We start from the raw sequence: 72,089 nt of genomic DNA on the forward strand, positions 1-72,089 counted from the left end.
CGCCCAACCACTATTCCCCCTCCCATCTCCACTGTTATCCATCTCCATCTCTCCATCTCCACCTACAACCAACGAGGGACCCACAGCCACCAGGCCTCCTCTTTGAACCACCGTTCAGCCTTTCACCTCCATCTTCCTTGACCCAAACCAAAATCAACCCAATCTTCTCCTAGCCAACAGCCTTCCATACACCACCGTGTTTTATTGCAGTTACAACCTTGGGGAGCAATTTGGGTATATATATTTTTTCTCTCAGAGCTAGGGTATTTCAAGTTCCAATTTTTTTCAAATGGCAGGAGACAAGGTACATTAATACATCTCCAATTTTACTTGCTTAGTCTTAGTTGATTTATTGATTGAGTTATTGCATGCTTTGATGATTGATGGTAAAATCTGAGAATTTGCAATCCTTAATAACATGATCATGCTTGTTACCTGTTCGATTATTGGTTTGTGTGAGAAAAATTACATTTTTTTACATGGTTTGGTTCCATGATTTCCTTCATCCTTGAGTTACTGATTTTGGTTGCAACCTGCACAATGTTCATTTTGATTCAATTTCATAGATGATTGGAAACATGCTTGTAATGGTACACAAGTCAGGTGATGATGTGGTTGGGTACATCGAATGCTATACTATTATGGAATTCTGGCAGCTTCTTGCACATGCATATTACAAATGGTTTGAATGATCCATGTGATTATAATTCTGATTTCACATGTGAATGGGTGAATATGTTCCTAGGATAGTTGCACACTGGTGTGGTTCTGATTGCATTTAATGAATTCACTCGTATAATATCCATGCTTATAGTCTTCTGAATAAGCATATGTGATCAATCTTTTGTGTTATCACTTAATGTAAAAATTGGTGCATTAAATTTCATCATGGTTCTCTAGATATATTTTGACTCATGCAAATGGAGAATGACATTCACTGAGTGATTACAATAGGATTGATTTTGTTTGCATTCACTGAATAACACTAAATCTGGAAATTGGAAATTGTTGACATGAAAGTACATATCATGCCCTGTTGAATTTGTTATGAGATTATGCTCTGGTACTTTTCTGGTTTTCAGGGAAAAACAAAGACAGGCACAAAGGCTGGAACCAAGGGAACTGCTACATCTGGTAGTAAGAGGTCACGAGCATCAGCCAGTTATGATGCACACAGATTCCTTTCTGCTGAGCACCAACAAAGGTATGAACAATGGTTCATGCCTAAGAAAGTTATACCTGAGAGGTCAATTGCTTTGGAAACTTTTCAGGAAAGTAATCCCATACTGGTTATGACTCGAAGGAAGAAATGGGAAACATTGGTTACATTTTCCACGGCAAGTTCTAGCTCTATTCTGAAAGAATTCTGTGCCAATGTGGATATGGAGAAAATTGAAACCATCTGAGTCAGTTGGGTGAGAGGGAAAAAAGTCCCATTTACAGCCAAGGACATAGAAGCTTTCTTAAAGACCTCTTATGACCGTTTAAAAGGGTGCATGTTTCAGTCCACATACTGTCGACTCCAACCCACTACCACAAGAAGCTAGTACAGGGAAGAAATGCCAGAGGTGGCTGACAGGGTGCGAAGAGGTATTACTGGATTGTACACTGAATGGGACACAAAAACAGGATTAGATCATGTGCCCGAAAAATTGGAAAAGCATGATTTGTCTGGTGAAGCTATGTTTTGGCATCAGTTCTTTAACTCCACAGTAATAGCCTCTACTAATTTCTCCGATGTGAATGTGGAGAGAGCCACACTCCTGTATGTTCTGATTGTTAGTATATGGATGTCTTAGAGACAATCTTTTAATTAGATTAGGACATATGTGGACCTTTGTATTGCCGCAAATAAATAAAAGCACTATTTATCCTGTTTCATATTTTGTCTCAATATTACTGTTAATATTTTATATGAGTAACTGGATTAACCCCTTGGAATAAAATAGGTATCTCTTGAGTATCTGTGATGAGATCACGATCATGAGGATTCAAGGATACTGGATATTTATTCCTAATTTTACGTTCCTAGTCTAGAGACACTAAGAATGGGGATCAGTGATCTCGGGTAAGACTAGCACGACTTATCTACTTGTATTCGGATGCAAGGTAAAGACCTCATGAGCTACAGATATGGAGATGTCTTAGCTAAAGTCGTGGGTGGATCTATAAGGGTATAGCTCGCACCGAACAGACCCACAAAAGAGACTCTATGAGGAAATCTTACAGAGAGTATCATTAGAGTAGTCTCTTTATATTTGGGTATGTCTTTCCTTAGACCAGAAGTTATTACCTAGACTGTGTTCTAGAAGGCATGTTTTGACTGTATACCTCGTCTGCCTGAAACATGGAGACTCATAGGTATACTGTTGGGCTTGTCCTGAAAGAGCACAGGGCTAGGGTGATAAGCTGAAGGAATTCGTCAAATCTCTATGAGAGATTAGGTTATTTGTAAACCAGAGAAATCAGGATGACATTTACAAGGACTCGGGAATCTATGCATAGTAAAAGAGATCTTGAGATGATCTGCCTTTAGAGTTAGTAAATTGAAGATTCCTTATTTCGAATAAAGCTTACCCTAAACCGCAAGGGTTGATACGCTTCCTTACCCTAGGTTTTATGGGAAGGTAACCGAGACGAAAAGAAATACATACGGCAACCAAATATGTGTAATAGGATGATCAAGTCATTAATCTAACTAGCTCTGGGGCAACAAAGCATTGCTAGTGCTCTGTGTTGTCATTAAATGGGTTGTGGGCTTGTTGGGCCTGAGCCCATTTATGTTAGTGGCTATGTTGGACCTAATGGGTCACACACTAACACCTTAATATCATGATGATATAGCATTAAAGGTATTGGGCCTAATAATGGTTGTTAGCCCAAGATGAAGTTTGGAAGCCCACCTAAGAGGGAGAGGGCGCATGGTATTGTTAATGGGCTTGGATAGTCCAAGACATTACTAATTAATTTAATTAGTTAAATTAATTATCAAATATTTAAATTTTGAAATTTGAATTTGAAATTTGAATTTTGAAATTCGAATTTTGAATTGGAATTTTGAAATTCGAATTTTGAATTCGAATTTTGAAATTCGAATTTTGAATTCGAATTTTGAAATTCGAATTTTGAATTTGAAATTTGAAATTTGAATTTTGAAATTTGAAATTTGAATTTGAATTTTGAAATTTGAATTTTGAAATTGAAATTGAAATTTGAATTTGAATTTAGAATTTAAATGTTTGAACGTTTGAATTTAAATGTTTGAATTCGAATTTGAATTGGCTATGAAAAGTTGTTTCATAACAAAAGGATAAGATGAGATCTTGTTAGAACAAATCCCTTGTATCAAGAGAAGATCTATGGAGATCTCCAAGGGCTGATTTGGGGCGCCATTTTGGTGGGAGATGATTGTCATCTTGTCAAACCAACAAGCTCCAATCAGATTTGGTTGTTGAGAGAATCAGTGAGCTAGTTGGTTCAAACTTGAATGCAACAACTCAAATGTATCTGGACCCTTTTTGGGCTGAATAGGGGCGCATGAATTGGTGGTCATATGATGACCATTGGTTCAGAATTTTGACTAGATAAAGACCTAGTCTTATGAGAATTCAAAGGGGAGGTTGTTGGGAATTTTGAATTGCAACAACTCCACATTTGTCTCACTCACTTGTGCACCACTTTCATTATAAGTAAAGTAAAAATTCTGATTTGATTCACTAATTCTCTCCCTCTCTTGTGCGCCTAGTTGGTGTGTTCCTCCTTAAGGTTTTTCAAAAGAACCTAGCCAATTCTTCTATATACCATTCCCACTCTTGTGAAGTTTTCATGCTGGAGACTTTACTCCTCTAAACACATATACCTACCCCCCTTCTTCACCTATTGAGCGCATAGCAAGCCTCTCTGTGGTGGTCAATTGGTGGCTTTCAAGAAAGCGTTCTTGCATTTTGACGTGGGTGGTGTGGATCAACGTTAGAGGGTTTGAACCCTTCAAACCTAACACTGATCGTCTTGGAGTTTGGAACTCACAAACAAAGGTAACATCACATGCCATAAAGCATGATTCTTGATTGCATGTGTAATTCTGCATATGAAAATTTTTGTTTTTCCCTCTCACATGCTACGACCTTCAAGGCCATTTTACTTTCACTGATGAGTGATAAGAACCTAGATATATCTCGGATCCTGTCTGATAGGATCCTACATGTCATAACAGATGGTAAAGGTAGTCACCGACTAGCTCACTCATCTCTAATAATGCACTTGTGTATTCAAGCGGGAGTTGAGATACAACCCGAAGAAACTCTAGATGTACCGGTGGCTACTCGCATGACAGAGGACACATACACAACTATGTTTGAAGAAGCACTCAAACAAGAAATGCATCGAGTTGCCAAGTTGTCACCTTCCTCCATTTTGAGTAAGAGCCCGCGTATGTGGCCTCGTTCACCCTACGGTCCTCATCATGCACATATCCTTCCTTTCGCTCTATCTTGTGTCGGACATCTGATTCCACCGTCAGTAGCACATCAAGCCACCACATCCACAGCACCTCAGCAACCAGCACCACCACAACATCTCTATGCCGATTCCCCTGTTATCCTCACCATGCAAGACAACATTCAGACCATGCAAGGACAGCTTGATCGTATGAGCATCCAGGGTGATTACTGGACACGTATGTTAGAGGACCTCTGTCGAGCCTCTGAGGTAGATACATCTGCATATCGACCACATTTTCCACCACCAGCAGCACCTGAGGAGCCCTTTGAGATCACAGTCCCCACTGAGCCCGCAACTGACCCTACTGAGACATCACAGGCTGCAGGAGGAGATGACATGGATGAGTCGTGGCTGGATGATTGATCACCATTCTCACCATTTATCTTTAGTTCTTTGTCATTTTGGTTATGTTTAACATTTTTGTTTTGTGTTAAGACAATTGAGATGTTATGATATTTAGATATCTCTTGAGATATGTTGACTTGATGCCTTAACCAATGTGAGTGTGTTAACTGCGCATAATTTCTTATTCTTTGCCTTGTTTAGTTTTTATTGCTGGGGACAGCAATGTTCTAAATCTGGGAATTGAGCGCACCACATGCGGTACAACGGAGACAGAATGACTTCCAACAGAAAAAAAATTTACGAATCAGGGGAGATGTCTGAAACTTTTGTCTCATTTTCTATTGGTATTTTTGTTTTGATAATTGGTTTTTGATAGAAGAAATTTTCTGAGCAACATACCTGGAATTGTGTTAGCTACTCATGCAATAAAATGATTAAATCTTAGAGAGCATATAAGATACGTGTGAGAAGTCATAATGGATAAATGTTTTGAGTAATGAATTGAAGTATAAGAGTTGTTATTGCTCGTTTGATTGAATTCTTTGTTAAGAGTTACAGTTGATATATGATGATAATGGAATTTAGATTCTAGTTTGATTGCACAGCTGTGAGGTTTGAGCCTATACAGTAATTTTTTTTTTTAGAGAGGCCTCACTGTGATAATACTCTAGAACTTGATCTGTTTCTCTGTAATACATGCATGAGCTGAAATGATAAAGACAATTCTTTCTTGATAACTCATTGGCCAAATAGATGAACCGAAAATTATTATTCCATTGCTAGCCCCTTTGAGCTTTAATCTGTTGTTTCTTGTTGAATTTAACCTTGAGAATCGTAGCTTATTTTCCTATCCACACACCCGTGATGACATTGAAGCACTGATTATAGATATTCAAGGAACAATTTCACCGAAATAAAGTGATAGTGAAAGCAAAAGCTGAAACCAAAGAGAAAAGAAACAAAATGAAAAGTTGCAAAGCAACAGCAAAACATGAAAAGGTTAAGAAGAAAGAGGAAAAGTATGAATAGAAAGGAAAAGACTAAGTAAAATTGTGTCTGAGTATGAACAATTGAAAATAAATAGTTGTGTTTCAATCTCATATACAGTAAAAAGTAGCCATTTTCCCAAATATTCCTACCTTAGCCTAAGCCAAGTTATAACCCTGCAAAGACCTTTGGATCTAATTGTGCATGTTTTACATGTTCCTTATCTTTAGGAACTTGAGAATAGGATCAAGCTTATGGTAGTCTTATTGCACTGATGGATTGAGAGTTAAATCCAATACACAAGAGTGACAAGTGCAGTGATTATCCTGGTAAGAAGTGATCAAAATAGATTCTAATTCCTTATACCATAAGTGATTCCTGAAATTCTCAACCTGGAATTCATTCATGCATAGCATTATAACTCTGAATCTCTTCAATGTAGAAAACTGCATTAGTGACATAAATTCTTCTCACAGAGCTTATCATTGCTTCCTAATGTTTGATCTTATTTATTGCTGGGGACAACAATATCCAAATCTGGGAATTGTTTGATGTGCCTTTGGTATATAGATAATTCAGAGTAAAAAGAATAACGATTTGATAGTAATTTAGTGATAAAAGGCATGATTTTAGTAAATTATTGATAATCTATCTTCAGGCACACTTTCACTCTGGTTTTAATGTTTTTACAGGAGAAAAGCGCGAAGACTATGCAAATATGATTCATCCATGGCATTCTCACGCTAATAGCGTGAATTTCACGCTATTAGCGTGAAAACCTATTGTTTCTCCAAGCCAATAGCGTGGATTCTAATACCTGAGGGAAAATTTTCTTCAACTTCATGCCAAGTCGCGCCACCAAGTGAAGAAGCCACTGCCATTTCACGCTAAAAGCGTGGTGTCCACGCGGTTCGCGCCAAGAATACCTCTCCACTTATCGCCTGCGCTGATCGCGCGGATTTGGCGCTGATCGCGCGGGACATCGTGATTCGAATCCTGATTTCAAATTTGGATAAAAACGGAAAGAAAAATTAAATCTCCGATATGATTCTGACCTGATTGGATTACTGCTTATAAAAAGAAGTCAGAAACCAAAAAGAAGACACTTTTTTGGCAGGAGAGAAACTACGAGCAACAGGAATCGGAGCGAGCTTTCGGTGCCTGAAGAATCAAGATTTATTTTTCCATTCTTTCCGGTTATTTTTAGTTTTATGAATTCTTTTGAATATTTGTTAATGTCAGACATGAATATGTCTGGCTAAGTTTTTATTATTATGGTAAGAGTCACAACCCTTGATGTGAACCCCTTTTATTTTGGTTAAGTTTATGGTTAATTATTTCAATTGAATTTATTTTACTCTGTTCTTCATCCCATAATTCTTTTAGAATTCGCGACTCTATTAGGATTGCGAGGGTTAGGGTTTACAATAGGAATATTGGGATTCTAATTCCTGACAAAGGGTAAGATAACTGTTCATGTATGCACTAGGGATAGGCTATATGAACTGCAAACGTGGAAAATTCACTGGGCTAAAAGATTAACTTGAAAGGGAATTTCTAAGGGATTAGGATTCTAATAGGGTTAATAAGGTTATGATCACTAAGGGATTATGGCTTAACTTGTAACAACTCGTTACGTACCGGTAATGTTATCATTGCATATGGTATTAAGCGCAGTTACAATCACAGTAATTGAGTTAATTAAATTACGGGTAAACTTTTTCTTTTATTACATTCCTTTCTTTAAACATTAACCATTTTCGTAATCAATTAAAACAATGCCATAATTGTAAATGCAAAACTCGCAGAAGCATAAAACATACCAAATATAATCTCTCTAAGCAATATCATTTATTTTAGATTTTAGAAAATACATTTTCAAAATTTAACACAGTGGTAATCGATTACCACCTTGAGGTAATCGATTACAAAAGGTTACTGTAGAAGTCAGAATCTCAATTTGGGCTCCCCTGTTTTCAGGTAATCGATTACCAGAGATTGGTAATCGATTACTGAACTAGGTAATCGATTACCAATCTCTGGTAATCGATTACTTTGATCACAGAAGCTCAAATTTTCGTCCTCTGTTTCAGGTAATCGATTACCAATGAAAGGTAATCGATTACTCTGCAGTAAAAATGACAAAAGACAGTTTTAAAGACACAAAATAAGTGATGTAACATACTCCTAACACCTTGATACTTAATATACACCTTACACAGATACTAATGTAGGCTCTAGGCCCTTCCATCATGCATATTCATTAATCAATGCATCATTACAACCATTTGCAATATCAGAGCCATTTTACACAACCAATGGTCTATTTACAACTCAAGTCTTCCAATGCCTCAAAATACAATTATGTGGCCATGGACAAGTCTCATGCTCACTCAAAATACAAAAATAACAAGAGGCATAACTATACATCAATTTTAAAGGACTTAACGTATAGTCATAAATATACAAGAGCATGGCAATATCCACATGCAACAAGTTCATAACCTAAGTCCAAAATATTAAATACTATGCTATGCACATCAAATGGAATCTTTCAATATGTCATGCTCTCCAAATGCACCTCACGCTCTACTCCTCCACTAAGCGGGCCTCTTGTCCGAAGATCCACCATGCTCAATATGACCTGAAATGATGTCCCCAAACGCGGGGTGAGATATACAAATATATCTCAGTAAACCAAGGTACTAGAGGATCACTCAACCCCATGGCTCACTCAATGTGCATACAATGATCATAATATAAAATGCATAACATACAAATATCACACAACAACTGGGCACAAATCCAAGGACATCCACATCAGGATTCCCTTAAAGGACCCCATCATATAACTCCCGGAATCTTCCTGGTCCCTCTCCCATAGATGAGACGACCCGATGGCAAAACCCAACTGGAACTCCTCATGAGCCCTATCCAGCGGAAGTCCCACATTTGGATCATCCTGGTACCGCTCCCAGAGTCGGCCCCACGACAACAACCCGACCGGAATCCCCAAAGGATATCTCCAGCGGAAGTCCAAACCAACACACGTCTACTGGCCAGATATCACAATTATATCTCACAACATGCTCCAAGCATGTCACACAATCATGTCAATAATGCATGAACATACATTTATACATAATCAAAGGCATCAAATCCAACCACAACCTTCCACTAGGTGTGGTGGAACACACGAGGAAATAAAACCCAAGTTCCAAAGGTTTACCTCATTCCAAAGTCAATGCTCCTCAACGTAAGCTCCAAGCTTAATTCCTCCTCTAACGAATCCGTGAGAGGGAACCTATAATGATCAATCAACATGATCATCAATACAATTTCAAGACAACCAATTCACTTTCAAAATACAATAATTCTCAACAAAACAACTTAGGCCTAATGGCCAACTACATTTACTCCAATTTCATCAACCATTTTAGTCATTAAACTAAATCACCATTTATGCACTAAGGCATCACTCATTGGTTATACCACATTTTCACATCATTTTCCTTATTTCCTTCAATATGGTTGAAATCTCACACACACAACACATCCAACATTCCTTCTTTCAATTTCACTACATCAAACCAACCTATACCATTCATTTAAACATCAATCACGATCATATAAGATCAACTATATCATTTTTACATCATCAACCATCCATGACCTCAATAGGTCGAATTCTTCATGCTAGGTCCCAAAGGATTCTCCATCCATTCCAACACTTCTACACATCATACCATTTATTTATACCAACCAACAATCCACAATTTTCAACCCATACATTCATGGTCACAACCCACCATTTCATCAATTTCCACCAAATTTCACTAAGTTATAAAATTATATATCACCATAAATTTTATTGGTTCAATCATCATTATTCATCATTACAAACAACAATTTGCAAATGAGTAACATCATTAAAGGTTCCTAAACATCACATTCATCAATACCTCATCTAAATTTCAAATTCAACAATCATTCACCTCAAACAATCATATTATCACATTCTACAACAACTAACCATTCTATTTTCACACAACTCATTTTCCACTTTCATGACACTCAATTTTTCTAAGTTAAACTTCAACATTTTCAACTAGAATTTTCATAGCATTCCTAGCTCAAACAAGTCATTCTAAGACATTATCACTAATGCAATTTTTCCATTTGAGCTTCCTATCATCACAAATCCATAAATACAAGAATAGGGTTCATATATTTTGATCAATGAATTCAACCGTAAAAACTATATAAATATGCTCACAATCAACGCTAGACTCTCCTCCAAGGATTTTCCAAGCAACAAGAGGTCCATTGCCTCTATGAACACCATCTTTCCCCAATTTTTCAAAACTGACCTAGGCTAAATACTCCTCCAAATAGCGATTTCAAGGCTTGGGAGTATCACCAATGGATTTAGAATGTGTTTTCCAATAAATTTCAACACAAACTTCAAAGGATTTGGTCAAGAAAGTGATGATTTATGGATTTGAAAAAAGCTTGAAGGTTCTTCCATGGTGAAGAGCTTCTCACGCAGGGAAGAAAAGGAAAAGGAGAGAGAGAGAGATCGTGAGATTGAGGGAATTTAGAGGAACTTAAGTGGTTTTGGGTTGAGTGGGTCCCTCACGCGATTTAACTTTGATCAATCACCTAATTCCGATCACAAATTCATAATCTACATATTTTTCTGGTTCATGACATAATTTTGTTTCCTAGAAATACTGATAAAATTTCACGCTTATCGGTACAATTATACTGCAGTACTTTTACACCGGTAAAATCACTATTCATCAAAATTTTAAAAACTTGCCTTCCCACTCGATTTTTCGTTCTGAATCCAATTTCGGCATTATTTTTACCATTTGAGGTCTTCTACACAATTTTTTATGCCTCGGGCTACGTGTTTGGTAAATTACCATTTTGCCCCTTTCACACAGTTTGGCCTTAATTTCTGGATTTTCTCTAATCCTACCCCTTTTAATTCACATTATAACATCTAAATTCATATTTAGAATTACGAGGTGTTATATAACTCATTAATTATAGATGGTGAATTGTTTGATCAATTGGATAATTAAATATAAATATTAATCAATATTACAAGGTGGGGATCGGAAAAGTGTTGGAGTCCTTTACTGTAATAGTTTTCTTTACAATCTTTTCTCAACTCTCAACCTTTTACTTTAAGTTTTCAATCTTCTCTTTGAATTGTTCACGAAATATTGAATAGTTCACAATTGTCACAACACAATTACTTCACAAACCTCTTTTTGTTCATCCAATAAGAAAAGAAAAGTTAAATTTAACTTGGTGCCTCAATCCTCGTGGGACGATATTCTTACTCACTTTTTATTACTTGGTACGATTGGTGCACTTGCCAATTATACGCAACACTTTCCTTAGACCATAAGTTGTCACCTAGACTGTGTTCTAGAAGGCATATTTTGATTGTATACCTCGTCTGCCTGAAACATAGAGACTCATAGGTATACTTTTGGACATGTCCTGAAAGAGCACAGGCCTAGGGTGATAAGCTGAAGAAATTCGTCAAATCTCTGTAAGGGATTAAGTTATCTGTAAATCGGAGAAATCGGGATGACATTTACAAGACTAGGGAATCTATGCATAGTAAAAGAGATCATGAGATGATCTGCCTTTAGAGTCAGTAAATTGAAGATTCCCTATTTCGAATAAAGCTTACCCTAAACACGCAAGGGTTGATACGTTTCCTTGCCCTAGGTTTAATGGGAAGGTAACCGAGACGAAAGGAAATACATACGGTAACCAAATATGTATAATAGGATGATTATGTCATTAACCTAACTGGCTCTGAGGCAACAAAGCATTGCTAGTGCTCTGTGTTGTCATTAGATGGGTTGTGGGCTTGTTGGGCCCAAGCCCATTTATGTCAATGGCTATGTTGGGCCTAATGGGTCACACACTAACACCTTATTGTCATGATGATATAGCATTAAAGGTATTGGGCCTAATAATGGTTGTTAGCCCAAAAAGAAGTTTGGAAGCCCACCTAAAAGGGAAAAGGGCGCATGGATCATGTAATGGGCTTGGATGGTCCAAGACATTACTAATTAATTTAATTAGTTAAATTAATTATCAAATATTTAAATTTTATTTTGAATTTGAAATTTGAATTTTGAATTTTGAATTTTGAAATTTGAATTTTGAATTTGAATTTTGAAATTCGAATTTTGAATTTGAAATTTGAAATTTGAATTTAGAATTTGAATTTTGAAATTTGAATTTAGAATTTAGAATTTAAATTTAGAATTTTAATTTTTAATTTAAATGTTTGAACGTTTGAATTTAAATGTTTGATTTCGAATTTGAATTGGCTATGAAAAGTTGTTTCATAACAAAAGGATAAGATAAGATCTTGTTGCAACAAATCCCTAGTATCAAGAGGAGATCTTTGATCACATCCAAGGCTGAATTTGGGGCGCCGCTTTGGTTGTTGTGAGTGTCATCTTGTTAACCAAATAAGCTCCAAATCAGATTTGGTTTGTTGAGAGAATCAGTGAGCTAGTTGGTCCAAATTTGAATGCAACTACACAACGTATCTGGACTATTTTTGGGGCTGAATTGGGCGCACCATATGGCTTGCCATATGATATTTGTTAAGTCAGATTTTTGTTAAGATATTGACTTGATATCATGAGGATATGATAGGAGGTTGTTGGCAAGATTTGATTTTGCAACAACTCCATTTTTCCTCTCTATTGTGCGCTACTTATGGTCAGATTTTTAGAGAAAAATCTGATCCAACTTTGATAGTTCTCTCATCTCCTTTGGTCATCCTTTTGTTAGGTTTTTCTTAAGAGGTTTTGAAAAATAACCTAGCCATATATCATCAAATCCATGTGCCACTTTTGTGGAGCTTTAAGCTGAAAATTTCACTCTTCTAAACACCTTAACCTAGCCTCCTCCTTCACACATTGGACGCCTAGCAAGCTTTTGTGGTGATCAATTGGTAGCTTTTCAAGAAGAGTTCTCGCATCTTGACGTGGGTGGTGTGGATCAACGTTAGAGGGTTTGAACCCTTCAAACCTTACACTGATCTCCTTGGTGTTTAAATCACAAACTAAGGTAACATCATGCTGTCTTAAAGCATGAGTCTTGATTGCATGTGTGATTTCGCATGAAAATTTTTGTTTTTCCCTCTCACATGCTTCGTCCTTCAAGGTCAATTTAACTTTCAATAAGTTGGGCCCAATTTTAATAGCCCACATCTATAATCTTCTAGATGGCACCCTATGATAAGCCATAGATCTTCATCACAAGGGATTTCCATTATTCCTGCACTATTGCCCACTGTACATTGATAGTCGACATAGCATGCCTTGCAGCAGAGGCAAGGCTTGGCACAGGTGGTACAATTTTGTCCTCTATAACACCCAGTCTATAGCCGGTGTATTATCATCACATATGGTATTAAGCACAACATAATCAATTAATAAAGTGGAAGACTAAAGTTATAGTATCACAATTACACTTATGTAAATATGTGAATAAACATTTTCCTTTCTTATTTATTGCAATGTACTCATTTCATCTTACTCATATTCGAAGTAATCTCCATTCTCTTTTGAACATCTCACATTATCAAACTTTTAACTTTCTCATTTACCCACATCCATAAGACTTTGGGCTTTACAACATAAGTAATGGTAATTAACTAGACAAGCATGGTAATCACCTACCATCTAGGTTAGAAACAAAATGGACAACACCTAGTTGCATTATGAGGAATTGGGATCATTCCCAATTACAATTAGTACCTAAATCCATATACATCATCTAAGTTATCCACTATCCTTGGATTTTACATATTAGGCTCCATGCGAAAAATCTACATCCAATGCATATTCATTCTTTAACTTTCATGTAAATATCATAGGTTGTAAATCCAACACTTGAAAAATAAATTACATCAATAAGTATTCAAATAAATAAAGGCAACAAGCCTTAATCAATATAAATACAAATATCTCTCAAAATGTATAACTTTATACAAAATATCGCTTGTCATTAAACTTATACAAAAGTATGACCATGCAACATTCTATCAAAATCATCTACATAAGATCATCATAGTCCATCCTCCAATACATCTGAGCTCTCTAGCCCTGAACGAGCTTCTTGCCCTGTGAGGTCCCACCTCCTACTGTGGGAGCACCTGAAATATGGTCCCCAAAAGGGTGAGATTCACATCTCAATAAACTCAGGGTTTAGGAGAAATTCTCCACCCATGACTTTACTTTCGCATGAAAGGTTAGTATACACGTGGCATGAAATACATCATATATGTAGAGGTAAATATAACAATAATTTAAACCATTCACCCAGTGCACTCGAGTACCCATTACTAGGGTGTAAATGGGCTAGGGCAGCCTATAGAGGCCTACGACCTAGCCTATATTAGGCCAGACTTAGCCTGCTGCAAATAGAAAAATAAAACAGGCCTGACTTTTAAAAAAACATATTTAGAAAATAGGCCATAGGCTTTTTTGTACATATCGGGCCTATAAGCCTACAAGCCGGCCTATATCATATTATTTATTTTAAATAAAATTATTATTTTAATAAATTTGAATAATAAAGTAATATTATTTTAGTTATTCTTTTAATTGTTTAATGTTTAATAGGCTTAAACAGGATAACATGCCTAGGTCAAGGCTTTTATTTTTAAATATAGGTCAAGCCAGACTTGTAATTTGAGGTCTACACAGGCTAACAGGCCAGGACAGACCCAATGTTTTTTTATACAGGCTCGGCCTATTTAAGTCAAAACCTAGCCTATTTACACCCCTACCCATTACACTCGGATCACTCTAATGAACCGTACTCAAAGTTAGTGCCCGTATGGCTTCCAAGAGATATAATGTGCACTAAGTACACTCAAATCATAGGTGCACCAAGTACACTCAGTGTCCATCTCTATTGTGCACCCGGTACACTTAGGAAGTCCATATATATAGTTTAAATGGCCAAAGAACATGCAATCAAATTATTACATAAGTTTCGATTGCATATCAGTTTTTTCACTGATTCTACAATCTAGCCCCTAGTGCTTATCCACTGGCCCTTTCACCAATGATACAACAGTTCCATATAAATACAGTTATACCTTATTACTAACACATCAACAATCATCCAATATATATAACCATAACTCCCATAGGAGCATGGTGGAACAACAAAAGGAAATAAAACTCCAAAACCAAGAGTTTACCTCTTGATGAATTCCTTTCCAATCTTGCCTATAGCTCAAGGAACTCCACACTACTTTCCTTATGTACAATAATTAGTGCTTTCACAACTATCCACAATACAAACTATTCAAAGTATAAATTCAATCAATTGGATGCACATATATATCACAATATATTCAACATGCCAAAGCTTTCAATTTCCATCAAAGTCTTAGGTTTAGTGACTTACCCAATTCTTGATAATTCAAGAATCGAAGTCTTGGTCACTTGATTGCTCCAGTGGGTGCTCTTCCTTCTCAACATCATTTGGTTCACCATAATATCAACAAATAGACAACAATCACCACCAAAGTTCACTCTCAAGATTCAAACCACAAAGAACCCTTACTTTGTTCTTGAGCCAAATTTCAAAAATGGTTTAAATGCTAGTTTCATTACTTTTTCCTCATTAAATACCATTCCTTATCATTTCTTCCAAAGGGACTCATGTCCATTTCAAGTCATAAAATGTAATATCCTTATCCGTCTAATTTCATTGAAGCATAGAACAAAAAAATTTCAATAGCCATCAACATTGCCCAAAATCCAAAAGTTGGTGAGTTGAGTTCAAGAAAACCTATATGTACTCCAAAAATCATATAAAATTGAAATTTTCTTCAAAAGACCTGAACTTTTAATGGTTGAAATTAGACATATTAGGCTTCAAATTAATATAAAGTTTGCCCCATTTGGAGGTCTGTAGCCTTCGAAACAGAATTTATAAAGTAGCGGGCATAGATGAAGTTAAAACAAAGTTTTTGTTATGTAGAGTACAATTAGCTTCAAAACTTGATTATTTTCTACAACATTACATGTTATACAACATTCATTCTTCTAAAGTCCATTACAAGTCACCAACCACAACATTCAACATTACTCAAGAAAATCCTAAGCTATTTGAACCAACTCAAAAACTCAAGAAAGGTTAGGCTTCTTACCATAAAATATTTTAGAAGAATAGAATGAAGGCTTTCCAAGCTAAGATGAACCAAAATCCTCTTTCTTCATGAAACTCTCAAAATGGCGCCACTTTAGAGAGGGTTTTTCTCTCCACTCAAGGCTCCTCCAAGGAAATAGAGAGGTGGATTTTGCTAGTTAAAGGAAACTAAACTTTTGTTTCACAAGATAAGTGTCTTGAAGTCTAAATCAAGAAGTTGCATTTTGGAGCTTTCCTCCAATGGGTGCCTCGGCCATGCCCCTCAAGTCAACGAAGAAGATGAAAGAAAAATGAGGGAAAAAAATGTCTTAGCTTAGTCACCTAGGTTTGACCTTGGTCAACTCTTTTAATGGGTAAATGATTAAGTTACCGCTGCTTTCATGTTTCTTTTTAACCAAAACCTAAATATTTCCAACTTAAGTTTTTAACTCGTAGTCATCTTAAAAATAGTTTTTCCATACAATATTCTTAAGTTTCTGATAACTTTGCTTAATTGCTTTTTTACTCCAAAACTTTTAATATTTTTCCTTTTGTCCTGAAAAGTGACTTTATTCACATAATTAGATTTTTCATCTAATTAGTCTCTTTTACTTTGATTCCTTAATTTCATGGGCTAATGGGCTTATGTGGAGTGTATCACACATAATTAATCCTAAGTTTGGGCGGTTCTTAATAAATTACCATTTTGCCCACATGAAGACTTAACTTTATAATCAGTATTTTTACTTAATTAACCTTTTAATTATGTATTAATCTCCAATTAATGTAATTTAATTATGTGGGTTATTATATCCCCCTCCTCATTCTCTCTTCCACACTTGGGGATAGGGGTGTCAATATAGGTTTTGACACGCGGGTCGACCCGAGACACGACACGAAAATTCGCGTTCGGGTTGACCTGCAAAAAAATCCATGTCGTATTCGTGTTGGAAAAAATGACACGTAAAAAATTCGTGTCGTGTTCGTGTTGATGTATCCGTGTTCGTGTCGACCCGTATTTTTTTAAAATTATTTTTTTATTTTTTTATTTTTTAATTTTTTTGTCAATTACCGTTTTGACCCTTATTTTGCGTGTTATTCGTGTTGTATCAACCCGCAAAAAATTCGTGTCGTGTCAGTTTTGAAGATTTTGACACGAATAAAAATTTGTGTCGTGTTAGTGTTGATGTATTCGTGTCGTGTCGAATTCGTGTCGTGTCAACCCGTTTTGACACCCCTACCTGGGGAGCCTTGTAACACCCCGTATATATATCCGGTAATGTTATCATGTTATTGTATTAAGCTGCGCTTAATTAAAATTGTGGAATATCTTTTTCTTTTCAATTATGATGTCATTAGCCATTACCAACTTGATTACTTAACCATTTTCAAAACATCTCCTGTATGTACATTGCAATAAACAGCTAACTGGAATACCTCATCAATTAAATAACATAAGTATGCCTCTAGTCACGGAACTACCACACGTAGACCGGACCAACTAGCAGTTTATACAACTCAACTCAAAAGTACTAACAACCTAATGGCATGGACAAATCTAATGCTCACCCAATGAAGGCAACAAAGCTCGATATAAGTCTCAACAACAACATAATCATAAATAGCATAAAACATAAAACACATCCAATCCAGTCATGCCAGCATAATAAACAACAATAAACATCAACTAAGCTCTGGCCTCCTGCCGCCAGAGACATCAGCCCCCAAATTACCTGAACCTGAAATAAGCGCCCCAAACGTGGGGTGAGATCTCTAAACAAGAAATCTCAATAAGACAAGGGGTCCTCAAGGATCTTCCACCCCCAAGCTCACTTACATGTGCAATATAAGTTCAAAAGCAATTCATCAATATCATTTCTAAAACAATGCAATGCAGCAGATAATCATGTCATGTGTGTCAATACTATTCTACTGGCCAGAGAAATGCAGGATTTATATACGTCTAATACCCACAAATAGTGCAAGACGCTACTTGCATCCACCCCGGATCACCGTCTTGTATGACGCCACATACTCAGGCTTACCATCAAGATGGAACAACACATGCATATTAAAAGCCATTACACATAACGCTCAATAGCATTTCAAATATCCAAAGCATGTAACACAGCATGCATATAACATACCCCCATAGGACATGGTGGAACCACAACATGGCTAAACCGAGGACACGAAAGCTTACCTCTTAACCAATCAATCCAAGTCGAGTCCACACAAGCTCAATGTCCAAACACAACAGATCACAATCTGATTTATGACCAGCAAGCATATCAACATTCATAGCTCTATAGCATAAACATAAAGACTACGTTTTCCTTTTACATTTTACATCTTAAGGCTTCCCACAAAGTCATAAGCCCTTAATCTCTTGATTCTGACTTAGTTAAGTATTTACAGAAGTTCAACTCCATCAAAATAGGGTCCACAAACCCATAGCTCAGTTCTGTATGAACAGTACCTTACTGTTCCTCGAAATCCCAGAATATCCGGATATATGTCGGGGGCATATCCGGATATTAATATCCGGATATCAATATCCAGATATCCAGATCCCCATATCCAGATATCAATATCCAGATATTTATCGACCAAATATCCGGATATTTCGCGACAGAATGCAGTTTCTGCATTTCGCGAAGATATCCACCAAAGTCCAACTTTTACCAAATAAATTCGTTCAAGACTCCATTTTTAGGTCTATACAGGTTCATACACATGTTAGTTACTTTCTTAACCCATTTACATGCAAAGACACTACCTTTAAATCATTTAAACTCATGATCAAGGTTAGGCAACTCACCAATGCTTCAAACTCAGAAATGGAAGGCTCTTGGAGCTCACAACCAACTCCAAAGGTTCTGACTTGGTCCCAAAACGAAAATGCTAACACAAGCTTGGACCTTTCTACACAAAGGAAGCTTCTTGAAGCTTCACAAGCCAAGAACAAGAGCTCTCACCAAAGGGACACCAACTCATCCCCTCAACACCTCACCAACAATATCTACAACTCAGAATGAAGCACTCACCTCCTTCACAAAGCTCACACACACTCAACCAAGACACCCACTCAAGTTTTTGATGAAGAAACCAAGAAGAAAGGAAGCTCATTGGCTCACAAAAGTGGAGATGAAGGTGGCAAAGGGTGGCTGACTTCAAGACTCAGCAAAACTCACATAGGAGACACAACAAGGCCTAGGGTTTAGTGCCCACAAGGGTTATATAGGCGGTTAAGTCACTAACACCCAGTATTAACTTTAAATGTTACGCTTAGTGTTTTAATCCCAAACTCAGGATTCTTAACCTACTCAATTCATTCCCAGATTTAAACGTTGCTGTCCCCAGCAATGTACAAGACTCAATCCAGGAAACAATCAAATATTCCAACACAATATCACACAGACAATCAAGAGATCACTATGCTAAGCATGACTGAATCAATGCAAAGAACTCCTAACAATGCCTTCTATTCTCATGAAAATGTCAGAGTCTAACTTGAACACCCCTCACCAAGATAATCATATAATGCTCAGCACTCAAGTGTTTAAGGGAGTAACAATCACTCAATCCATCTCAGCAATAACATTACCATAAGCTTGATCATATTCTCAAGTTCCTAAAGATGAGGAACATTAACACATGCATCAATTGATCAAAATAACTTCTCAGATTGTAACTTGGCCGGGTTTAAGGGTAGGAATTTATGGACAATAGCTCAAACAACAATGAGATTGAAAAACTGATATTATTTCATTTTTAACACATTCACTCAATGATTTTGCTCCACTAACATTCCCACAGAATTTCGGGAATTAATTCCTTTCAGCCACCTTTTCTTTACATTCACCATTTTTCTTTTTCTCTTTTTTTTTTTCTTTTTCAAAACTTTTTGTTTTAAGGGCACAGATGAAATTTGTCCTCCCCTAATTATTTGACCTCTGTGGAGCTTACCTCAATTTATTTGTTTTCTTTTCAACATTTCAGTAATTCAATCTCAATCAAGGTAAGTCATATGGATATAGGCTAAGCCATCAATCAGGCCATAGGTCATTTAACAACAAATAAGTTCAGGCTCAAGGGGGCTAACAATGGAAAATTCATACAGGTGGGTTATTTTTGGCCAATAGCTAACAAGAACAAAATGCCTTTATCATATCAATCAATACATGCATAATAGAGAAACAGAGCAAGTTCTAGAATGCTATCACAGTGAGGTCTCTCAGAATAAAATAAGTGTTTAAGCACAAAACCTCACCAGCTATGATGTCAAGCTAGACTTCCAAAAGAAACATCAGGCATCATTAATCATTCAAGCACAAAATTCAGACAAATGAGCAATCATGACTACTCATGCGTATACAATATCATGCCAGAAGTTCATACAAAACATGTTTTCTATGATGAATCAGTCAAGTTAACTAGGGGAAGCATATCTAAACCTGGGACTTGCTCAGAAAACATTTTCCAATTTTTTTCATTTTTTATTTTAAATAAAGAGCACACAAAATACTAACTAAAATAAAAACAACAAAAGAGTTTAGGATATCTCCCCTGATAAGAAGAATTGCAGCAGTTCTCAGGTGCAAGCCTACCATTCCCAGATTTAGAGAATTGTTGTCCTCAGCAATAATTAAACCACGAGAAAGAAGAAAAACCTGCACTATAGAACAAATAGTGGCATATAGAAGAAACTATAATGCACACATTAAAACATCAGAGAAAGATATACTAACACAAAGTAACTAAAAAGAAAATACGAAACAGAAAAATAAACTAATATACAAGATCTCCATTAGCAAGGAGATAAACTCAACCCTCCATGTCATCCCCCTCAGCAGCGTGGGATGACCCAGCAAATGGAGGATCCGGTGGTACTGGATGCTTTGGTGTATGAGACCACCATTCCCAGATTTGTTCCAAACCATGAAGTCATGTTAAGAACTCTTTGAAGCTTTGATTTTTCCGAGAGATAGAGTCTCGGTGTCTCTTGTCAAACTTCAGCTCCCGGTGTCTCTTCCAACTCGTATCAAAGAGTTTCACCACTTCCTTTCTTAGTACCTTCTTCAGTATCGGATTACGCCTCCTTTGAGACGTCTTCACCTTTTTGACATCATCTTTTAGAGTTTGAGGAAGATCCTTCAATTCCACTTTTGAGGTTCCATCTTCCTTGTAATCATCTGCTTTTTCAGGAACCGCTACATCTTTTTCTTTCTTTACGACTTCAAAACTAAAACAATCGTCTTTGTGAGAAGACTGTTTTAGAGAATCGAAGACGTGAATAGTAACGGTTTCATCATTCATTCTTAGCTCGAGCTTCCCGCTTTCAACATCAATCAGTGCACGAGATGTAGCTAAGAAAGGTCTACCCAGTAAAAGAGGCATTTCAGCTCCCCCTTCCATGTCCAACACCACAAAATCAGCAGGGAAGATGAACTTGTCCACCTTTACAAGAACATCTTCAATAATACCACTAGGCTTCCTCAAAGACTTATCAGCAAGTTGAAGAGATGCTAAAGTAGGCTTCAACTCGGTGATCCCCAAGGAATTACAAATAGAAAGGGGCATCAAATTAATCTAGCCCCTAGATCACATAATGCTCTGCCAATTTTTTTGTTACCAATTTCAACAGAAATATTGAAGCTCCCTGGATCATGACGCTTAGGCGGGAACTTCTTTGTAATAATAGCACTACACTCCTCAGTGAGTGTCACCGTTTGGCATTCTTGCAACTTGTGCTTTCTTGACAACAAATCCTTCATGAACTTGGCATAATTTGGCATGCTAGCCAAGGCTTCGGCAAAAGGGATATTGATATGCAATTTCTTGAATATATCAAGAAACCTTCCATATTGTTGCTTCCGATCCTCCTTCTTGAATCTGTCAGGATAAGGTGCCATGGCTCTCACATATTCAGGACTCAACTCAAACTTCTTCTTTTCAACTGGCTTCTCCACTTCAGCAGGTTTTTTAATTTCTTTTTCTGGCTCCTTAACCTCCTTTAGCTTCTTTTCAGCTTCCATATTTATTCTCGGCTTTTCTGGAGCTGCTACCATTTTTCCACTTCTAGTCGTGACAAACATACAATCCTCCTTGGGATTTGTAACTGTGTTACTAGGAAAAGTACCTGGAATTCTTTCTGAAACTTGCTTTGCCAATTGGCCTATCTGGTTCTCCAGGTTCTTTATGGAAGCATTTGTATTTTTGTAGTTGGCTCTAGTCTCCTCCATAAAGGTATTAGTGGTCTGAGCCATCTCATTAGAAGTCTTGGCCATTTGTGCAAAGGCTCTTTCCCGCTCAGCAGGCTCTCGTTGTTGATTCTGTGAAGGTTGAGTATAATTATTAGAATTGAAATCCATGCCAACTCCCTGAGCTCTCCGCTGAAAATTGTTACCACCACCAGAAAAATTCTGATTTCTCTGAAGATTTGGCTGCTGAGGGCGCTAGTCATACCATATACCATTCACCTGCATTTGTTGAGGTGAATCAGAAGAAACAAGAGATGGACATTCATTAGGAGCATGACTGTCCGTACAGTAATCACAGACAAAAGCAACAGAATGAGCTTGAACTCCCGCGATCTGCATCTTGTCAAGCCTGGAAGTCAAACTAGCCATTTGTTGAGCTAGCAATTTATTTTCAGCCAGAACTGACTCATTACCTTCTAGATGAAGGCTACCTTTCTTAGACTTTGAAGATACCCCTTGATTTTCATTCCTGGCCATCCTCTCTATCAGCTCCAGAGTTTCGTTCGCCCTCATGGTTTTAATAGTACCACCAGCTGCACCATTCAAAACCATTCTATCTTCAGGTGTGATGCCATTGAAAAATATTCTGACTTGATTACCAGCAGTCAAATTATAATGAGGGCACCTCCTCATCAAGTTCTTGAACCTGTTCCAGGCTGCACACAATGTTTCACCCTCAGTTTGAGTGAAGTTGGTGATATCATTCACCGTTTGATTGTATCTCTCCAAGGAAAAGAACTCTGCAAAGAACTTTGTAGACAAATCCTCCCATGTAGCGATGCTCCGTGCAGGCTGCCTCTCCAGCCAGCTAAGTGCTTCTCCCTTTACAGCAAAAGGGAATAATCTCAACCGGATAGCATCATCAGACACCCGAGGGTGCTTGGTTGAGTCACATATCATTAAGAACCGGTCTATGAACCTGTGAGGATCCTCATGCTCATCTCCTCCAAATTGAACTCTCTCCACCAACTGAATTATGGAAGACTTCAACTCCCAATTATTGTCAGCAATATTCGGTTGGACAATACTTGAATTAGGCCTGTTGAAGGCTGGAGTGAGGATGGTATCCATAAGTGGATTTTTAGCTTCATTATTCGCTGCCATGGTTGAGATTTCAGGTGCTTCTTCAGATTGAGCACTTGGCACTTTTGATTTCTTCTGAGCAAGTCTCCTGTTTCGCCTTTCAAACCTTGTAATTTCAGGATCAAATAACAATTCTGTAGGATCAACCTTGCCTCGCATAAAACTTCAAGAGAAGATTAGTAGCAATGTTCAAAACAATTTAAAACAAGAACAGAAGAAAATAAAATAAAATAATCACAAAAAGAAAGAAAAATCTTGAAGTTCAAGATTATAAGATATAAGAAATCACAATCCCCGGCAACGGCACCAAAAACTTGATACAATCCGGCAAGTGTACCGATCGTTCAAGTAATAAAGTGATAAGTAAGTTATCGTCTCCACAGGGATTGTGAGCGAATATCTTATAAACGTCCTTTCAAGATATAAAACCCAAGTGATTTGAAGAACAATAGAAATTAAAGACAAAGACGTATTTTTGTATTTTAAAAATAAGAGAATGATGCAAAATGATTTGAATAAAACTATGAGAATTATTGTAGCTAGAACGCACTCACCTTATGATCCCCACTTCTTACTTTGGATTGATTCACAATATTTATTCATATAATTACTCGGATAAATTATTATCTAAAAATATTTATTAGTTAACCCTCAATTCCTTGCAAGGTTAACCCTTTAATCCCTAATTGGAACCCCAATTCCTTGCAATGTTCCTCATGGTATTAAGCAATGAACGCAATAATTTAAGCATCCGCAATTAAATACACATCTATTCCTAGCATGCATACCAATTGTTGTCCTACCCCCTTTCAAGATGAAAACCCCAATATTCCTATCTAGGGTTCTAACCCTCAAACTATTCCCAACTATCAGATTGATCAGTTCTAATAAAGAGAATAGGAAATACGCACAAGGTAGAGACAAAGATAATTATACAAATGAATAAAACTAAATCAATCCATCGTAACAAGGGTTCACATAGGGCTCGTGACCCTAACTACAATAAAAGAAAACTAGCCAAGCAAACTCATGGCTAAAAATAATTCAATAATCAAAAGCATGAAATTAAGAAGAAAAGAGAAAAAGAAGAACTGTAGAAGAATCCTCCTGAGCTCTGCCGTCGGTTTCCTTCTGAAGAAATAGGTCCGGATCCCATATTCTGTCAAAAGGATCCTATTTATAGGACTATTTTCCTTCTTCCAAAAATACCCTCATAGCATCACGGTACAATTTCCCGCAACCCGGCGCCAGTTGGCGCCATTTACTTGTCTTTGGGCGCCACTTGGCGCCATTTACTTACTTTTGGGCGCCTAGTGGCGCCATAATGTAGGTGCTTAATATGTGTGGCGCTAGTTTGCGCCAATCTGGCGCCAACTAGCGCCAATTCTCTGGTATTTGGCCTGCGCAGCACCCGGTGAAATTTCCTATGTGTGGAGTCGCGTCAACAGGCTTTCTGTAATTTGTAATTTTCACTCCTCTTTTTCCTGTAAAAACACAACCAAAAGGTAAATATTATTTATATAGAAAGAATCAATATAAATAGCAAATATGCATTTAAATTGCTCTCTTATGACCCAATTCTTATCAATTTTAACATGGAAAAACCACACTTGCCAGAGGCACATCATCAATTTTACAAGATTTAACATATTTTTCTTATATTTTTCGGAGCACCTTCCCGGTACGCGCTTTTCATAGCCAATATCAGTTTCTGCCACCAGTTCTCATTATTTTAACTTGAAACTCGTTTTACAAGTCCTATATATTATTCTAGGAATTATTATGTACTTATTATAATTTTTCGGGATACTTTTTCGGTACGCATTTATACTGACTAGCAGAATCGGTATCTGCACTTTTCGTCCGAAAAACAACTTTCAACATTATTACTCACTTACTATAATTATTAGAGCCTCATAATAATTATTAGAGTTAATTATGGAATTATCTCATTAAACTTATAATTAACTGATTAATTTCCTTAATTAACGGTGCGGGTTCTTACAAGCCTCCTCTTCCTTATAAATATCCCCTTTTTCTATGGAAGGGACACATTTATTCTATTCTATTCATATTCATAAGCAGTTACTCTGCTATAATGTAGAGCCACCATATCCAAACACACTCCCTCGTTATAGTACATTTGCCTAACATTTAGAAAACTCTAACATAGCCTTGACCTATATCATTGCTACTAAAGTAACTTTTTTTTTTTTTTTTTGAATACTGCTACTAAAGTAACTCTAGATCAACATACTATACCACTTGAGGGATATCTTCAGCTCTACAAACACAAACAATTCAGAGTGGTTTCTTATTCCTTCATCCAACGTCAAAATGGCAAGCTATTTTGTCAACATTTAGATAAATATCGTTAAATATTGATAATTGGATGTATTAATTTAAATCCGCATTTATGTAAATTTATTTTATTTTATTATGCCATTGTATGATCATGCATAACCACATCAATTTCCAAGACACTCGTGAACTTTGGCAGCTTGATGATCGGCAATTTTTGAATTTTTTTTGCACTAACTTAAATCAAGAAAAGAAAAGAAAAGAGAAGAAAACAGTTTTTCTTTTATTGATCCTGCACTAATAAAAATTGTTAAAAATTAACTTCCTTTAATAAAAAAAAAAAAGTGTTGGCTGAATAACTTCCTAATCCTTTGATGATCATTCAGAGTCATTTGTGAGAGTTTGGCGATATTATGAAGATTTTGAAGTTATTCAAATGTTTTAATAAATTAAAATTATTTGAATCATGTTATCAAAAAAAAAAAAAAAAATTATTTGAATCAAGATATATGTCTTAAATTTATTCAATTTACTACTTTGTTTTGTGAATAATTGTATTTGTTTTAAATCATTTTATTGTTTACTGCTAAAATAATAATTTTCTTAATTTATCCAATTGATTTTAATGTATTAACACATTCTCAGCCTGTAATTAATTCTCGGATCCAACTCAATTTTAAAATGTCAATTCTTTTTTCAATAAATTTTTTTGCAATATTTATCTAATTAAATAAATTTTGGTGACAACTCCTAAGAACTTACTAGAGTGTTAAATCAAAATTAAAATTTGTGCCAAAAAAAAAAAAACAGCACTACATTTATATGAAGTCAATCATCAATGAACCGAATAGTTTAGTTGCATTAATTATACCATAGAGTTTACGTGCATACAATTTTAAGAGTAAAACTTTTTTTATATTTCTAACAAAAAATATGGTCTTCACTTTAGTCGTTTATAAAAAAAATTAGTCTCCTGGTCCTAAGAAATTCAAACTAAATCTATTTTAGTCCTTTTGAAGGATTAATGTGGGTCTTTTTTGAATTTGTGATGAATTATAATTTCAACTAAATAGGTCTACTTTGAATTTTTTGAAGACTTCGGGACTAATGTTTTTTGTAAGAGACTAAGATGAATATCGTATTTTTTGTTAGGAACTCAAAAGAGACTTTACTCTAATTTTAAAACGAATGTTTTTAATTAAACAAAAAGTGATATTCTTTTACTCGTTCTTCATGTTAGATACGTGCACTAGCTACCTTATTTAGTTGCTATTTCTGTAGCTTGATTGGACTAAAATCTTATCCAAGGATAATATAGTTTAACCTATCTAAAATCGAAAAAATTATATTTACAACATATTCTCTAAGAGTCTCTTATAATCATTTTTATAATTATTCGATCAAAATCAAAATAATAATTATGAAATGACATATTTTAGAGAAACATTAAAACTGTTAAGGTAATCTTGATCACCCAAAACTTTAAGTTGTTGGGTGAAGTTACCTTAACGGTTTTAATATTTCTCTAACAATATTATGTGTGAGTTATTTATTTGATTTTGATTCAATAATCATAAAAGTGATTGTAAGAAATTGTAATAAAAAATAAGTTATAAATATAACCTTTGCCATTCAAATTTACTTAAATGTAGTCTGAAGATCACCTACTTTACTTGTAACCCACTGATATGCGCAGCGTAAAATAGCTTCATCCAATCTACTAAAAATATAAAAATAAAAACAAAAACAAAAAATAAAACAGGTTCATGCAAAAGCAGCAGATGCAGGGGCTGGAGGGTCAACAAGAAATATATCTAGAAGTTGATCAACGGATTTGTAGTTATAATCAGGATATAGCTGCGAAGCTTCAAGGTCATATTCCCCTAGCTCAAAGTTCATGAGGTCCCCTTTAACAAATATACTATGAAGGATTGAAACTGGTATATTCTCCGGAGGGGATAAGGCTGCAACATCATGGAAAAAAAAAGGTTTACCATTAATGTCCAAACCAATTGGTCAATTTTAACATCAAAATAATGCTCTAATTTTATACATATATTAAAGGGTAAAGATAATTTTACACCAGTATAAGTTATAATATTAATCTTGATCCTTGATCCATTTATGTTTAACAACTCTAATTTTTTAGTTATACGTGTCATTGAATACATGTGAATCAATGAACAAAAATAAATATAAGACTTCTTAGAATGACAATAAAGTTGCTTCTTTGTGACAAGATCTCACTGAAAGTCATGAGCATCTCTACATTAGAATTTGCCTTTAATTAATCAAATTATAATAAAAAATATTAACTTGTATGTGGGTGTACTCATCAAGTTGGAGAGCATTTGTGGCTTAGGGTTTGTCCAAATTTGTCAAAATTCTCATATCAAAGTAAAATAAAAGTTAATATGTTGATAGAAGGTCGTACTCTGTGATAGCTTGACAAGCTCCTCCTCTGACACAAAAGTCTTGTGAAAATTTTGACCAGTTTTATGCTCCCACAAGGATATCAACTCATTTTGTGTCATGATATTCTTGGAGGGCCGGTAGACAACGATGCGATTGCATGTTCTTGGATCATTTGCTACTTTTATAGTGTACATAGCCACATCTTCTTCATAATTTAGTACGGCTAATCAATACAGATTTCACATTAGATTGTCAAAAGATGACTTCATTTTCAACGCAATACACTATGCATATGCAAGTTTTATATATATATATATATATAGTGTCAAATTTGAAATTTGACACCTCATCTGAAAGCCATCAGATTAAAAAAGATCAACGACTCTGATTTGTAAGCATGTGACACCATTGATCTGTCAAAGGATCCTACCTCACACATATATATATATATATATATATATATATATATATATATATAATGAATGGCGGTAACACTAACTCGTCGCAACGCCGACTAGGCCTAGCTTGACCATAGTTTCACCCAAAAAATAGCCTAAGAAAGGTCGTCATGCTCCACCAATAAGAGTGAATACCGCCATAGAAAGGCGGTATAAAACAAGGCATCATTTCACTATAAATATAGAAGCATTCAACAATAATTTATCCTTGAATACTTGAACCGTCTTGAACTCTGAATCGACTTGAGCGTTAAAGTGCCTTGCAAGAATCCACTCCCCAGTCTCCTCAAACTGCACAAATCTCAGTCGACCAATTTCAACCATCTCGGCAACAACCTATCATCTCGGCAACCTATGTTGCACCGACACCGATATAGGACACGAGACACTGCAGAATACTCCGACATGTTAATTCTAAAAAATGTTAGATTTTGACACGTTAGGATCACATGTTTTGATATTAAATAGTATTTTTAATTTATGTAGTGTATATTATATTTAATATTCAATATGTTAACAGAAAAATGAAGCTAACCTTATAATATCCATCAAATTTGCAAAAAAACATAAGATATCCAAAATATTTATATTAAACTCAATAAAATAATAATCATAATTCATCGAATCTAATAGTTGGAACTAAAAATGTAACATAGCGCAACCTTTGAATCTTTTTTTGAGTCTTTGCAACGCGTGTTGGAATGTCGAGGAGTGTCGGGAAGTGTGAGACACGACACATCAGGTTTTTTGAAGTGTCAGTGCATCATATTCGACAACCCAATTACCAACAACCTTTACCTTCATCAACATCCTTTACCTTCAATTGTGTTTCGGACTTAGCCCTATATATATATATATATATAGGGTTAGGATCATTTTACACCAGTGTAAGTTACACTCTTAATCTTGTCCGCTGATCCCACTTATATCTAATGATTCAAATTTTTTAGTAATGTGAGCCATTGGATACAAGTAGATCAATGGTTAAGATTGAGTGTAAGACTTCTAACTCTTACACCGGTGTAAGAATATCCTGTCCTATATATATATATATATATATATATATATATATATATATATATATGTATATTCTAAGAGATCTTATACACTATCAAATCCTAGTGGCTTTATTTGATTAGCTTTGGCTTGAATGAGGAGCATTATATTAACTGCATATTTGAGGAAAATGGCAATGTGTATGATTTATTTTGGTATCTACGAATTATATTCCCACGTTATTTTTCATGAGTAGAAATTACATTTGTCATTGTCTGTTGAATCCACCAAAAAACCATAATATTTTTAGACATAACTAATGATAGCTGCCATGCTATTCAAAAATTACTTTAATTGTGAGATGAATATAAAATTAAGGTAAATTATACTTTTATGTTCCAATTTTTTTGTCCAAAACCATTTTGGGACACTAAGTTTCGAATTTTAAGTAATAACTATTTCATGTTTTGTTTTTATTTTTTATTTTTTTTAAAAAACATGCATTGTGCAACTTGTATCCTATTGAAAATTAAAAACACTATAATATATAAGATTTTATTTCTCTTATGTCACATAAGAGAAATCTTATCTCCTACATATAGAACAAATGATGAGACCCACTTTAATTTAAAAAAAAAATAGAATACGGAAATCGAAATGAGAGTAGGAGACACGATTTCTCTTACGTGACATAAGAAAAATAAAACCCGAATTTGTAATATTTTAGTCAAAAATAACAAGAGCTATAGATGATCCTTTGCCAACAATTCAAGTGATCTTTTTTATTGCTAAAATTCCATCAATAAGTAAACAACCTTTTGCCAAAGTTATGATTTCAACTATTTAAAACTACAATTCAATCCATCTTTCAGTATTATTTGTTTCTACAATTTATGTACAAAATACAGAGTCTCTATTACTTTTATGTTCTGGGATGACTAAATCTCAATTGCACATGGTATTTTTTATGATTGAGGCAAAATATGATGAATTATATACAGTGTTTTCCGGTATTATTAAACTCAAACCGGTTTTCGACTCGGGATGAGTCCATGGGTTACTGGTTCAACTAATGAGTCATTGATTTAACCGTATGAATTAAATATATATATAATAAAATATAATAAATATAAAATTAGAAGCATTTAGCTAATAATTAGAGTTAAATTAGTAGTTAATGTTGTAAGTTATAATCTATGCGCTTTAGGTTGGTATCTCATTAGTGGTATTATTTAAGTATTTTGTCAAAAATTTCACAAAATTGATTTAAAAAAAAAAAAACTAGTGCCGATTTAATACAAGTTGAACTCAGTTCAAGATCAGTTCAACGATTTCATACCGGGTCAAATGTACAACCGATTAATACCTAAATTGGACCAAATGAGAGTCTGGTTTACAAGTCAACAGGTCGAACAGACCGAATTGAATCGATTTTTATAATTGGTGTTTTCTGCATGGGAAAGTACAGTTCTTTTGAGGATTAATATATGTAAATTGTTGGAGTTTCTAGTTAGTACACGCACTACACTCATTTGAGGGACCAAGAGTAGTTGATAGACTCCAAGATTTAACTTGCCTAAAGGATAGTGAGTTTGATCCTCGAGAGTTGCAACTCTTAGAATAGGTGGGAAAACTTAAACTCAAAACCAAATTAGTCGGTTATTTTAGAGTTTCAAAGTTTGTTGCTATCTAAAAAAGAAAACCTATTTTAGAATTAAAAAAACTTGGGAGTAAATTAACAGATGTAAGAACTCCCACCGTTAATTAAGGAAATTAATTAAATAAATATGATAATTATGAAATAATTCCATAATTGACCCTAATAATTATTATGAGACACTAATAATTATGGTAAGTGATTAATAATGTTGAAAGTCACTTTTCTGACGAAAAGTGTAGATACCGGTTCTGCTTCGCGATATAAGTGCGTACCGGTGAAGTATCCCAAAAAATTGTAATAAATGCATGAATATTCCTAGATTAATATTTAGGACTGGAATATCAAGTTTGAAGTCAAAATAATGAGAACTGGTGTCAGAACTAATACTGTCAGCGTGAAAAACGCGTACCGGAAAAGTGTTGCGAAAAAATAAAATAAATATATGAAAATTCCTAGAAAAATATCTAGGTTAAGAATTTAAAATTTTAGAGTTTAACGAAGAGTTAAACTAATTAAACTAATATTGCTAGTTTAATTTAAGTGTCTATATAAATAGAAAAGGGGATCAAAACCCTAGTTTAAAAAAAAAAAAAAACATTCAGCGGCTGATGTTGCTAACATTTGGGGTCTTTTGGAATCTTAGCTTTTTCCTCCAAAGTTTTCACCTTTTTTCTCCTCTCTTCTATTGAAACACCACCCATCCATTAAAGCTTTAATTGTGTTGAAGGAGAATCCATTGTTGAAGATTTGGGTGCTTTCTAAACCTCTCAAGCTTTCATTTTCCTGTTCTCAAAAGAATCCTAGGTAAATTTAACTATTCCCTTTGTAAAATTATTGTTATGTATTACTGTTGAAATATTATTCGTGAAATTACTGTGCGCGGTTTCCTTACATGGCCGTTGTGTTGTCATTTTTTTATGTTTTGGTTTTGGTACGGGTGATTTCAAAATGAAATCTCTGATCCACGTTGGTCCAAGTTATTACCTTGGTTTCGATATGCGTGATTTCAAAATGAAATCTTTGATTCATGATGTTCCAAATTGATATATATTATTAAGCTTCATTTTAGAAAATAATGCACAGGGAGACAAAGTCGTAAAAAGGAAACATGCTTACTTGGTATGGTCTTCGAAAACGGAACGTTATATATTTATATATAATAAACAATTATATTTTGTGGCTATATATATATATATATATATATATTTATAAGATAATAATTATCTAAAATTAAATAAGTTAAATGGTATATCTTAGAAAGGATCTCCGGTTTGAATTGAAAAAACAAAATAATATCCGATTGCCTTAGAATTTTAGAATATGTATATTGTTATTATGATGGCCATTGAACCAGATCTGTGAGTGCATTGGATTCTAATTGTGGTGTGGACCCTTGTGATACCGAGTTCGAGTCGGAGGGGCATACAGGTACAGGTAAGCTTTCGTGTCCTCGGTTTAGCCATTGTTGGTTCCACCATGTCCCATGGAGGGATGGTTTATATGCATGATGTTGTTTTCATGTATCGTTTTGATAAATGCTATTGAGCTGTTATATGCGAGTGGCTTTATGATATGCATGTGGATGATATGCATGTGGTGTTCCATATACGGTAAACCTGAGTATGTGGAGACATACAAGATGGCGATGCTGTGGGTGAGGTGCAAGCGGTGTTCCTTGTACTTATTGTGGGGTTGTAGACGAACGTCCTACATTTCTCTGGCCAGTAGAATAGTTATAACACACATGACATTAATATCTGTTGCACTGCATAGTTTTGGAACTTATATTGAATTACTGCTTTTAGAACTTATATTGCACATGTAAGTGAGCTTGGGGTGGAAGATCCTTGAGGACCCCTTGTCTTACTGAGATTTCTGTTTAGAGATCTCACCCCACGTTTGGGGTCCCATTTCAGGTTCAGGTAATGCTGGAGTTGAGACCTCAGGCGGCAGGAGGCTGGAGCTGAGATAGATTTGCTGCTTATATGCTGACATGTTGATTGCTGGATATGCCTGTTGCTATTATGCTTTTAGCTTCATTTATTATTATGGATTATCTTGTTGAGACGCTGTTGTTATTTGGTGAGCATGGAGATTGTCCATGCCACGTTGACTTGACTATGTCTTAGTTTGGATTGGAGTTGTAATAATGTATCAGGATATTGTCCGGACTGCGTGTTGTAGATCCGTGATTTTAGATACTCACTGTTATTATATAGTATGAGGTATTTCAGTTAGTTGTCTTTGCAATTACATACAGACAATGTTATTTTGAAAACGATTAAGTAATCAACTTGGCTAAGTGTAATGACGTCATAATTAAAAAGAAAAAGATATTCCATTTTTTTTTTTAAATTAAGCGCAGCTTAATACGATGATATGATAACAAACCGGATATATATGGGGTGTTACAACAAATAATTTTTTAGTCTAATAATAATAGTAAATAATAAAAATAAAATAACTCATGTATAACTTTATACGTCATTCAGCATTGAAATTAATACACTATTAATTTTTATAAAATATTCTCATATTAAGAACAGTGAAATAATACACTATTAATATACTGGATATTTAATAACTTATTAAGAACATATAAACTACAGGGTAATGAGTTCAATTTTATTAAGTAGAAGGTTGTTATGGACTTGACAAAGGCCTATATTCAAGAAGGTCCAATAAAGGACAACACAATCAGGAAGATAATCTTCTATTAATGACGATCCTATCCTGACAGCTAAGCAATTGGACTTGGTCCCCTAATATTCCTAAGAGGCCCAGAAGTAGACTTTCCAGGTAACCCATCTATAAATAAGGAGTTAAGCCAATAAGGTACACACACTCTAAACCCTCTCTCTTAGATTGTCACTGTGCACACACCCCACGCCTTGACTATGTCGTTTATAATATTGTGCACGGTGATCAGCTGATCTCTAGGGTACCTCTCCTATAGGTACATGAGAGAAGGAAAACAAATCCTATATTAACATACCAATCTCTGATTGGACATATCGATCTATTAGATCGTAACACTAGCGTCGTCTGTGGTAAACGATAAAATTCGATTCCCTCCCAATAGTGGTAAGGGTGCAAAAGCCGCCGATGTAACCAAATCCTAATACGATGGACGCAAAGGACAAAAATGAAGCTCATCAACGGCTCAAGGTCAACCAGAGTTCGTAATTCGAGATATGAAAGCCAATCTCAACGAGCTTGATGAAATCGAGATCAATCGTAACCACCGCTGTCGTCGGGATCGTGGCTGAGATCCAGATGAGATCGTCGCTGAGATCGAAGTTAAAAACAAGGGAGCAAATCAAGCAAAGAGAAAAATCTAAGTCTCCTTCCTTTTAAAATTCTAAATTTACATGGAAGAGGAGAAAAGGATCCACCTTTTTAATATTTTATATCGATATCTGATAAAAGGATCCACCTTTTTAATATTTTATATCGATATATGATTAATATTTTATATCGATATCTGATAAAATGATCCACCTTCTTAATATTTTGTATCAATATTTGATAAAGGGATCAATCTTTTTAATATTCTAAATAGATATTGGAGAAAAGGATCTCCCTTTTTAATATCTTATACCAATATCTGGGAAAAGATCCATCTTTGTGAATATGATCCTTCTCTTTGAATATTTGAGAAATCATGTGAGATGATCTCGTTTGTGGAAACAATCCATATTTGTAATATTATATATTTGCAAAAAGGTGTCATCTTCTTAACACTCTCATAGAATCGAGATACTCCTTAATTTGCTGCAATCAGGGTACCAAGCAATTTTTGAATTATTGATTGGATGCTCAATCATATCAGATAGCATGAAATATAGTCAATAAATATTTGTTGATTGAATTATCATTGATTGCTGATTGCAACTGAGTAATTATTTATTACCTGATTGCAACTGGATAATTATTGATTTCTGATTGAATCAAAATTATTGCTAATTATCTTCTTCATACTGCCTCCCCAAAATTATGATGTAAGGAATAATTAAACAGGTGGTGTGGAGATCCCCCTAAAAAAAGAAGAAGATCCAGATCCACTCAAATAAGGAAGGACATCGACCTAGATGAATACAAGACTTGGGCGAAAGAAGCCAAGCTTAAAGAAGAGCCAAGGCAAGAGAAGTCGGGCTCGAGAAAAAAGGCGAATATTGCCTCCCCAAAATTAAAATCAAGATGTCGACATTTCACTCTTGTAGATTGAGAAGAGAGCCAACTCCAATAAAAGACCACGACAATTGAAGCCGGGTTCAGATAAAAAGCGATCGCAAAAGAAGTGGGACCCAATTTAAAAAGCCATGGCAGAAGAAGCAACGCTGCAACTCAAAGAGACAAAGTATGTCTCCATAAGCATAAGGCTTTGGAAAAAGAAGCCAAGTCAGAATAAAGACCGGCCCTCCGAGATTTAAAGAAAGAAAAAATAAAGCAATGCGGCCATAGAGCCAAGTTCGAAGAAAGAAAGAAATAAACGTATCAAATACTCAAAATATAAAATTGAGAAAAAAACCCAGCCGAAGACCACTGCATCTGGAGATCCAACCATCCAGCATTCAAACAGGAGTGGTGACTAGCAAATATAAGTTGACTGGCATATAATTACAGGACGGGTGAACAAAAACTTGCATTAATGGTCAGATAGTTAGTATTTAACTATTTATCATCATATTTAATGTTTATTCAACATTTAATACATTGATTTGTGATAATGATATGAGCACATTAACAATTAATGGGCGAAGTCCATTTACAAATGTATTATCTCCAAAATTTCAGGATATCTAAAGGAATTTGGGCAATCAACATGCCTCCGAAAAAAAGATCATAAAATGATCTAGCAAATTTATTCCTCCTTGAGATGTTCTAGCAAAGAAACAGCAATAGGGCCATAACCCTCAATAGTTAAGCAAATTGGCCATGTAGCCGTGTTCCAAAGCCTTGGGCACTAAATTCAGAGATCAAATGCATCCCGATCACAACATCGGGATATGAGATAAAGAATAAAGACAAATTTGGAGAGATGTGAACTTGGCAAAAATATCACACCCCCAATCTGAAATATAGATATGAAGACGGATTGCAATCTTTACAACAAGATTGCATTTATATCTGGGATGAAGATAAAATAGAAACCGACCATTCGGGATAGAAATAAAGATCCGAGATACAAATCGGAAATAAAATGAAGACGGATATGGCGAGATCCAATCCAGGAAAAATATAAATTCGAGATAAAGTTGAAGATGGATCCAATCCGAATTCAAGAAAAAGAATAGTGCATGCATAACGACCTCAAGCCTGGTTCGGGGAAAGCGGAAGCACGCTTCCATAATCCAAACCGAACTAAAATTCAAGAGGGCATATTGAAGCGACACTAATCAAGTCATTATGATGCCTTTGAAACTCAGGCAAAAGCCGAGTTAAAAATTATGAGACCACGATATACGAAACTGGGTTAAAGTAAAACGAAGGAACAAGTAGATACCTTCATAAATATGGATCCTTCTGTTTATGATGCATCAACATAAAATCTGAGATACAAGTGCAATTTGTCATGCTGACTCTGATCAAGTCGAAATGCTCCATACTAAGGTCGAAAGACCCAAGTGGGACATGTGACAATACTGCATTTACCTTGGATAGAACCGGGTTACGCAACCCAGGTCATGATTGAAGGCGAAAATGGATCACCTTCAGCAATGCTGACTTAACAAAACGTTAAGTTAAAACAAACACGTGCCACAGAGAATGACAAAAAGCGAAATCCATATAATATGCTTTGACCCCGGCCAGGTCAATAAATAAGAACTCGAGAAACGTATATCCGAGTTGCAAAGATAACCCATCTCGGATGGAGGATATCTGAATTACAGATATAATCCATCTCGGATAGAGGAAAATTTTAACAAGGCTTGAAGTACTTAGAAAATTGTCTAAGTTACAAACCTAAATAACAGATATGCAAAATCTACTTATCAAATCAAGAAAGTGCCAAATGCTTAGAAGTGTTAAAAAATGCTAAAGACCTCAAGAAACCCGACAAACCGATAAACCTGAAATACTTAGAAAAATACATCTAAGTTATTAGGGAGGCATGAAATATGAAATGCAAGATGCTAGTATAAAGGCAAAATCATCCAAAGGCATGAAATGGATGAAAAGCGTCAGAAACATAAGATAACAAGAACTGGGTAAGAACCCGGCAATAGTAATTTCAAAGAAAATTGGCATCCCATCCCTACAATCAGCAGGAGTCTCAGCCTGTTCTATATGACGTCACGACAATGCAAGCCTGATTCAAAAAGGTGAATGATTTGATCAAGTCAAAATCTGTGAAAGACACGGTATACACAGCCGGGTTGAATCATAAGACGATATCACAACGAGATTATGGCAAAGCCGAGCTCAAATAAATAAAGCTACAATATATAAAACTTGGCTAATTATAGCAAGGAGAAATTCAACTGTGCAAACGAAACATGTCGAAGAATCGGGAACAAAACCCCGCAACATCAGTGAAAAGGGAGCTCAAAGATCCTCAAATCAACAAAAAAGGCAAATTACAAAAGCAAGTCAATATTCTGACATAAAGATATTTGGATTAAAGTAATACATCCCGACAACCTGAATTACCCGACTGCTGGACTGGGGGGCAAGTGAAGGAATGCAATCAAAATTAAAAGAGGAAAGTGGCAATCCTCATAAGTCAAGATCTCGATAAGACAGTCAAAAAGACTGGTCAACTAGTCCGAGCTACGTACCTCGGCCAAAAAGGTTGAGGGAGGAATATTGAAACAGCATACACGATACTCAGCTCATGAAGCCCGGCACAGAAGAAAGAACGAAATAAGAAAATAAATCCAAAACACGGATCGACAAGAATCCATGGATTTAGAACATGGATCAATGAATCAATAAAACTTCGACAAAGAGGTCAAAGGGAAAAACTTTCCCACTTCCAATAGAGACCTCAGTCACGAAAGTTTGACCAACAAGATTATGGTTCAACAGACTTCGCTTTGGACACACAAACTACCGGGTATGAAAGCAAAGGAGGATGTCTGGAGTAAGAATTCAACACAACAAGATGGTTGAAGCCATATATCACAAAACAAAGGCTAACAAGGCTCGGACCAAGAACATGGCCGACTTCCAGACACTAAGAATAAAATATTAGCAAATGCGATCAAGAGCAATGCACAACAACCCAACTATACTTATCGGATAGAACAAAAGCTCAACATAGTATGCACCCCGGCATCTCGAACACCCAGACTGCCGGACTGGGGGGAAACAACCCAAGATAAAAATTCGAGATAAAGAATGAAGACGAGTTTGGAGAGATATGGTCCTGGAAAAAAGGATCACACCCCCAATCCACGATAAAATGAAGACGGGTTTGGAGATATGTGCTCCTGGAAAAAAGGATACCCCAATCTGTGATAAAATAAAGACGGGTTTGGAGAGATGTGGTCCTGGAAAAAATGATCACACTCCAATCCGTGATAAAATGAAGACGGGTTTGGAGAGATGTGGTCCTGGAAAAAAGGATCACACCCCAACCTACGATAAATTGAAGACGGGTTCAGAGAGATGTGGTCCTGAAAAAAAGGATCACACGCCAATCCGCGATAAAATGAAGACGGGTTTGGAGAGATGTGGTCCTGGAAAAAATGATCACACCCCAATCCGCGATAAAATGAATACGGGTTTGGAGAGATGTGGTCCTGGAAAAAAGGTTCACACCCCAATCCACGATAAAATGAAGACGGGTTTTGAGAGATGAGATCCTAGAAAAAGGATCACATCCCAATCCGGGATAAAGACCCCAGGATAAAAATCCGGGATAAAAGAATAAAGATTGGTTTGTAGAGATGGGATCCTGGAAAAATGATCACACCCTAACCCGTGATAAAATGAAGACACGTTTGGAGAGATGTGGTCCTGGAAAAAAGAAATGGCTCACAAGTCAAAACGGCGAAATAAGCCAAAGTCAAAAAAATGACACTCTGGCAAGAAGCTGAGTTAAATATTATAAAACCAAGGTATTGGAAACTTACGTCTAGCAACGTGCAAAAACTTGGATAGAAAACGGGTTAAAAATAAAAAGCACACTGTAGGACTGTGTCTTCTAGCCGAGGCATAGGAAAACGGAAGGACGCTTCTGAATCCTAAATGTTGTCAAGATAAACAACATATGTACAAGCTGTGATAAATGAAATCAGGCTTGAAAAATAAGGGGCAGATTGATACGACCCTGATCAACTCACCATGACGCCTCAAATTTGAAAACCTAATTAAGAAAAATGGGTTAAAAGCAAAAAGCGAAATCCGCATGAAAGACCTTGGCCAAGTCATTTTGTTCAGTTAACGCTGAAAAGCTAATCTGAATTAATAAAGCCACGGTGCAAGAAGCTGGGCTCAAAGCGAAAGCCTCGAAAAGAAAAGCCGAGCTCGATGTTAAAAGGAGGCAAACACTGCCTCACGAAGCACCACCTCAGCCAAAAAAGATTGAGGGAGAAATACGGAAACAACATATTCAATCCTCGGTTCAGTAAAATCGGCTGAATGAATGACAAAGATAATAATTGCAATCGCTGACCCAATTAAGTCGGCCAAGAAAAGTTCCAACCCAAAGGAAATTGCTTCAATGAAGATGCCAAGTCAAAGCAAGAATTCGACTGCTAACTTGAATAAAACATGCAATGGAAATTTAAATGCAGAGATTACTGCTATTACATCCCGGCAACCTGGACAACCAAACTACCGGGCTAGGGGGCAACTATTATGGACCTGACAAAGGCACAAACAAGAAAGGAATCTTCTATTAATGACGATTATATCCAGACAGCTAAGCAGTTGGACTTGGGCCCCCAATATTCCTAGGACGCCCAGAAGTACACTCTTGCCAGGTAACCTATCTATAAATAAGGGGTTAAGCCAATAAAGTACATACACTCTAAACTCTCTATCTTAACTTGTCACTGTGCACACACCTCATGCCTTGACTATGTCGTTTATAATATTGTGCACAGTGATCCACTGATCTCTAGAGTACTCCTCCTATAGATACCTAAGAGAGGACAAACAAATCCTATATTAACATACCAATCTCTGTATAAAAAAAAATATACTAATCTCTGATTGGACATATCGAGCTATCAGATCGTAACAAAGTTAATAGAGAGTAATTTCAACTAAGATTATTTATTTTTCGTTAATTTGAATAAGTCATATGCCCAGCTCGTAGGATTATATAGTACATACCTTTAGTTTCACCGTTGCCGTAGACAGCAATATCCTTCACTTTCGCATACGGACGAAGCAAATAATTCGCAAAATATGCACCGAAACAACTTGCAGAGACAAAAGTGAAAGGTATCCCATTTGCTTCAATTTCCCTTCTAATTTTTCTTTTCTTATCAAGGAATGCTTGGAATGGTGGGAGCGGCTTTATTCTATCTTCTTCCACTCCAAAATCTGATGGAAGGAATCTCTGCTATGCCAATATATAAAATTATTAATAACTAAGTCGATCCATAATACAATATTGTAATAAGGTTACACAATTCTGGTCCATGGGAGAAACATGGTATTTTGCGTAATGGTCCTTTTCTTTTTTGTACTATCTAATGATTTATAATGTATTATATAACTTAAATTTATGTGACAACTATGATTTGTCCTGTTATATAGTTTGAGTTTGAGATTTGATGCCATGTCTAACACAAACAATCATTTATACGCATCCGCTTCATAGATTATAGTAATGTGAAAACCTATTCAAGTGCCTCAAGTTAGACAAAAACAAAATAAATACAAAGATAATAAAATAAGAGTTTATCATTGATACACTGCAAAAATAGTTTTTCTGCTATATTCGCATAAAAATAAGTGAGTGTCAGTTTTTTTTTTTTGGACTTACCCAACCCTAATTACCTCTTTGAGGCGAGTTGGCTCCCTCCGGTATCCCCACAAGCTTCGACTCTTTGAGCCGGCTATGGGACTAATCCGGAGTGCGGGGGTCAGTGATGGCTAAAGGTTCAGCCCCCTCCCCAAGAATGCATTCAGCGTGAATCGAACACATGTCAAACCCCACTAACTCAGCGCCAAGGAACCAACTGAGCTGCATCCATTGAGTAGTTTTTTTTCTTTCTTATCTCTTCATAACGAGACTCATTCATTTTTATGTGAGTATGGAGAAAATAATATTTTGCAACAAACGCAACAATATTTTCCCCATAAATAAACATGATAATTTGAATAACAATTATTTTATTTATTTATTTATTTTGATGCAGGGAAGAACAGGGATTAATTAATACACTGGAAAATATTTCATCGGTGAAAATGTAGTTAATTAGCACCTTTATATTACCAGCAACTTTGATAGCATCTATAATTTTGAGTTGCTCCAGCACTTGAGGGTATGCCAGCGTACATATCACAATGTCAACTTGTTTTATGGCTCTCACAATCTGGTCATGCTCAAGTTCTCCCTGCAGTTGCTATTAAGACTCATTAGAAAAATGAATACTTTACTTTCGGAAAAAAAAAAAAAACACCACACACCCCGTTAACTCCGGACTACAAAGGAAAAAAGATGCAGTCAATATTTGTATGTAATCGTATTCTTACATATTTACAATCCGAATTCAAACATTTGACTTTAATTTGATTACTCAAGACTCACCTACTTTTGAATACTTTACTCCCAATACTTCAACTACATTATCTATTTATTTTTTTAAAAATTAAACAATCACATAAATCCAAAAACAAAAGAGAAAGAATGGAAAGATTTGACGTAGTGGTTTATTCTTGTTCACCCTGATTACGTCTAACTTGTCTATATTATATTCACTTTACCTCATTCGTTATAAGTTACTCGATTTACAAGAGAATATAAATAGAATTTAGAAAACCTTAGCAACAATTATTTATGGACCCAAATCCGAATTACTAACAAAAAAAAAAAAGTTTACAAGTCAGAGATCCACAACAATATCCGCCAACAAATACTTCCATTAATATATGAAATATGAGCCATACACAATATTTTTTGTGGAGAGAGTGAAAGAAAAAGCAAAAAGACTAACCTGGATAAGGGTGACTCCCATGGAGTTAAATTCCTCGCAAAGTTGAGTCTTAGAGGGAGGAGTTTGGGAATTAAGGGGGCGAGTGTAGACCAAAGTTGGATAACCTAAAGAGATGCTAGCCTTCACCATATATCTGCCTATGTAACCAGTTCCCCCAAATACAAGAATCCTATTCTTCTTGCTCTCCATTTGTTTGGGACTCTCTCCTCTTGCAAATGCCAACACTTAATAATAATTCCAAACAACATATCCCAAAAAAAATCAGAACAAGCCGGCCTAGATGCATGTGTTAAAGTTAAAAATGAAACATTGAACATGTGGGTTTATTCGGATGGCACAATTATTCTTTTAGGGGATATTTGATTGAGGAGAAATTTTTTGAATACTAGGGAAATGTAATTACTAGAGAAATGGTTGGAAAGTGAGTTTGGTAGAAAAATGTAAAAAAAGTTGTTTGGTTGACCGAAATATTATCAGGAAAATTTATTTAAATTTGCAAAATCTATGTTCGGGAGAAACTTCGCACCTGTTTTTTCACTTCCCCAGTTATCTCAAAATACCACTCAAGTGGTATTCTGTAATAGTGAATTTCATCAAAAAATCAACATAAAAGTCATTTTCCCATCTATCTTATTTGCCTAGTATTTTTTTCATAAACCTGAACTAAACGTGATATTTTCTAATATTCACTTACATTTTTCCATCAATCCCAAAATAAATCTTCTCTCAACGCAACTGTTGGATATGTCAAAAGAGTCCACTTCAATAGCGAAGAAAAAAAAAAGGATAAAGCTTCTATTGATAAAACGCAACTGTTGGATATGTCAAAAGAGTCCACTTCAATAGCGAAGAAAAAAAAAAAGGATAAAGCTTCTATTGATAAAATTTAGGATAAGGTAGGCCAGTGAAATCAAGTGAATGGACAATAGTGTATGGTTTTACTGTATATACTTACAGGGCGGACCCAGGTGTGCTTCGTAGGGGTGTGAAAAATAAATAAATAAACCAAATTAAAATGTGAATTGATCTAAACCGTATTAAAAGAGAGTTTTATTTCTCTTATAGTAAGAGAAAAATTATCTTATGTTCTGAGATAAATAAAGTGGGGCCACCAATTTAAAAAAAAAAAAAAGACACTTCTTTTTATGTGAGTGTAAGATAAGAGATGAATCTCATGTAACATAAGAATATAATTTCTCTGAAAAGAATTATATTGTTTTAAGTGGTTCAAAAATTGGACTATTTTTTGAACTGAGTCAAATAGTAGTAACTTAGATGGTATTAAGGGAGTTAAGTAAGTGAAAGGAAAAGAGTCTCGGTTCGATCTCCACATATCATTTTTTAAAGAGGTTTAAATATCTTTATCCCTGACTCATCCCGCACTCCAAATTAGTCCCTTACATGCTTCGTGTAATAAATAAATCTTTTAGGCTGTCCATGATAAATAAATCTTCGTGTAATTAATATAAATGTTTAAAAATTGATTGAATTTTGTATTACATGAAATGAACCATAGTACAGGAATAAAGTTTAAGGTTGGGTTAACTAAAACAAAAAGATTATTTTTTTAAATTTGTTCGATTCAAAAACCTAATTACTATAGTAATCCGGTTCGGTTCGAGCTAAATAATAAACTGAATCTATCATATCCATTTTTAAGGATCATTGTGAAAAAACCAAATGAAACTAATTGAACCGCAAAACAAACCGAAATATTTTTCCAAATTAGTTAAACAACAAAACTTCTTCAAAACCAATTTAAGAATTTGTTAAAAATCAAGGAACTATAGAATAATAATTCATTTGTATTTCTTGTACCTCAATAGAGGTCATTATATACAAAGTATTAGAATTACAAATCAGTCATAAATCAGATTACAAATCAGCCACAAATCAAGAAAGAAAATTACAAATAATCAGGAAATTAAAAACTCCTAAAATCTCTCCACATAATTCCTACAATCTCTCCATGTAACAGATTTTCTTTAATTGCTACATAATTTGGTCAATCAAATCAGAAACTAAATCTTTCCAATTATAAAAAAAAGACAGGTTATTTTGTCTACTCCCATTTTGCCTACCTTTATCTACCCCTCTCAACACCATTGGATTACAATCTCATCCAACGGTTCAGATTCAAAACATAAATAAAAACCTGTTTACTCTTTTCTCTCTCTCCCTGATTCCGATCCTTTCTATCTCCTCCCCTGCGACGAAGAAGACCCCGCCTTTACAACCCTTGCGCAAACCCAAAACTATGAACCTCTTTTGGCAAGTTAATCTGTTGCATCATATTCAAACGATGATGCAACCAAACTAATCATGCTACAGTCCATACGCTACAAGCACGGTTCCCTTCCGCGTCTTGATCAGGTCTATTTATTCCTCATCATTTTTGTATGTAATTATAAGTGATGAAAATTGAGGCCAACTAATCTGAAATGTGAAAAATGTTCTTATTGGTGTACTATCTAATAGGGCAACTCATACGTTTTATTATGTTTCATGAGGATCAGAATTTAAAAAATTAAGAAAGAAACGAGATTGTGCTAAACAACAGGGGCAGTAAAATTCAATCCCAACAATAGTAAAATTACCAAACCAAACCATGTGGTGCAATCAAATACAAATTGATTGGCATAACTGTTCTATTCGTTGTGCAATGAGGTTAACATCATCAATTGCTGATGAGAATGCCCCATGAAAACTTTCTTTGTAGGAAATTGACTTCAGTTCACGTGCCATGTTCAACAAAATCTCACCCAAGTCTGTTTGCTTTTGTAGCAAAGAGTTGTAGTATGAGTTGGCAGTATAATAACCATAATTACATGACTTTTAAATTAGAGGGTTATGATGAGGACTTTATGGTCATAAATAGAATGAGAATGAAATTCTAAGAATTTGGATACTCATATTGAGGGTATTCCAGTCAGGTGAATTTTCATTTGTTGTTTTATATTGCAGACGCAGTAACAGTCTGTAGAATAACTCCAATCTAGTAAATCTGAGTTAGAGAGCTAATCTTATGATACAAACATCATGAATGAGGTTAGTATATGAAATGGTGAAGATTGATACCCATATTGGGATATTTCTGAAAAGTCACTTTTACCGGATATTTTGTACTGCTATAGCAGCAACGGGTAGAATTCCGAAATGGGAAAAAGATGAAATAAAGGAATCAAAACCTAATATATGCCTAACAAGTTGTAATTAGACCAAAAATGTTAAAGTTAAGAAAATTATGAAATCCGGGTATAGTTAGGAGGGGAAGGATATTGTGACAACCAAGTTGTGTTACTACCAAGTGACTACCAATCAATTTCACCGTTAGATCGATTATATTGATCCAACGGTTATATTTATTTCCATCTTTGTATGGTCATGATTCCCCAAATTTAATACTTTATATTTATTTTCACCTTTGTATGGTTATGATTTCCCATATTTAATGCTTTCACTTTAAATATGGGAAATCATGACCATACAAAGATGGAAATAAATATAACCGTTGGATCAACATAATCGATTTAACGGTGAGGTTGATTGGTAGTCACTTGGTATTAACACAACTTGGTTGTCACAATATCCTTTCCCTAGTTAGGAACACCGGTAAAGCATACAGTGCAATTAAACTGCAGTAAGTGGATCTGTGATCTACTAATCGAATTTTTAAGTTAAGAACATGATAATCACACAAAATTAATATTATTTACTCAAAGTTAGAGTCTTGGGTGTTTTCGGGTAAAAAATTTGAAAACGGTTCAAAGAAAAATTACACCGGACTTCACTATAGGACAAAGTGCCACTAAAGTGACATGACAACCCTATTTAGGGCACCTTCCCCTCTCTTGGGCTGCAGATTCCAGCCGCCCCATCTCCCTCTCTCTCTCTCTCTCTAAAATTCAAAGTTTCAACTTTGCTTTCACTTCTCTCTAGAATCTCTCCTCCTAAACCTCACTAAATCACCAAACTTCCTTCACAAAACTTGTTCCCCTCACTCTCATATTCACAACCATACAATTTTTATGGTGTGAAGCAAATTTTGGTGTGTTCGTGAGTCATGAAGCCATGAAGTTGTGTTCTTGAGTCCTCTTGAATAACACCACTTGTGTGCTTGGTTCTCTTGAGTTTTAGTGTAAGTTACCTAAATCTTTCTTGAAAAACCTCATCTTCCTTTCTTGTGTTCTTAAGCTCTAACGCTTGAGCATATTTTTGAAGGTGTATTCTTGTTTAAAGGAGCATTCTTGTTGGAGAAAGTGAAGCTTGGAGCAAAAAATGTGAGCTTGAAGACGTAAGCACAACTTTGGGAAAAGATAACCCAAAAATCCTTCCTCTCCTCACTTTTATTCTCAGTTTTGCTTTGTGGATGGGGAAAATATTGTAGAAAATTTTGAAGAAATGGTTCTTGATGGTTGTTCTTGAGGGTTTTTGAGTTATAAACCAAGAAAGGGTTGATTTGATGTGTAAATATGCAACATTGGGATCCTTGTGAGGATTTCATGTAAAAAAGATGAACATGAACCCTAAAAGGACACATGAAGATTTCGGCCTTTCCTTGGAAGACTAGGGTTTGATGACAAAAAAAATGTGTTAAGAAGTTGTTAAGTGTGGAAAAATCCCAAGAGGAACTAAGAAAGACTAACTAAGTGGGTTATCTCTAAGTGAAACTTACTAATCTTGATTAAGGAAGGCCAAAAACTTTAATAACCCTAACTAATCAAATCTGCCTTCTTTAGTATAAGATGGATTAGTTGTGTTAAAAATAAGGAAATCATGGATTAGTGGATTAATTAAGTGTAGGGACTAATTAACTAAAGAAATGACAAAGAAACAAGCTTAAAAACCCTAAACTACACCGCTAAACATTTCAACCTTGTGTAATTAAATTAGGGTCAATATGTTAAAATTAACACTAAGACCTAATTAGGACACTAATCTAGTGGTTAAGTGAGCTGGACTATGCATAATACACTAATTAAATATTAACCTTAAAATTTGACCTAATTAGGGTTTAGGATCACTAATCATGCAATTAGTGAACTTGAGGTACCAAGACAAAATATGACTAAGTGGGACTTCATAATGAACCTAATTAAGGATAAACCCTAAAATTAAAGTAACCTAGGGTTTCTAACTGAACCTAATGAGGGTTTGTTAATTAAACCTAATTACGGAACTAAATCGTAACTTAAGCTTAGGATGGAATTATGGACACATGACCGTGTGAATTAATGAAAACAAATCCTAGGTTAGGGTATGTATATGGTTCGGCCATATAGGGTATAATTAGGGTTTAGGGTTGAAAAATTTAAAGAATGATGGATTAAGGTTTGATTATTTGTCTAAGGCTTTAAACAACTTGTAACTTGGAGTACCAAGCAATAATTCTTAGGATTTGTATTAAGGGACCCCTCGGTTTTGGGACTTGAAATAAGAGATATAAATGTTGAAGTTTGTATTAATTTCTTATAATGCAAGCTAACTCTTCATAATGCACTAAAATATGTAATTTCGTAATAATTGGTCTAGACTTATAATGGGCATATTATTGGCATGTAAGAATGAAAAGTGGAATCATTAAGTGATTGAGTATTAATGATGTAAATTATTCCTGCTCTAGGTTTTCCTAGAGGACTTGGCACTTGAGGATTTATTGGAGCATACATGTTTTACTCTTGGAGTTGGGCTTGTGATAAGCTCAGTGAGGTAAGCTCCTGGTTGTAGTGGCTCCTCTCTCTTATAGCCCCATCGTGATGGTGGACATTATGGTTGTATTGTATGAAAGTATATGGTATAATGTATATGTGCATTCATTCACAATCATATAGATGTTATATGATTCTTGATGTTATGATGATGCACTGATGATATATGTTATGAGAATCCTGGCTAGTGATCATGGTACGTAGGCTGCCTATGTCTTGGCTGTGGGAGCTATTTCATACTAAGGTTGTGTTGACTGTCTATGGCTTGACCCTGTAGTCATACATGTGTAACCGTCTATGACTTTGACCCTGGGGTTACACAAGGATGATATGATTATGCTATGTTTATGTCGTATGCCTGTGTTATATGCTTTATATATGACTGGTCATGCAGGAAGTGGGCTGAGGGGAGTAGAAGATCCTTTATGAACCTTGAGCTTACTGAGATGTGTTATCTCACCCCGTTTGGGGACATCATTTCAGGCACCCACAGTAGTGGAGATGCTTCTAGGGACAAGGTCCCCGGCTTGGAGTAGTGGATGGCGATGCTGATTAATTATATTATGATTACATTTTGTGATGGCATGTATAATTATTAACATGCCTAATTATCTTATGTTGAGATTACATTATGTATTTATTTAGGCTCATGATTGTGGTATTGGAGCCATGGATTATTTACTGATGCTTAGACATTTTAAAATTAATATAGACTTGATATATGTATTTAGTTATTTGGGCATGAAGCCTTATTGTTTGTACTTACCCAAAGAGGGGATCGCAGTCCGTGTGGGACTTGCGAGCTGTCTGTTTAATTATTGTAACTATCAGATTATTGTATGTGTGGGACCCATGTTCCCAGTTATCCGAAATACAGCTGTTATGTTGTCCGCGAGACTCTGTCAGGAATGACACTTGAGGTCATGTCCGGATGGTCAACGGCCACTAGTGATGGCCAATAGTTTTAATCAGTAGACTTAGATGTTAATGTTATGAAAATGCAATATATCAGATGAACACTTTGAAAATATTTTGGAAAAGTTACTTGTATTTTTATAAGACGCTTTATTATTATTTTTAAATAATGTCTTTCGCTGTGTATGTTAAATATCATGTATGTTAACAACCGGAGTACTACGGGGTGTTACATTTATGGTATCAGAGCAGTTTCACCGGGACGTTCACTGATGTATTGCTTAAGTGTTAGAACTGTTTATTGAGTGTCTTTTGAGTGTCATGATATTGCATATGCTGTCACTGGATTAAGCGTAACTAACTCATACCTTGTGCAGTTTTGTGTAGTGATCATTGCATCTCGGGGGAGACCTAGGCGAACAGTTCAAAACCCACCCCCTGATCCTATTGCTGTAGCTATAGCAGCATTACAGCAGACCCTGAATAAAACCAAGGAGGCTAATTTGAAAAGAATTGAAGAGGCTCGCGAGTTGGATAGGGAGCAGATGAGAAGGGCTAATGAAGAATTAATGGCCCAAAACAGATTGGCAAATGCAGATATGATGAGACTACTGCTGACTGAGGTACGAGGCGAACCTTCACCACCAGTTGCACCACATGTGCAGCAGCAGGTTGCACGTGTTGTTGATCTCATACCGATTCTTGAGCCTGTCGTGCTGAGACAGGAAAGGGTAAGAAAGGTCCACCGGGAGGCAGAGGCATCCGTCCATGGGGGACGCGAGAGGCAGCCGGTGATAGAGATTGACAGATCAGCAGGTCCGCCTATGTTTGACCGAGAGACCAGAGAGCGTATGTTGAATGCTTTCAAGAAGCATTCCCCACCTCACTACAAAGGTGGGAGAGACCCCATAGCAGCACTGAAGTGGCTCCAGGAGATAGAGCGTATTTTTCAGGTTATAGAGTGTGATGCCAACACGAAGCTTCTGTATGCTGTGTATATGTTACAGGGAGACGCAACAGATTGGTGGAACAATGTCAGGCACCCACTTGATTTCCAAGGTTATGCTATCACTTGACCATTGTTTGAGAGGCATTTTCTGCTGAAATACTTCCCTGATGAAGCTAGGCAAAAGACGAGGAGTGAGTTTGAAAACCTTAAATAGGGAAACATGATAGTTGATGAGTATTTGAGCAAGTTCGACAGATTAGAAAAGTATTCATGCTATGGTAGAGCTTCCTTTACTCCAGAAGACAAAGCCTTTCGGTTCAAGAAGGGCTTGAATGATATGATAGCAGATAACCTGGCCGGTCATTGTACCAGAGATTTTTTAGAGTTGATCTGGCAGTACCATGATATTCAGGAATACTGTCGTACTAGAGGTAAGGAAGCAGCTGGGAAGAGCTTCAGTGGGAGGACTATGCCCTGGAAGGGTAAGGGAAAATGTTTACAAGTACAATAGAGTAACAAGTTTAAGAAGACTCCAATTGTGAAGATTGAAAGCGGCAAGCCTGGTGCAGGGAATATCCCCACTTGTGTCAAGTGTGGGAAGATACATCCGGGTGTTTGCAGACTTGGGCAGAATGTTTGTTTCAATTGTGGGTAGGCTGGACATTTCTCTAGAGAGTGCCCCCAGAGGAAGGGGCAGGTGGCAGGTATCCAGATAGTTCCTATCCAAACTGTTCTGACTCCGATGGTCATTGAGGAGTCTCCAGTATCCACTAGTGCCAGAGTTTATGCAGTCACTCAGTAAGAGGCCGAGAGGTCGCCTAATTTGATCAGAGGTACCATTCTTATTAGAGGATATGCTTTTGATACTATGTTTGATTCAGGAGCTACCCACTACTTCATATCGGCACTTGTTACTAATGGGTTGCATTTTCCCATTCATGAGTTCTTGATGCAAAGAGAAAGTCAAAGTCAAGAGCTAGAACAACACTTGAGGAAATACTGTATAACTAAATTGTTAAAAATATTTTATTTAATAAGACACATTACTTGTAACGAATTCAGTATAACTAAATTAGATCATGACATGTCAATAGATGCTTTAGCATATAAAACTTACACCCTAACAAAAATAAAAAGCCATAAATGTTAAGATATCCAAAGTTTTCCTTTCCCAATATTGCATAACAAACCTGTTCAGCAGCTACCTTATCATCGAACTCAACTAGTTTTATTTAATACTGGTTCATTTCAGTATTGACAATTTTTCATTAGTATTAACAAAATGAACGAACAGATTGATACCTGATTTCAGCACCAGGTGAAATACCTACAAATAGTTAACCTTAATTCTTCTGATGAGATAAGCTTTTTATTATCCAAATTATATGACAAATACAAAACTATATTCGATCAATGAATTTATCAACTATGCTTGCATAAAAAAATCATTATCATCAACACATCGTTCTAACAGATCATGCTTATTAGTTATCAAATCACCAAATAAAAACACACGTCTAAGACTTGTAATTCGAGATATAATCTGAAAGAACCTATTAATTTGACCATGGATAAAAATGCAGCAAAAAGTCGACTATGCCAATCACATAAATGGCAAGTTTTATGCCCTTTTCACTTGTCCTCCTCGTACACATATACATTCCTGAAACCAGTCTAATTTTGTATGGGAAAAATAGTTCTTCACTTCAATTTAACCATTGCACGCTGCAACATCACATACACGAACAATATTTCAAGCATCCCCAACTGATAATGGATCAAGTAATGTTCCTTTTAACAAAAGATATTATAATGTGATAAGTATCATTTCTTATCTATTTTAATGCCCAGAACAACATTGCTCACCTGTGACATTTCAAATTCTTATAAGTAAATCTCGCTTAGCACAAAAAATTGTGGAAGAATTAGTGAAATACAGTAGAAAATATATATATCAAACTAACCAAAAAAGTAAAGAAATGGTAAAATAATATATCCAAAGCTAACCAAAAAACCTCTGAGATTCATATATATGAAAAAATAAACAGATAAATAAATACCATTGATAGAGTCTCCTTAGTTTGGTTTCTCACTTAACAAACAAGGAAATAATATTGATAACTAAAAAAATTTTTAAACTTAGTTTGGTTGCATCATCGTTGAATCTGATGCAACAGATTAACTTCCCCAAAGAGGTTTAGAGTTTTGGGTTTGCGCAAGGGTTGTAAAGGCTACATCTTCTTCGTCGCAGGAAAGGAGATAGAAAGGATCGGAATCAGGGAGAGAGAGAAAAGAGTAAGGGGGCGTTTGGTACAGGTGAAATTTTTTTTTTACCTAGGAAATGTGATTACTAGGGATCTGCAGGAAAAGTGAGTTAGATAGAAAAGTTAAAAAAAATTATTTGGTTGGGCAAAATATTACTGGGAAAATTGAGTGAAATTCCTAAATTTATGTTTGTTTGAAGATAAAATATTGATGAAAACCAGACTGAAATTAAAAAATAACCCTTTACAAAATAACCCCAATGAGAACTAATGTTGAAGTCATCAAAGGATAGTTTTGTCATCTCCCACGTTCACCTTTTTCACTTAGCTAGCTATCACTCAAATACTGTAACAGCCCGTTAAAATCACAGCAAATCATTTATAAAAATGCGAGTAAACTTTTTCCTTTTAATTACGCGAGCATTTAAAACAATAATAGAGCGTAATAAATAAAACATGTGATCGTAACTGATAACTCTATGCGGAATAATAATATAAACTGCCTAAATATCATATAACACTACTCTCAAGTCACTAAGGGATGCCCATAAACTCACATAGCCTAAATTTTACTTTTACGTTTTCTACCTATCCGAACATGGTTCGGTATTCTGGACATTACAGAAAATCTGCATGCCGCAAACCTGTCATCTTTGAGTATGTTATTCTACACTTAATTATATTTCTAAAAATCTATCACACGAGTCATAAAGTTCTCGTTTGCTCCGGTTATTACCGTTTGAAGTTGGACAAACAAATCTGCTAGCCAACCTCAAACAGGGCTCCAAACAGCCCTCACTCTCTCAACGATTCTGGAAAATCCACTGCACCAATTGCTCTCAAATTTTTATACAGTAAAATATACACCTCAAGCTTTAATTTTACATATCATACACTTAATTTGACTAAGAAACGAAGCAGGAATAAATTTTCTAAAAACTGACAGAGACAGCCCCATGTGCAGGTGCGTTTTGAGCAGTCTGTGCTCTCTGGCTTCTACAAAGCTGCATCATGCTCTTTGGGTTCTCAAATTTTGAAATAAGGTTATTGACATATCAAGATTTACAATGGTATATGGAACGTCCCTATTGGACCTTTGTGGAGGGAGATATCCTCTCCCAAAGTTCACCCAAATTCTGCCAATTTCTAGAAATTTCGCCAGAGTCTCCTTTGTTTTTCAAACCTATCCCACCTTTAAAGGTGTGTTATCTAACCTCAAATGGTACCTAATAGACATGGGTGGAACTCAAGGACCAGCAATGCCTTGGTGCTCTTACAAACCTTCACAATTCATAACATTTGGCTTACTTTACCATTCAATACTTGCATTATAAATTTTTAAACCATTTCAATCACATTAATTCCCTTGCATGCATTTCTTTGACATAAAACATAAACCAAATCCTAGAATAGGCCTATTTCCCTTACATCATATACATGCTCCAATATTACACAATGTCTCAAGATTACAATTTACAAGCTTCATTACAACTATCACAATTATCCATCAAAAGTACATAATGACTTCTCCAAAATAAATCATGACAATATAAAGACTAAACTTAGGCAAAATATGACATGCACAAAGATGGCAATAATGAATCCTAAATCACATGCGATGTTCATGTCCTAAGTCTACCCTAGGCCCAATGGCCACAAAATACAAAATAACTCCATGTCCAAGCTCATCCTACGAGCCTCTTGCCTGCCGCTCCGGCACCACCGCCACTACCTGAAATAAAGTCACCAAAACAGGATGAGATATACGAATATATCTAAGTAACCCAGAGGTTTTGGAGATTACTCCGCCCAATGGCTCACTTCGATGCATATCAATAATATAATACAACATTAAAAAGGGATAAAGCAAGGGATTTAGTGAAGCAGGGAAGCATAGGAAATAAAATACGACGGAGCTGGAATAGTCAATGCCAAAGCCATACAACGTCGGGACTATTGGCCTCGCCATATAGCCTACGGGTCCTCATTCAAGGAAGTGTTCCCAGAACATCAACCAAGGCACCCTCCATCCATATACACCTGAGACTTCCTAGTGTGCTCCTCTACGGATGATGTTAGTATATGGATATCCTAGAGACAATCTTTTAATTAGATTAGGACATATGTGGACCTTTGTATTGTCGCAAATAAATAAAAGCACTATTTATCCTGTTTCATATTTTGTCTCAATATTACTGTTAATATTTTATATGAGTAACTGGACAAACCCCTTGGAATAAAATAGGTATCTCTTGAGTATCTGTGATGAGATCCCAATCATGAGGATTCAAGGATACTGGATATTTATTCCTGATTTTATGTTCCTAGTCTAGAGACACTAAGAATGGGGATCAGTGATCTCGGGTAAGACTAGCACGACTTATCTACTTGTATTCAGATGCAAGGTAAAGACCTCATGAGCTACAGATATGGAGATGTCTTAGCTAAAGTCGTGGGTGGATCTATAAGGGTATAGCTCGCACTGAACAGACCCACAAAAGAGACTCTCTGAGGAAATCTCACAGAGAGTATCATTAGAGTAGTCTCTTTATATTTGAGTATGTCTTTCCTTAGACCAGAAGTTATTACTTAGACTGTGTTCTAGAAGGCATGCTTTGACTGTATACCTCATCTTCCTGAAACATGGAGACTCATAGGTATATTGTTGGGCTTGTCCTGAAAGAGCACAGTGAAGGAATTCGTCAAATCTCTGTAAGAGATTAGGTTATCTGTAAATCGGAGAAATCGGGATGACATTTACAAGTACTCGGGAATCTATGCATAGTAAAAGAGATCATGAGATGATCTGCCTTTAGAGTTAGTAAATTGAAGATTCTCTATTTCGAATAAAGCTTACCCTAAACCGCAAGGGTTGATACGCTTCCTTACCCTAGGTTTTATAGGAAGGTAACCGAGACGAAAAGAAATACATACGGCAACCAAATATATGTAATAGGATGATCAAGTCATTAATCTAACTAGCTCTGGGGCAACAAAGCATTGCTAGTGCTCTGTGTTGTCATTAAATGGGTTGTGGGTTTGTTGGGCCCGAGCCCATTTATGTCAGTGGCTATGTTGGACCTAATGGGTCACACACTAACACCTTAATGTCATGATGTTATAGCATTAAAGGTATTGGGCCTAATAATGGTTGTTAGCCCAAGATGAAGTTTGGAAGCCCGCCTAAGAAGGAGAGGGCGCATGGTATTGTTAATGGGCTTGGATGGTCCAAGACATTACTAATTAATTTAATTAGTTAAATTAATGATCAAATATTTAAATTTTCAAATTCGAATTTTGAATTTGAATTTTAAATTTGAAATTTGAATTTTGAAATTTGAAATTTGAATTTGAATTTGGAATTTTGAATTTTGAAATTTGAATTTTGAATTTGAAATTTGAATTTAGAATTTAAATGTTTGAACGTTTGAATTTAAATGTTTGAATTCGAATTTGAATTGGCTATGAAAAGTTGTTTATAACAAAAGGATAAGATGAGATCTTGTTGGAACAAATCCCTTGTATCAAGAGAAGATCTATGGAGATCTCCAAGGGCTGATTTGGGGAGCCATTTTGGTGGGAGATGATTGTCATCTTGTCAAACCAACAAGCTCCAATCAGATTTGGTTGTTGAGAGAATCAGTGAGCTAGTTGGTTCAAACTTGAATGCAACAGCTCAAATGTATCTGGACCCTTTTTGGGCTGAATAGGGGCGCATGAATTGGTGGTCATATGATGACCATTGGTTCAGAATTTTGACTAGATAAAGACCTAGTCTTATGAGGATTCAAAGGGGAGGTTGTTGGGATTTTTGAATTGCAACAACTCCACCTTTGTCTTACTCACTTATGCACCACTTTCATTATAAGTAAAGTAAAAATTCTGATTCGATACATTAATTCTCTCCCTCTCTTGTGCGCCTAGTTGGTGAGTTCCTCCTTGAGGTTTTTCAAAAGAACCTAGCCAATTCTTCTATATACCATTCCCACTCTTGTGAAGTTTTCATGCTGGAGATTTCACTCTTCTAAACACATATACCTAACCTCCTTCTTCACCTATTGAGCGAATATCAAGCCTCTCTGTGGTGGTCAATTGGTGGCTTTCAAGAAAGAATTCTTGCATCTTGACGTGGGTGGTGTGGATCAACGTTAGAGGGTTTGAACCCTTCAAACCTAACACTGATCGTCTTGGAGTTTTGAACTCACAAACAAAGGTAACATCACATTCCATAAAGCATGATTCTTGATTGCATGTGTAATTCCGCATATGAAAAATTTTGTTTTTCCCCGTCACATGCTACGGCCTTCAAGGCCATTTTACTTTCAAGTGGTATCAGAGCCAGGTCGCTTTACCATCGGCGGGTGACAGTACTTTGTTTGTGAAATTAATTTTCTCACGGTCAAAAGCTCATTTTGTTAAAGATTAATTCTTTGCATGTGGATTTTTTTATGAACATGTTTAATATGATTATGGTGTCCATATATCTGCATGACCTCATGGTTTTGTTTGTTTTGATTTTTTGTGAAAGTTTTCAAAAGAAACATTTTTTTGAAAAGGGAATATGATTTTGCCATAATGTGAATATTCAAATGCATTATTTTCTCCATGATTTTATTTAATAAAATTTTTGTATATGATGATGTATGGTTCGACCATATGAGTTATGGTTGAATAAATGGTTTAATTTTTGTGATCTTTGAGAAAGATTTGACAAAGATTTGAATTATGCATAAAGATGCAAAATTCGACCATTGGGAGAAAATTGGAAAATTTTTGAATTTTGATTCTTGTTTTGATATTTTAATTGTTAAATTATCAAAATATATGTAAGGAAATATTTATATAATATTTGATATTATGTGCTTACATGCTGTTTAAATTTTCAGGTGCAATTTGGAAGGGGATGGTCATGGTGCCCGAAATTCGAATTTCAAACTTTAAATTAATGAGGTTTTCATGCTGGAGACTTCACTTTTCTAAACACATATACCTAGCCTTCTTCTTCACCTATTGAGCGCATAGCAAGCCTCTCTGTGGTGGTCAATTGGTGGCTTTCAAGAAAGCGTTCTTGCATCTTGACGTGGGTGGTGTGGATCAACGTTAGAGGGTTTGAACCCTTCAAACCTAACACTGATCGTCTTGGAGTTTTGAACTCACAAACAAAGGTAACATCACATGCCATAAAGCATGATTCTTGATTGCATATGTAATTCTGCATATGAAAAATTTTGTTTTTCCCTCTCACATGCTACGGCCTTCAAGGCCATTTTACTTTCAGATGACACACTACGACCCCAGGTCAACTGGAACTCCCTCATAGAGATCTATCCAGTAGAAGTCCGTAACGCCCGATGGCAAACTGTCTATTGGCCAGAGAATCGGTACATCCTATATACCACTAACATACAATAATGCATGAGCATGTTATACTACATTACCAACATAGACCTCCAACCACTACCCTTATCGGGCATGGTGGAGGACACACGGGGATCAAACCCCAATACCAAGGTATTACCTGAATAATCTCCTTCTTAGCAGCTCCAATTCAATACATCACTGAGCTTGGTACCACAAGAAATGCCTACACATAGGATATTCTCATTTCAATTTCCATTCACCAATGAATATTCATGATTATAAAGGAATTCATGCATCAATTTATACTCACTTACCAAAATCCCTTTGGTCAAGGACCAAAGGCAACCCACCAAGCTCAAGGCTCCTGGTTCAATTTCTTGGGAGGCAACCTACAACGATCACACAAGGATCATCAACACACGGTGCAAATTATCAAGATTACAAGCACCAAAATTTCACCCTCCCCACAACCTAGGTTCGGCCATCTTAGGCTAAATTGACAAATTATTTTTCTTAATTTTATTTTAATTTTCCATTGGCATTCCAAGGTTACCACAACACCATTTTAAACCCCATTTTCCATCCTACACCATCAGAACACAATTTTTTCAATTATTCCATTCTAGGTTCGAATGCACATCACACACACTCCAAGCATTTTTCCTTTAATTCTCAATGCATTAACTCAACACACAACTCATCCAAATACCATTTAACACCACAACACATCAATCACATAATTTTATAACATCAAACCCCAATTTCCCTCACCTGGCCGAAATGTTCAAGTCCCCTAACCAAAGGGTGTTCAATCCAATTTCACAATTCCACACACCTTAAAATCCTATAATTAACTCATATAATAACTCCACAACTCAATTACACAATCATTCAACACATCAATTTCACAAAGTCATGACATTTCAACACAAAATTTTCTAAGTTTTCATCCAATTTAATCAATAATTTTTATGACATCAATAACTCTAAAACATCGTTCTAAGCCACATTTGTCTAATATACAATCTCAATTTGAGCTCTCTAACTACATCAATTCATACAACCCACTCTTTGGTCACCAAACTCAAATCAAATTCAAAACCACAAATGGATGAGAATGTTTACCACCAATCAACTCGTAGGCAACCCAAGCATGAGTTTCAACCTTTGAACGGTCCAAAATCGCCACCAACCATCACCAAAAATCACAAATCCGCCGCCCAAAGGAGGGAGATGATCTCCTCTATCACTCAATTTTGTGGCTCACTCAAGGAAGGGAAGATGATCACAAGCTAATTTGGAGCAACTTTCATGTTCAACCCTTTTGGATTTGAGTGGGATTTGGATGTGTTTTGGTGGATTGAAGTTTGAAGAAAAGCTTCCCTTCTCCTCCTATGGTGGCCGCGGGTTCAAGGGTGGGAAGGAGAAAGAAAGTGCAGTTTTTTTGGTGTTGTCCAAGTGGCAAAGTCCACTTAAGTGAGAGTGGGCCCCACAGTCACCTCACGCGATTTCAAACTAATTCAAATTCCTGCCTATTCCGCTAAATGTCCGTAATTTCATAAACTATTTAGATACTCTAATTTTTAAAATTAACCATTGTCTTTTAATTTCCCTTGATCAGATGAATCCGGAGTTTTCTAGTCGTTCGGAGAAATCGTAGTTTTAAGTTATTATGCGCGTCGTGGGCACGCTTTCCCAAACGCACTAATTTTCATCAATTTTCACCAGAAATCATATTTCCTAGTCCTATGTACCATTTTTAACTTATATCTAAATCTAGAGCTCAAAATTCATTCGGCATGCTTTACGGTGCAACTGTACCGCAATATTTTTAATCGGTAAAAATACTATTCACCAAATTTTCAGAAATTTGCCTAACCACTCAATTTTTCGTTCCGAGTCCATTTCCAGAGTTAGTTTTCTCATTTGAGATCTCCAACTCAATTTCACTTTCCTAGGGTTAGGTGTTTGGTTAATTACTGTTTTACCCTTCCTTTGTATTTTGACCCTAATTTCAGAATTTTCACTAATCCTGCCCTTTAATCCATATTTAATATATAAATATATGTTTTTGGTGCAATTTTGCATAAAAAGTTCAATTGCTAGGCAAATGGGTTAGCTAGACAAATTTTTAAATAACCTCTACCAAACATGGACATACTACTTACCCACTTTGAAATGCCTAGCAATATTTCAAGATGTCATGTACCAAACACACCCTAAAGGGGTTTTTATTTATGTTTTGAATCTGAACCGTTGGATGAGATTGTAATCCAATGGTGTTGAGAGGGGTAAGTAAAGGTAGGCAAAATAGGAGTAGGCAGAATAACCTATCCCTATAATAAAAAATATAAGTCAACACTCCCCTCAAGTTGAAGCATATATGTCAATCATGTTCAACTTGACAATTGCACCTTGAAAAACTCTTCCGGAAACAACTTTAGTAAGTAAATCAGCTAATTGATCTTCAGACTTAACAAATGGGAATTGTATAATTTTCTGACTTAGCTTCTCCTTAATAAAATGTCAGTCAATCTCCACATGTTTGGTTCGGTCATGTTGCATAGGATTATTTTCTATTTCAAGGCAGCCTTGTTATCACAGTGGAGATTCATTGGTTTGTCATAACAAATTCCCAAGTCTTTTAATACGTTGTTGACCCACAATAGCTCGCATACTCCTTGAGTCATGCCTCGAAATTCAGCTTCTGCACTTGATCTTGCTACCACTTTTCTGCTTCTTGCTTTTCCAAGTAACTAAATTACCTTCCATGAAGGTGAAATAGGCTGATGTCCACATGCCTTATTGTTTTATCTCCAGCTCAATCAGAGTCAGTGTAACCTTTAACACATGTTACATTATTTTTTGAGAACAATAATCCTTGGCCAGGGACACCCTTTAAGTACCTCAGAATTTGATACACTGCATTCACATGATCTACACTTGGTGTATGCATAAAGCGACTTACAACACTTACAACATATGCAATATCTGGCCTCGTATGAGACAAGTATATCAGTCTTCCAACCAACATTTGGTACTGACTAATATTTGCTAGCTTTTGATATGAAAACATTCCAAGCACATGATTCATCTCAATCGGTGTTTCTGTTGGCTTACACGTGAGCATTCCAGTCTCAGTGAGGAGATCTAGTACATATTTCCTTTGTGAAAGATAAATACCTTGTTTTGATCTTGCTATCTCAATTCCCAATAAGTATTTCAATTCTCATAGGTCTTTCATTTCGAATTCACTTGCTAGTTGCTTTTGCAGAAGTTTCATCTCATCTATGTCATCTCCTGTCAAGACCATGTCATCTCCATAGACAATCAATACGGTCACTTTTCCTTCCTTGTGTTTAATGAACAAGGTGTGGTCAGCATTGCTTTGTTTATATCTGAATCTCCTCACAGAAGAAAATCTCCCAAACCATGCTCTAGGGGATTATTTAAGTCCATGTAAGGCTTTCTTCAATTCACAAACTTTATTCTCGCTAAAAGAACTTTGTTTGACACCTGGTGGTTTCTCTATGTACACCTCTTCTTTGAGGTCTCCATTTAAGAATGCATTTTTTACATCAAATTGTCATAGTGGCCAATCTCTATTTGCAGCTATGGACATAATTATCCGGATTGTATTGAGTTTAGCTATTGGTGCAAAGGTTTCTTGGTAATCTACTCCATACTTTTGCGAGTATCCTTTTGCCACCAATCTAGCTTTGTACCTGTCAATGCTTCCATCTTCCTTTAGCTTTACAATAAACACCCACTTACATCCAATGGTTCTTTTGCCATCTAGTAAGGGCACGAGCTCCAAAGTAAAATTCTTTTGCAAGGCCTCCATTTCATCACTCATTGCCTTCTTCCAATTCAGATCCTCCAATGCATCCTGCATATTACTAGGGATAGATATACTAGACAATTGATCAACAACAAGAGCATATGACTCAGACAACCTGTGATTAGACACATAGTTACTAATATGATATTTAGCTTTAGCATTGAGGTCAGGTTCATACAGTTCCTTTGGGACACCCTTATTGATCCTATGTGATCTTCTGCGAGTTATGTCACCAGAATCAATCATGGTTTCAGTAGGAATATTAAGAAACACAATGACACTTTCAGTGGGTAGATTATCATTTTGAAAGATATTTTCTTCACGAGGAGTAGGATTAGAAATTACCTCTATTGCGTTATGTGATCCCGGAGAGATCCCTCAGTTTCTGGTGTTAAGCAAGGTATTTCTATTGTTATCGGAGAGTCAGAGTGTAAGACTTCAACATTCTCCACACCTGTATGTGTTGCTTCAGTTCCTCCTCCATTCAAGGTGGCTAATTGGTCTTGCTCTTTATAGTAACTCTCCCCCTGAAGAGGAGACTCAGAAACTCCCCCTGAATAATAAAGTTCAAATTCCCGAAAAGAGACATCTAGAGTGATATGTACTTTGTGTTGTTGGGGATCATAACACCGGTATCCTTTCTGAACATCAGAGTAACCAACAAACACACACCTTTTAGCACATGGATCTAGTTTGTTACGTAGTACTTTGGGAATATGGACATAAACAGTGCAGCCAAACACACAAGGCTCAAGATTGGGAATGTGGGAAACTGAAAGTAGTGATTCAAACTTCTGTTACGTAGTCACAAAGTTGATGACACTAGAAGGGGTACGATTAATCAGATAAGCAGCAGAGCGAACAGCTTCACCCAAGTAAAAACGGGGCATATTCATGCCAAAGAGAGAGGCACGAACAACCTCCATAAGTTGTCTATTCTTCCTTTCAGCCAAACCATTTTGCCGTGGTGTATAAGTACAAGAGGTCTGATGTCTAATCCCTTGGTGATTCAAGAACTGCGCAAAAGATTTATCTGTATATTCGGTCCCATTATCAGACTGTAAAATTCAGATCTGGCATTGAAATTGACATTCGGTGAAAAGTTTGGAAGGCTATAAATACATCACTTTTCTTATGTAATAACATGACCCATGTCATTGAAGTACATTCATCTATAAATGTCACAAAGTATCGAGCTTTAGATAGGGAAGGGATACCTGCCGGTTCCCAAACATTCGAGTGAACAACTTCAAAAGGAATTGAACTTTTATTACTATTAGGAAAATAGGAAATATAATGGCTTTTTTCTAGTTCATATGTGTTACAATGGAAATCATCAATATTCAAATTAGAAAACAATCTTGGATGTAATTTTTTCAAATAGCCAAAAGAGAGATGTCCTAGTTTTTTATGCCAAAGCCAATCTTGGATGTCCTAGTCTTCACTACTGGCATGATTGACCTTTCCCAATTTATTTTGTCTCTTTCTGGTAACATCTAGATAATAAAGTTTGTCTCGCTTAAAACCATAGCCAAGAGTCTTTCGGGTGGAAATGTCCTGGAACACACAAAATGAGGGCCAAAAGGTGACAGTACAGTTCAAGGTACTAGTAAGTTGTTCTACAGAAAGTAAGTTATATTCAAGGAAATGGACAACCAAAATAGAAGTCCAATGAAGATGTTCAGACAGGATAAGAGATATTTTACCAGTGATAGAAGAAGTACTACCATTAACAGTAGAAATAAATGATTGAGAAGAAGGGGAAAAACAATGCAACTTACTAGAATCCTTTATCATATGATCAGAAGCTCCAGTTTCAATTATCCAAATATCATCTCTAGAACATGCAGGGAAAAGATGAGTTTTACCAACAGTACCCGAGTAAACAGCATTGGTAGTGGGCTGTTGGAGACTTTCATCAGAGGTAGTGGCATTGCTTTGCTAGGGAGAATAGAACAATGAAAGAAATGTGAAGATAATTCAGAATTACACTTCAAGTATGGATACATGTGAGACTGATTTCTCAGTCCTTTTACCGGATTAGAACGAAGACTCTGATACCATGTTAAAAAATCAAGGAACTCTTGTATTTCTTCTACCTCAATAGAGGTCATTATATACAAAGTATTATAATTACAAATCAGTCATAAATCAGACTACAAATCAACCACAAATCAAGGAAAAAAATTACTAATAATCAGAAAATTAAAAATTCCTAAAATCTCTCCACACAATTCCTACAATCTCTCCATGTAACGGATTCCCTTTAATTGCTACATAAATTGGTCAATCAAATCAAAAAAAAAAATCTTTCCAATTATAAAAAAATATACAAGTCAACAGAATTAAATCGTTTTTTAAAACCGGTTCAATTTGCCTTGACGGAATCATTTTTCTAGTTCGATTAGTATAAAAAATTAAATCAAACCAAACTCTGCACATGCACCCCTAATATTTGGTTGGGCGGATTTAGCGGTTTGGGGCGGGTACTAGTCTTCCCTCAATTTCAGTTTTCTACATGCTTCGTTTAATAAATAAATCTTTTAGGCTGTGCATGATAGATAACTAAGTTTTTTTTTTTTTCTCTATTTTTAATGTGGGGAATATAAATGCTTGAAAATTGATTTAATTTTGTAGTCCATGAAATGAACCGTAGTACAGGAACACAGTTTAAGTGAATAAAATAAGTAACATTTTATAACTTCTTCTTATTTGTTTGGTGAGACTAAGATAGTCAAAATCGGAATTTTACTTAAAATAAGAAATGGAATAAAAAATTGTAAATCGTAAAATCGTAATACAAATCGTAGATTTTACCTGCACTCTAAAATTAAATTTTTATATACATATGCTTATGTATAAAAAAATTAAAAAAAAATAGACTACCTGCCACCATCCTTATACATTTGCATACAATTGTCACACTCTAAGGATCTAAGCTAATAAATCATTGAAGTTATTATCATCGAAGACATTCTGTTCCACGTGATCTTCAACTACATCATTCAAAATTGTCTTCATCTAAACTTTCATCATGAGATAAAGTTTCTTCATTTTTCACAATCCATTCATCTTCGGATGAAACATCAGCAATGTTATATTCAACAATTTTTCTAACTTGCTTAACATCATTCCAATAGTTGAAATCGAGATTTAAATCTTAAAATCGGAACTTAAGTAAATGTCTAAATCGGGATTTTATATTGGAAACGATTTTAAGTGAAATCTAAATCGTTTTAGCAAAAATAAATCGTTAAAATCGGGATTTTAAGATTTAAATCCAGATTTTAACTACCATGAGTGTGACCATCGTATAGTATAAGTTTATACAGCAGGATCCTTTTATACATCAAAATGAAATATAAGTTAATCAGGCCTAGGAGGGTAAGATTAGGCCGGATAAGGGATTGATGTATTAACTAATGCAATTCTAAAGAATTAATATATTTTTTAATATCGGTATATTAAAATAAAAAATAATTGTTTCAATATATAATTTTTTAAAATATTGGAGATTTTTATTTTTATAAAAATTAATAATTTTTTGGACACACTAATCAACATATTCTATGAAAAATAATATCATCTGATATATTTGAAAGAATTATGTAAATTTATTATTAAAAGGTATTTTTGACAAAAAAAAAATTTATTTTTAACCTATCTAGTATTATACAGTGTATTACCAAATAATGGATGATATTATCTTATATGATATCATGCCAAACGTTGGATATTATTAAAATTTAATCAGACCTTATACTATCATGTCTTATACTGTCAAGTTTTATTTTATACTATATACCAAACATGGCCTGAAAAGTTTAGAGAGATAAAAGTTTGGAGTCCAACAGGAAAATAAGGTCCAGTCCTCAGATACAATAAGAATGAGTTTGGAGTGAAAACCCTCAATCTTTTACACCCAGTCAAAGAAAGTGAGTTCGGAGTTGCAACCATAGACGGACCTAGTATTCGAAGTCGAAAGATCAGGTTGTATTTTCCTTATTTTTGTTTTATACTATTTGGTGGTATTATAACATGGATTATTTCATAGAAGGTTACTAAGTACTAGTAAAATAAATAAATAAAAAATAAAAGTTAAGTATCACGCTTAAAGGATACTCAATGTCACCAAAGGGTGGCAGCTCAGTTGGCGCATGGGAGCTAATCAGGTGGAGTGAGAGTATGTGTTTGAATCTTCCCAGTATCACCCTTGGAAGGGGTTTAAAGCCTTAATCCTGTACCCGTTCCGAATTGAATTAGTTGATTATTTCCAAAAAAAAAAAAAAGATACTCATGTCACCAAATGGTGGCAGCTCAGTTGGCGCATGGGAGCTAATCAGGTGGAGTGAGAGTATGTGTTTGAATCTTCCCAGTATCACCCTTGGAAGGGGTTTAAAGTCTTAATCTTGGACCCGTTCCGAATTGGATTAGTTGATTATTTCCAAAAAAAAAAAAAAGATACTCATGTCACCAAATGGTGGCAGCTCAGTTGGCGCATGGGAGCTAATCAGGTGGAGTGAGAGTATGTGTTTGAATCTTCCCAGTATCACCCTTGGAAGGGGTTTAAAGCTTTAATCCTGTACCCGTTCCGAATTGGATTAGTTGATTATTTCCAAAAAAAAAAAAAAAAAAAAGATACTCATGTCCCTCTTTTTTGTTTTTTTCTTGGTTGCGTGGATGTCAAAGGCTTTTGTCCAAACTCTAAAGCATGATGCAACTTCAACGTTCAAGCCGCATGTGTTTACAGAGACCAAAGATAGTGACATTTGATAACAACAACGACAATGCTGATTATTATATTAATGTATAACAGTCAAGAAAGGCTGCACTTTGTGTTTTGGGTCTACAAGTAAACTTGAAAATTTGTGTTGAAAACACACACTTATATTATATATGCCATGTGTATGGCCATTGAAGGAGAAACAAGTTGAAACTAGGAGCAGCTATGGCAGTGGGGTTGCCGATTGCAAGCGATGGAAGAGGATACAGTGGGAAAATGACTTCTTTTGTGATTCTATCTTGCACGGTGGCTGCCACTGGAGGCATTATCTTCGGTTATGATATCGGAATTTCAGGTCTGTTTTACTTAATTTCACCTCAACGAGATTCGTTACTAGCTATCTAAAAATGAATACAAATATTTTGTTTTTGTTTCCCAGCAGGTTCATAGATAATTTAGTTGCGTTTAGATTCGAACTCGAGACGATAAAGATTATACTTATTATCATTTTAGACTTATTACTCTTCCTACTTAATTAGTTACTCTTGGATCAATTTAAAATCAATAGTAATTAATTTTTTTCATTTTTTACCGTTGATTTCAAATTGATCCAACGGTAATCAATCAGTTAATAAAAGTAATAAGAATATGATGTTGTCACTTTTTAACGGAGAGTGGTTTTGATTAATAATTACATAATTCAATGTCCAGAATACATTGATCAATTTCACTAGAAATGCAGGTGGGGTAACATCTATGGTACCATTCTTGGAGAAGTTTTTCCCAGATGTATACACCAAGATGAAGCAAGACACTGAGATTAGCAATTACTGCAAATTTGATAGCCAGCTTCTAACAACATTCACTTCATCACTTTACATAGCTGGCCTTGTAGCATCCTTCTTTGCTTCATCAGTCACAAGAGCCTTTGGGCGCAAACCATCAATCCTTGTAGGTGGTGTTGCATTCCTCATTGGAGCAGCTCTTGGTGGTGCAGCTCTCAATATATACATGTTAATACTTGGTCGAGTTCTGCTTGGAGTTGGGGTTGGCTTTGCTAATCAGGTAGCTTTATCGTTATCCTCTCATGTTCATGAGAAATTTCACACAAACAGATCAAATGAAAATTTTATTTCTATTTCTTTTTTCATCTGTTATAAATAAGTGGGATCTAATTAAAATTTAGGAAAAGAGAAAGAAACACAAAATTTTAACATGACCAAATCATTTGTGTAAGGTTTATATATTTTTTTGAGTCAGGAAATTAAAGTGTGAATGTGATGAGTAATGAAGTTCCACGTTGATTAAGAATGATTAAATGACCACCATTTAAGTAGAAAGGGCTCCTATAAGGTTTTAGGTTAAGATTTCTATAAGGTTTTGGGTTAAAATATGGTGTGAAAGTGCACTTATTATGGTTTGAGTTTCCAACTTAACCCCACCTCATTGATAGAGGTCTCAACTCTTTTGGGCTCCTTAAATTTTTAGATATTGAAATAAGGATAACATAGAAACATTATGTAATCCTTATACGGAAGCAAAATTTCCTTGTTTTGCAGTCAGTCCCATTATATCTCTCTGAAATGGCACCTCCAAGATACAGAGGAGCAATCAACAATGGCTTTCAACTTTGTGTTGGTATTGGTGTTCTATCAGCTAATCTAATCAACTTTGGCACAGAAAAGATCAATGGTGGTTGGGGCTGGCGTATATCTTTAGCCATGGCAGCAGTTCCAGCCTCAATGCTCACTTTAGGAGCATTTTTCCTCCCAGAAACACCTAACAGCATAATCCAGCACACCAAAGATCATCACAAGGCTAAGCTAATGCTGCAACGAATCCGAGGCACCAATGATGTTCAACCAGAACTTGAAGACCTTATTGAAGCAAGTAACATATCAAATTCTATCAAACACCCATTTAAGAATATCTTACAAAGAAAGTATAGGCCTCAACTTGTTATGGCAATAGCTATACCCTTCTTCCAACAATTCACTGGAATCAATGTCATTTCCTTTTATGCTCCAATCCTCTTCCTGACCATAGGATTGGGTGAAAGTGCTTCACTTTTGTCTGCTGTTATGATTGGTGTTGTAGGCACTACTTCGACATTCATATCAATGCTCATAGTTGATAAACTTGGCAGAAGAGTTTTGTTCATATCAGGGGGCATTCAGATGTTGTTTTCACAAATTGTAATAGGAAGCATTATGGCAGCTCAACTTGGTGACCATGGTGAAATAAGCAAGAAATATGCATATTTGATTCTACTTTTGATATGCATATATGTTTCTGGGTTTGCCTGGTCATGGGGGCCACTAGGATGGTTGGTTCCAAGTGAGATTTTCCCATTGGAGATTCGATCAGCAGCACAAAGTGTAACAGTTGCAGTGAACTTTCTCTTTACCTTCATTGTTGCTCAAACTTTTCTCACTATGCTGTGCCATTTCAAGTTTGGCACTTTCTTCTTTTTTGCGGGTTGGGTGGTAGTGATGACAGGGTTTGTATACTTGCTGTTACCAGAGACCAAGAATGTGCCAATTGAGCAAATGGATAAGGTGTGGAAAGAACATTTGTTTTGGAAGAGAATTGTGGGAGACATGAGTGAAAGCAGAAAGATAGTGTTACCTTGATATATATATATATATATATATATATATATATATCAATCCACAAGTTGCAATCTCTCAGATATTTCTGAAGTTAAATAGGACTAGTTATTGTAGGTCATCCATTTATGTTATACAGAAAGAATCTATGAACTGTTGAAAGGACAAATATATGGGAAACCAGTTGAATGGGCATGTGCTTCATTCTTGCAAGGGAAGAAATATTTTGGGGGGCAAAAAAACAAATCTTTACTAAGCAGAAAAGTAACATTGCGAAAGCAAGTCTTCATGTAAAACAAACTATGAGAAAGAATCCTTACAAATATCGAGGATTCTATCTTCCTTTGAAGAATATTAAAATAGTAGATATTATTAAAGCTATGGAAAGTTAGTCAACAAGCCAACTTTGAAGGAAGTAATTACTAATTGTACTCAGCACCGAGTCACATTCTTGTAACTAGAAAACCAACTTTGTGTTCTATAAAGCTAAAACCTTTAAACAACATTTAAATCTTCTTGCTCCTAGTGTCATACGACAAGTTGTAAACTGTAACACCCCGTTCTAGAACCGGTTTGTTAACATCACATTATGATATTAAGCGCAGTTACAATCACATGGATTCATTTAAAATCCGGTTAAATTTTTCATTTTAAAACATGCCGAATTGATAATTCCTAATTGCGTGATCATAACCATATTACATTGCGGAACAAAATGAATTAAGCTTAACATCATACTCTTTAGTTTATTAGACCACACGTCGTTAAGTGTCTACATCTCATTCCTTACCAAATTCATTCTATACTACCTTTATAGTTCTCTCTCCTACTATGTTATAAATCTCTCTGTTATCTACGCGTAGGTTCAAACCGCGCTCAAATCGGAACACTGTAGCCCAAGTTATGGGTTTTCTACAAAATGAGCGCCGAACCTACTGGTCCCAGCGCGAAGTGCGCCAAGGTTGGCGCCAGATGGTGATCCCGGCGCGATTTGCGCCAACACAGGCGCGATTTGCGCCACGAAACAGAAGCTTCCAAGCAAAATGGCGCGAAGTGCGCCAAGTTTGGCGCCAGGTGCGCCAGCTGGTGATCCCGGCGCGATTTGCGCCACGAAACAGAAGCTTTCGAGCAAAATGGTGCGATGTGCGCCAAGGTTGGCGCCAAGTGCGCCAGATGATGTTTTCCCACTGTGTCTTGGCGCGGTTTGCGCCAACAACGGCGCCAAGTGCGCCAAAGTTCTGAAGGTTTCACCAAGTCTTAGTATTTTACCTCTAACTAGAGTTGTACTTGTCCAAATTACACAATATTCGTCTCTATGGAAAGCTAAGAAAAGTATCTACAACTTCCATACATACACCATGGTCCAAATCTATCATATAAATTCCTCTCCATAAATGGTTTTTAGTTCTTGCATAATACAAACACATCTAAAGGGACATGCAATCCCTTTTTCCTCATTTACATATATCCAATGATTGCAACATTACATCATTGTAACATGTCTTAATTACAAATCATGGGACTTAGCTAAAAAACACTATGATCAACTCCTTGGCTCCCATCAACAAAAGAGCTACCAAAGGAGATGAGCATAGGCTAAGTCCATCCAATAAAGTAGGGGTGGCAATATGGGTTGGGCCCGGCGGGTCAACCCGCCAACCCGCCAAAACGGGGCGGGTTGAGTTGAGATTTTCAACCCACCAACCCACCTCAACCCGTCCCGCCTAGAAGTGGGTCAAAACGGGTTCAACCCGCCGCGGGGCGGGTTGACCCGCCTGGTTTTAAATTTTTTTATTTTTTTATTATTTTTTTACAATTAGGTAGTATTTCATTAGTACTTAAATTTTTGTGATATTCAATTTTTTTTTATCTTAGTACTTTCTAGAAAAAATAAAGAATAACAATTTTATTTATGACAAACGTTATCTATTTATAAATCCCTAAAGAATGTTTGACAAATATTAGTATACATTTAAGATTGAGACTAAAAAAAATATAGAGAAGTGTGAAATAAAATAAAATAATATTAAAAAAATTCATAAAATATAATTTATTTTTGAATTTTAATTAATTTTTTTTAATTGGCGGGTTGGTGGGTTGACCCGCCAACCCACCATAAAACGGGGTGGGTTCATTTTTACAACCCATATTTTTTGGCGGGTCAACCCGCCCCGCCCCGTTTTTGGCGGGTTGGTGGCGGGGCGGGATGGGTCAACTCAAATTGCCACCCCTACAATAAAGCATGATATACATATAAAAATTGGCTTTCATACATGAATCTATACATAGGAACTACAAAATGGCATGCATATAACAATTTAATGCAACATCTTCATGTATCAACTAATCCAAGTATGGCCACTTGCCACCCGAGGCTCCTGCAGCATCTTTACCTGAAAGGGGTTCCCCACAACACGGGGTGAGATATACGAATATATCCAGTAAACCAGGGGTCCTTGGAGCATCTTTCCACCCCATAGTTCCAAAAACAGTGTAATAGCAATAATAATAATAATGCAGTAAATACATATCTATGCAAAGTGCAATAACATCTCTAGGAGAAATCTCTCGAGCTCTCAAGCAGTCCTAAGGAAACTCATATGCAAATAGTCCTACTGGCTAGCTAAACTACCAAGTATGATTTACGCATCGTCATGCAACATACCACATAGGGAAACACCATCCTATGTCACACCAAATGCATACACATACGTATAACAAAGCATTACACTATTTCATTGCCTTTATATACACTATCAACAACTACTACCCTTTCAGGGCTTGGTGGAACAATCAAGGGAATTACACCCAAGGTCCGAAGGCTTACCTCAAGCTTTAGTCAACCTTTGTTCCCACCAACCGGTTCCACAATCAATCAACTTTGGTTTCAAGCTATGGTTTACACAGCACACACCTACATTCAGGTGTCACAACATCAATCATGCCATTCAATGAATATCTACATATATTCATCATCAATACAACAATACCACACCACAATTGGCATGGACTTACCTATCCCAAAGAGCTAATCAAGCTCTATTGCTTGCGCTAATGGTTGATCACTTACGGTTGGTCCAAATGCCTCAATCATAGACATCATTAGGACACAATCATCAATCAACCAAACCAAACTATTTATCATTAATGCAAGAAAATCCAATATCAAGCATTAAATCTTGCCATTTTCAAAGTATAGTCATATAACTATCTAAGCTCATTTCCACCGATTAAATGCCATTCCTAGCATTTTTCACAACATACACTAAGCTTCATTCTTCCTAGAACATAGCTAATTTAACCACATTTCATCAAAACCCCAATTTACTATTCATTGAACCCTAACTCATGCAATTTTCCATCAAAATAAGGTTCAAGGGGTAGAATCTTACCA

General features: G+C 35.8%; 2 protein-coding genes across 3 annotated transcripts; one reads left to right on the plus strand and one right to left on the minus strand.

Moving 5' to 3' along the window:
* Window positions 1-27,304: 27,304 nt before the first annotated feature.
* LOC133296751 (eugenol synthase 1-like) lies at window positions 27,305-42,519 on the minus strand. Of its 2 annotated transcripts, none has more exons than XM_061495812.1 (5): window positions 42,326-42,519; window positions 41,594-41,725; window positions 40,494-40,722; window positions 28,111-28,314; window positions 27,305-27,640 (listed from the first exon to the last, which is right to left on the minus strand). In XM_061495812.1, the coding sequence occupies exons 1-5, from the start codon at window positions 42,512-42,514 to the stop codon at window positions 27,441-27,443; spliced, it is 954 nt and encodes a 317-aa protein (XP_061351796.1). In that variant the 5' UTR covers window positions 42,515-42,519; the 3' UTR covers window positions 27,305-27,440. The 2 variants fall into 2 exon arrangements, with proteins under 2 accessions (XP_061351796.1, XP_061351795.1); XM_061495811.1 differs by having other exon boundaries at window positions 41,594-41,734.
* Window positions 42,520-66,305: 23,786 nt separating this feature from the next.
* Window positions 66,306-68,790, plus strand: LOC133296750 (hexose carrier protein HEX6-like). The gene is made up of 3 exons (XM_061495810.1): window positions 66,306-66,441; window positions 66,829-67,151; window positions 67,646-68,790. The coding sequence occupies exons 1-3, from the start codon at window positions 66,312-66,314 to the stop codon at window positions 68,717-68,719; spliced, it is 1,527 nt and encodes a 508-aa protein (XP_061351794.1). The 5' UTR covers window positions 66,306-66,311; the 3' UTR covers window positions 68,720-68,790.
* The last annotated feature ends 3,299 nt before the right edge of the window (window positions 68,791-72,089 follow it).

The sequence above is a fragment of the Gastrolobium bilobum genome, unplaced genomic scaffold, assembly GCF_033153095.1.
Source record: "Gastrolobium bilobum isolate Gb01-03AN ecotype WA unplaced genomic scaffold, APGP_CSIRO_Gbil_v1 utg57562, whole genome shotgun sequence".
In the NCBI taxonomy this organism is placed as follows: Eukaryota; Viridiplantae; Streptophyta; class Magnoliopsida; order Fabales; family Fabaceae; genus Gastrolobium; species Gastrolobium bilobum.

Coding starts and splice junctions, on each gene's coding strand:
- LOC133296750 (XM_061495810.1), top strand. CDS start 66,312: ATGGCAGTGGGGTTGCCGATTGCAAGCGATGGAAGAGGATACAGTGGG. Junction 66,442..66,828: donor TTATGATATCGGAATTTCAG/GTCTGTTTTACT, acceptor CTAGAAATGCAG/GTGGGGTAACATCTATGGTA. Junction 67,152..67,645: donor GGGTTGGCTTTGCTAATCAG/GTAGCTTTATCG, acceptor CTTGTTTTGCAG/TCAGTCCCATTATATCTCTC.
- LOC133296751 (XM_061495811.1), bottom strand. CDS start 42,514: ATGGAGAGCAAGAAGAATAGGATTCTTGTATTTGGGGGAACTGGTTAC. Junction 40,723..41,593: donor AAGTTGCTGGTAATATAAAG/GTGCTAATTAAC, acceptor TTGGCATAGCAG/AGATTCCTTCCATCAGATTT. Junction 28,315..40,493: donor CGGCAACGGTGAAACTAAAG/GTATGTACTATA, acceptor TGTATTGATTAG/CCGTACTAAATTATGAAGAA.